Raw genomic sequence first — 72,089 nt, forward strand, 5'->3', positions numbered from 1 at the left:
GTGTGGGGCAGTTTAGCACATATTCAAAATGTTCTTGCCATTTCTTTAATTGTTCCTTTTGTGTTTTTGCAGTTTTTCCATTTGCTAATCGAATAGGTGGTCTCTGTTTATTCTCGTCCATAAGTTCTTTGGCAACACAATATAATGCCCTGGAATGTCCAGTCGCTGCCACTGATTCTGTCCCTGTTGCCAGTTTCTCAACCCATAACTTTTTGTCATTCTTGCACATACTTTTGACCAGTTTATCTTTCTGTTTATATTCTTCAATCACAGTGTCTAATGACTGACCAGTTTTTGTGCTTGCCTCTCATCTTTGTTTGCAATCATGTCATGCATCAATGATTTTCCAAGTTTCAGCTGTTATCCACACCTCTTTTCTTTTGCCTGTCTTATACCCAATTGTTGCTTCTGCGCTCTCTTTGATGATTGTTGTGAATTGTTTCCATTGCTGTTCAATGTCGTCGTCTACACTCTAGCTCAGAGCATCAGTTTTGGACCTTGATGTTGTAGCTGGTTTGCACTTCAGGTGATGTAAGCAGTTCGGTGTTAAATCAAGGAGATACTGGCTTTTTCTTTTGGTTCTTGAGTTTTGTTTTCATTGACATGCCCACAAGATAGTGATCAGATGCAACATCAGCTCCCCATTGTACACTGATATCTTGAAGCAGCATACTTGCCCATCAACGAGATATGCAAATGTGATCAATCTGATTCACCATGTATCTATCGGGTGAATGCCATGTTGCCTTAGAAATATCTTTGTGTTCGAATCTGCTGCCTCCAACTTTAAAGTGATTGTCACTACAGAACTGCAGTATTCTATAATCATTATCGTTCTGTTTCCTAAAGCAGCGGAGCCAATGACATGTTCAAATCCCTCTCTGTTGCTTCTGATTTGAGCATTGAAGTCACCCATTACAATTCTAAGGTCACAGCTGGGAACTGAGGTCATCACTGTGTAGCTGTTCTTAAAATTCTTCCTTTTCAGTATCTGTGGTGGCTTCTGTTGGTGCATAAACTTGTAGTAACGTTAGTCTGATGAAACAGCTCTCTAGGCAAACTGTAATAATTTTGTTGCTGATTGGTTCCCAACTGACTAAAGTTTTTGATGCCTTCTTGCTAAGCAGTATGCCAACTCCATTCTCATACCTATCATCACCTGAAAACAGAACAGTGACATCTGAAATAATTTTGCCTGATACAGTCCTTCACATTTCACTGGTTTCAATAATCAATAGATTATAACCCTTAATCTCATGTATGATTTTGCCAATCTACCAGTGCTATAGGCTGTATGAACATGCCAATACATGTAATAGATTTCCCTCATCAAGAACCTAACTTCCCTTTGGCTTTCATTAGATCGCTTTATCAAGTTGCAAGTTTTTGGGTGCTGGTTAAAAAAGTAAATAAATAAAAAGTCATTTGAAAAAAATGAAAAGTCACTGGGCTCTGAAGGTCATGAATGGAATTTGATTTTTTCTGTCAACAAAAATCAGTGTCTCTGCATTAAGTAGGTTGATACATAGTCACTTAGGTTGTTGGACAAGGTACCAAAATAATTCTATTTTTTTGGTTGGGATGTAAATATCCAGTCAAGAGCTGATTCTTTTACAGTTGTGTCTTGTTGGGGTATTGATAAGATGGGTGAAGCTATACAGTTTCATAGTGTTTATTGGGCTGTCACAATTTATGGTGTGCCAGTCGATATTTACATCATCTAGGATAACAGGTTCTTATCAGATGTGTGTAGATATCCAGCTGAGTATGTCCCCTGAGGTAAAGATGTTGTTGCCTGGTGGTATAAATGTCGGTTATGACTTGTTTTATGTGTATTTAGTTTAAGGGTTGATATTAGTAATGCTGCATTATGGAAATGGAGGATATGGCAGTGATGAAATGTGAAAGTTCATAGGAATTTTTATAGATTATGGTGACCCCACCTGCCTTTTTTGTGAATTATGTCTAACTTAATTACAGAATATTATAACCAGGCATTAGTGTTTCTCTGTTAGTTATTTATTTCACCATTTCTTGGCAAATACAAGGATACTGGGTGAAAATGTATTTACCCATACATGGACTTTGTGGAGTTTATTGCAGATGCTTCTGCCATTAGCATATAACATTTTCAGCCCTACAAAGTCTTTTAAGATATTATTGGTTTGACTGGCATCTAATAGAGAAAGTGTGGAGGGTTGTGTGGGACCTGGGTTGGGATGAATACTCCCACTAAGTATTAGGGCTGAATTACTATGGGTGTACAGGCAAAGTAACTTGTGTCTGTTTTTAATATGTTTTTTATTGGGTGACTGGTAGGAGTGTGGGTTAAGATCTTACTTTTAAAACAGTCTCTGGGGGAGGACTAAAACAGATGGAGTAATGGTGAATCCGTGGATGTTAATAATTAGGTGAGAATGTACAGAAACTTAAAAAGGTATATATGAGTATTGTATTTTTTTAACATCTTTAATGAATTATAGGCAAACATGCATTTGTATAAAAGAAAACAAACCATATTAACACGTTCTCAGTTACAGACATTATACATCAAATGTATTCTTTTGTATAAGTATCATCAATCCAACATAGCATAAGTTGCTCAATTCCTGCCTTCCCTTAAACCTCACTCCTCTTCCTCCAAAACATCAATCTGCATGTATTGCTCCAACAATTTCCATTTTTCTATATAATTTGCTCCTACTCTTTTATAAAAATCCCATTTTCAGTTCCTTTATCTCTGTTATGTTATTCAGTACTTCAAATACTGTGGGTTTAGATGTTGAGCTCTATTTTCTAGTAACTGTTTTTTTGGCAACCACCAGAACTAAACGTAACAAGGCCTTACTATGTCTAGACAATTCAGATCATGTATCCTAGCTCAAAAAATAATTTCCTTAGTTATTCCCATGTGCTCATCCAATATTTTTCAGAGTACTGTGTAGGGAATTTTTAAAGTGTCAGCTCATTACACTCCCACAATAGATATTCCCAGTTTACCTCTTTCTTCCCCATTACACCTCCAACATTGGCAATCTAGCTGAGGAAAAATTATTTGGAGTCTACTTGGGGTATAAAAATAGCCTTGCAAATACTTCTAAGTAAAAAGCCTAAATCTTATAGACTTTGTTGCATATTTAGGAGCCATGAATATGTCCTCCCGTTGTTTCCTTGTTCATAGGGTCATAGGTAGGTACTAGGCTATCGGCCCAAGGGCCTAAGTAAGCCTAGCCAACAAGGTTCCCTGGCTTACTCCACCAAGAAAGTTATTCCTGATCCCCGGGGTGTATTTCCTATTTCCCACCCACTCATCAAGATTTTTCTTGAAGAGTGCTAATGAGGAACTTTGCTTGACATAGATGGGTAGCTTGTTCCAGAGTATGGGAAGTCTCTGGGACAGGAATCTATCCCTCCAGCATGTCCTGTTTATTGTGGTGACAAGGTTTAGGTCCCTACAGTGTGTAGCTTGGAGGGACTGGGATTTCTTTAGGTGTAGCATGTCCAACAGCTCTGGGTTTGACATAGCTTTATATGTTAGGCAGTGATCACCTCGGAACAGGCGATATGCTACAGAGTAAAGCTGGAGTTTTTTGAGACGGTCAGTGTAGGGCATCTGTTTGAGGTCAGTAATCCTCTCTGTGAGGTACTTCTGTGGCCTTTCCAGCTGCTGCAGATGTCTTGTGAGGTACATTCCAAAAGGGGCATTGTACTCTATAATGGGTCTAATGAGTGTCTCGTAGAGGGGAACAATGACCTCTTTTTTCCTACATGAGAACCCTTTTGTGATGAGGTGTGCCATGTAGAAGGATTTCCTGACTACTGTGGCGATGTGATTATCAAAGAAGAGACTACTGTCCACCTGGGTCCCAAGGTCTCTTATCACACATTCGGCATTAAGTAGGCTACCGCCTATGTAGTAGTTCATGGGTACAGAGTTTTACCAAAGGGGATGACAATGCACTTTTTGGCATTGAGCTTGAGGCCATGGCTCTGGCACCAGGTATCTGTCTCAGTGAGGCCCTTCTTTAGGATGTCCACATCATTTGGGGACTCGACTATGGCTCCTAGTTTGCAGTCATCTGTGAACTTTGTTAGCCAAAGGCCTGAATTGCTTATCAAATCCCTCTCTTCCCAATCTTTTCTAACCACCTTTGATTGGTTCCTATAGGTGCCTGGTAATTATCACCTTTTTAACAGCAGCAGGCAGTCTCTAGCCTGCAGTCCAAATATCTTCTTGGCATTTCCCATTTTATTACATTTCCCTGTCTAAGTATTTGCTCTCAATGCATTGGCCCCTTTGCCAGTTTTCTGCAGTATATTCCATCCCATTCTTGCCTATTTTCTGTACCCCTACTTGCAGTCATCCCTATTGGCAAAATCTCCTTTCTCCATTCTCATATTGGCTTACTTCTTAGAATACTTTCTGCTACTTTATGAATATAACATTTTGTATGTCTCTTGTTATTCTCCTTAAGGATCTGTATCCAAAATTCCTATCTCCTTATTTCTTAAATTTCCTTACTGCTTCATCATCATCCCTTTCCACTTTGACTTATAGCTTTCTGCTTGTGCTATGTATAGGAGTCGTAACTGTATAGCTCTAAAATATTCTTTCAAATCAAATAAATGTAAATAAAACTAAAGGTACTAAAAATATTTTCACAGCTTGTATCTTGCTATCAATATCCATAAACAAGTTTTTCTATTATATTTTGTTTAGTCTCTTCTCACGTATCCTTAGCTGCTATAACAAAATCCTTTTTAATCCATACTGCTACATACTTCATTCTCTAGTGTCCCTATAAATATGGGTATTGCTGAACCAATTAATTTGTGAGTACACAGTTTACAGCTATATCCTTTGTTTTATCTTCATTAATTTTACATCCCAAAAGACTTGAAACTGTCTCAGAATATTCCACAACACCAAGATGTCCTTTTCTGGTGTTCTCAGGTACAAAATAATATAATCTGCAAATAAAGAGATTTTGTAGCTCTAATCAACCACAGCAGTCGAAATATAAAAGTCATGAACGCAAGTTTATTTTAAATAACACAATACGTTTTCGTTACTGTTACAAACAATAGCTTCCTCAGAGAAACCAACAGAAGAATTAAATCGCGCCAAATTTAAACTAAAATTGGGGTAGTCGCGTCAGCAACCGCATCATGAATATTAAAAACTGTCCTGTCAGTGATAAGATACTGAAGCTACAATTAAAACAAGCAATACTAAAGCACATTAGCAGTGGTTAAAACCAAGAAAATATTACTAACACTAACTTATAATGTTCATCATCCTACTAAATAGTAAGATATATGAAATTAAAAAAAATATAAAAAAATATTATTATTATCAAAAACCGCCAGCCATGTCTAATAAAATGCAGCTTGCATACTTTGCCTAAAGCTAGTTATTAATTATTGATTTTATACAATACTAAATAAATATTAATATTAAAAAGTAAACTTCCAGTAGACATTAAATGTTTAATATATAAAACTAAATGTCTTCTTGTGTCAAGTCTATTATTCACTATAAGAAATGGAAAAAAATTATAAACATTTAATAAACAAGTGAACACTGCAACTATCAACATAGAGGTCTTAATATAAGCAAAACAGGATCAAAAACTTTACTGCGTACCACTCTAAAGATATAGGTTCATAGGTTCATACTAGGCTATCTGCCCTAGGGCATTTATAAGCCTAGCCAGAGTGTGTTTGGCTTTCGCCACCCATTTTAAATTAATTTTGCTATGCCCTTTTTCGAGGCTAGTATACTGTGCCTCTGTCTAACAGTGACACAGAAGTGATACCCGGGGTAAACCTACGATCTCCCATCCACTCATCAAGATTCCTCTTGAAGAGAGTCAATGAGGGACTCTGCCTAACCTGGACTGGGATTTTATTCCAGAGTGAAGGGAGCCTCTGGGTTATGAATCTGTCCTTCCAGCATGTCCTATTTATTTCAGTGCTGAGGTTCAAGTCTCTCGAGCGCGTAGCTCGATGGGATTTGGATTTTCTGAGGTGCAGCATGTCCATTAATTCCGGGTTGGACATGGCTTTATACGTCAGGCACAGATCGCGTCTGAGCAGGTGGTATGCCACTGAGTAGAGCTGGAGTTTCTTTAACCGGGCAGCATATGGCATCTATTTGAGCCCTTTGATCCTCTTGGTGAGGTACATTTGGGGTCTTTGCAGTTGCTGCAGGTGTCTGGTAAGGTACATCCCAAAAGGGGCATTGTACTCAATTATGGGCCTGATGAGGGATGAGTAAAGAGGCACGATGACCTCCCCTGATCTAGATGTGAATCCCTTCATGATTAGGTGGGCTATATAAAATGTTTTTCTAACCACTTTGGCCATGTGGTTGTCAAATGAGAGATTGCTATCAACTTGGGTCCCCAGGTCCCTAATTACTTCTTCTGTACTTAATGGATTACCACCTATGTGGTAATTTGTGGGCACTTTGTTTTTGCCAAAGGGGATGACTATATACTTTTTGGCATTTAGCTTGAGGCCATGGCTCTGGCACCAGTTGTCTGTTTCTATGAGGCCCTTTTGTAGGATGCTTGTGTCGGCTGGAGAGCCGATTATGGCGCCCAGTTTGCAGTCATCTGCGAACATGGTCAGCCACAGTCCTTCCATGTTGGCCTGTACCTCCGAGAAATATATACCGAACAAGAGAGGTCCAAGGACTGAGCCTTGCAGGACGCCACTTGTAACTGGTTTGGAGTCTGACATGACTCCAGCAATTCTAACCATGTGGGTTCTGTCCTTGAGCCAGTTTGCAACCCATCTAGCGACATAGGGGTTTATATTTAAGCTGGTGAGCTTATCTATAATGCCCGAGTGGGGTATTGTATCGAAGGCTTTTGCAAGGTCCAGGTAGGCTGTGTGGACCACCGTCCCCTCGTCAATGGCCTTGGTGACTGTTTCAAAGAAATCAACCAGGTTTAAGAGGCAGGATCTGCCCTTAACAAAGCCGAACTGGGTAGGATCCAGTGTCTGTAGGTCCCCAATATCTTTATTTATTTATGAGGTCCGTGATGATCCTTTCCATAGCTTTGCAGACCAAGCTAGTCAGGCTTATGGGGCGATAGTTTCTAGGATCCGTTGAGGCACCACCTTTGTGGAGAGGGACCACTGTTGCTGTACGCCACTCTTTGTTTACATATCCTGTAGTAAGGCTGAGATTGAACAGTAGTTTTATGTTTGGGTTTAGCTCTTCTTGGAGTTCATGTAGGACGCAGCCCGGGACACCGTCTGGTCCCATTGATGCTGTGTTTTTTGCTTTGGAGAGGGCAGCTCTTACCTGAGCATCTGAGATGTCAGGGGGGCAGCACTCTGCTGGGATAGATATTTGCCCTTTGGGGGGGGGGGGGGGAGTTTGCGCTGAACCTGTCAGCTAGGATGTTGGCAATGTCTGTGGGTTTGGTGTATTTTTTGTCATTTTGTACTAATTCTGAGCAATGATGATGCAGAGAGAAGCAGAATGTCAGACAATACTGTTTTTGTTGGTGGGTATTGATTCAGAGAATATATCAAGTAGATTACCTCAAGAAACTCTTCAATTTTAAAAGACAAGATATGTTACAGTTTTCGTTGAGACCAGGGAAAGTGAATAATAATATTTTTTTATATATATTTTTAATATTAATATTTTTAATTGTGTTATTTAAAATAAACTTGCATTCAGGACTTTTATATTTCGACTGCTGTGGTTGATTAGAGCTACACAATCTCTTTGGTTTTTGCCATAATCTGCAAATAAAGCCAAATTTTCTTGATTACCATACCAATTATATCCTTGAATTTCTAATTCCCTTATTTTCTTTGCCAATTACTCTAAGTATAAAGCAAGTAATAAAGAGGAAACAGAACACCCATGCCTAGTTCCTCTCTTCAGACATAACCTATCAGAACCCTTCCACTTTAATTTTTGCCTCCAGTCCCTTATATACCCTCCTAATTAACCTTATTATTGTATCAGGGAATGCGAATACTTTCATTGCCCTACACATAAAATCCGAGATTACACTGTTGAATGCTTTCTCTGAATCAATACCCACCAACAAAAACAGTATTGTCTGACATTCTGCTTCTCTCTGCATCATCATTGTTCTATTGAGTATTGTACGTTTTGATGATAGGTTGTAATTAGAACTAGTAGAAAGAGGAAAAGAAGTATTACGAAATGGATAATTTGCATATTGGCTTGTGGGCTTCACAGTGAGTGATGATTACTGGAGTGGAGAAGAAAGTGTTGCAGGAGTTGTACTTTTGATGGCAATGTGTCCAGTTAAGTTAAATTCTATGGGAGGAGATTAGAACTATGCTGTGATTTGTACCGGTTTTAGTTGATTTGGGGAGAAGCTGATATATCTATAAGTGTGGAGGAAATGGGGGTATGTATGAATAGAGGCAGGGTAGAGGACTGAAGTGAGCCTGATAAAAGCAGAGTTACGTCCCCACCAAAGCAGTACATTGTTCAGAAAGAAACAATCTATTACTAACCATAAAGCATGATAAGTTTTCGACCCAAACAGTCTACCTATGTCCTTAAAAGTAAATGTTTGCTCTACGTAAAGGAAAGAGAGGAGAGATCTACCACTTTTCCTGTCTAACAGTGGAAATTTGGTGTCAGTAGTTATAGTGAAAATATAAAAATAGAATTGGTCCCTGTTAGAGAAGGGGTCACTATGTCCCACCAGCCATGTAGTTCTTTTACAATGTATACTTTCACAGACTTTATTAAGGCTTGATTAGCGATAAACTAATTTATCAATTTTTATTAATTTATTAATTTATTAGCAATTAACTAACTACATTATGGATAACCTGCAGCTCACTGTTGCTTGCACTCCAGTCTCCTTGTATGGCCAATAAGCAGTGACAGAAGTATCGACTCACTAAATCTGAGGCTGGCAATTTGCTTCCTGAATAGTTTCTGTTAACATCCTATGTGTTTAATTGGGGCACATTGAAATACTACAAAGGAACAGAGCAAGGGAGAGAGGGAAACAAAGGTAGAGAAACAATGATCATTATGTTCTAGGACATGTATGGAAAACAAGATGCATGTAAGCATATAGAACTTACAATATGCACCACATAGTATCATAATGTTAAAACAAGCAGAAACAGTCAAAAATATGTGGGCCTTGAAACAATGATCATTATGTTCTAGGACATGTATGGAAAACAAGATGCATGTAAGCATATAGAACTTACAATATGCACCACATAGTATCATAATGTTAAAACAAGCAGAAACAGTCAAAAATATGTGGGCCTTGAAACAATGATCATTATGTTCTAGGACATGTATGGAAAACAAGATGCATGTAAGCATATAGAACTTACAATATGCACCACATAGTATCATAATGTTAAAACAAGCAGAAACAGTCAAAAATATGTGGGCCTTGAATGGCGTGTTTACTGATAGCACCAAGAGGACAGAAGCGGATCAAAGACTAGGCAGCAATAGTAACATCAATTTAGTAACAAAGAACCCTATAGATTCATAGGTTCATAGGTAAATACAAGGCTATCTGCCTTGAAGGGCCATTTTAAGATAAGCCAATAACCTTAGGTTTTTGAAGTGAAATCATAAGCATTATGCCACATATCTGTGCTGTATGCACCTGCAGTACATACAACTGGTGATGTTTCACAGCTTTTGACCTGACTTAATCATGTTTTGCTTTTCCTGGAGCAGTTATATCACATTTTATGTTATTGTACTACATGGGTTGAAACTGAAGCCTACAAGACAAGAAACTTTAACAGTTTTCTAAGTATTTGAAGCAGGTAATATAGGCCGAGAACCTTGTGGAGTCACTAGGGTGGAACAAAAGATGGCAAAGAGCTGTTTGGTAGAGACAGACTCCACCTCATCCCAAAAGAGACAGTGTTATTGAAAGCTGAGTTGGAAGGATAAGAGTACAAGAGTGAGTAGTAGCTTTTTCCCCTTGTGAGCTCCAGGATCCAGTAAGCAGAAAGTGTATCTCAGCTACAGGCATCCAATGTGATGGTAATCAGAGAAAATACCAGTGGAGTGATTGCTTCAGGTGCCGGGCAGATCATCTGGATGGATGCTGTTACAAATAAGACACAGATTACCAGACCCTGCATGAGAATAAAACATAGTATTGCTGTAAGCATGTTGTGTTTTATATAGTAACATCAAGGCTACAGCCAGGTAGAGCATGTAATCAACCAAGTATATTTTCTGTTTCTTAAAATATAGGATGAATAGAGGTCAAAAGACATGCAACTGCTTTAACTTCTGCTTATGTTGTGAATTTGTAAGACAGTGTGTCTGTGGAGAGCATTATTCATGCAAAACAACTTATTTATATTGCAGATAGCAATGATTAAATATGCACTGAAGTGTGTAGAGGACAGCATTTCTAGAGTTGTGCAGATTGCTTTTTTAATAGGTAGGGTTGTAGCTTAGCAATCCAAGCTTCTGTGTATGAAGTAGACATTTCCATCTGCTGTCATGATTTTGATAATGCAGTGCATTGCTCAGCACATCCTGAAGATAATGCAGCAAGCATCAACGCAGTTTTACAGCTGGCCTGATTTCCATTCATACTTTTTTATTAACATGCAGAACTAAACTCAGTATATTATGCTGAATGATGTTGTTATACATCAGTATACAATGTCAGATATGGTAATTTACTTACCACTTAATAAATTTTATATTGATGTTACACATATGTAGGAAATACCTACTATTTCAGCACTGTGTGGTTAACAAAGTAGTGATGCATTTTTCCTGGTACAAATGTATGCAATCACCTGTGCTGTATGCACACCACTATAAGAAAAACATAAAATGAATGCACATCTTAATGTGTGTGTGTGTGTGTATATATATATATATATATATATATATATATATATATATATATATATATATATATATATGTGTATATATATGTATATATGTATATATATAGATATATAGATATATTACATAAATATATAATTGTGTGTGTGTGTCTGTGTGAGTGCTCACAAATGCTGATTTATCAGTGTTTCATTGCACTGGTTCATGACCTCTGCATTGATGTCATATGTGGTCTGTGTTCTGTACTTACATCTAAGAATGTGGGTGGAGCTGTTGTCAGCTGACATCTAAGATTGTGGGTGGAGCTGTTGTTAGGTGTGCCCTGTACCCACCCCTGATCTTGCACAGCCTGCACATGGCCCACATGTGCTTTCTTGACAGTTGAGATAGGTGTGTGGGGGGTGATGGCTTTTAGGTCTAGCCTGTACAGAATGATCCTAGACATCCTGTATACAATCCTTGCGCAGTGTGCTAACATGTGAAATAGGTCGAGGGGGCCATGTTCCTGTTCCTGCTGCCTGTACATGCGGTGGTCAGATAGTAGAGATGGAAGAGGATATTGTTAGGTGTAACCTGTTCCCATTGTGGGGTGATGTTAGATTTTAAAGGCTGAACAGGGTGTGCCTAGTGCCTCTCAAACCCTGGAATAAACTTCCCCTGCATGTTAAGCAGTGTAACTCGCTATCTTCCCTTAGACAAACAGGATAACTGGATGGGTATCCACAAATTTACTCCAGGCATGAATAGTATGGCCCTCCTAGAGAAAAGAGGGCCTGAGGGAGGCTACTGGAAAGGCAAGAATGGTCATGAGACTCAGTGGCTTTGGAACATCTGTGACTCTATGAAAAATAACATAAATATCTGAAAAAAATGAAAAAAAACAAAACATAATAAATTAGGCAATTAGGGTAGAATAAATAAATAAAGTTTTAAAACATAACAAATAACGTAAATAGAAAATATGCAAAATATGTGTTAGAGTATATAAACTACTAAAGAGTAACCACATTGTCATGAGCCAAGAACAGAAGTGAATGGTATAAACAAAAATATGTCACATTGTATTGGAATGCAGATAAACCATGATGTAAAGTTTCCAAGAAATAAATTCAGGTCAATAAAACTTCATTATCCCAGAAAATTGCTATCATGATGTTAAAACAGACGGTAGCTATTGAATAAGGTGAGTCTCAAATGAAAACACGAGTGTGAAATCAGTTACCCAGAAGATACAAAACAGTATACAACAGGAGCATAACACAAACTGTGTCACGTTCACTAATAAGGCAATCCCTAAAATATTCAGATCTCTTCAGCAGATGATAAACTAGATTAGGCAAGTGAAATATGAGTAGAAAATAAAGTCTTCTGCCTTATTCTGTTTTTCTATTTACACTTGATATGTATATTCCACCTGTGGTCCAGCTGCTCTTAATAATACTTCAAGAAACTCATATCCCAGAGTACTGAAAACTGATAATGTTCCCAAATAAACTATTCACATTCTCAGTCCACTGTATTCCATTATGTCAAGGCTAATAGTTATTTGATTCACCACACATTTCTTTGAAACAGTGGTGTTTCCATTTCTATCAACATCAAAATCTTAATTGCCTCACATATGATCATCTGTAGGAAAAAGCTTTACCTCTCAACTATCCAGAGTTTTACAGAATGGCTAGATTTTTGCCTCATATTTTTGATCAGTTCCTTATAAAAGTTTGGTTTTCTGACAAATCACTGAGGATTGAAGTCACTAAATAATAACATAGATTTGTGTTTCATATTTCATATACTTCAGAAAATGCGTACTAACACAAATCCTGTTAACTCTAGCAACTTTCTAAGTTTATAGTACATGCTGGAATCAGGAATTGTGGAAGCCAGGAAGATCTTGTGATTCTATGAGGAGGTAACAGAAGGGTAATAGGGAATAAAATAACAGCTGCATGAAAACAAAGAGTGGGAAAAGAAGGAAGATTATAAAAAGATCAGAAAAGAGACAGGTAAGATGATACTGGGGAGCAAGCCAGTAGATTGCATAATATGAGTAGGAAAAATGACTTTTTCAGATATATCAGCAGAAGCAGAAGAAACAAACCTAGTGTAGCACTTTCAGAGGCTGTGGGATAGAAACTCAGATGCTCTGGTTCAGGTAAGAACACTCCGTACAGGGAGGCAACAGAATGTGTGCCAGTAAACGGGGCCTTGTGAGAATGAATAAATTAATGGACTGGGAGAAAATAAATGCCATGGAAGATCTATTAACAGGCTGTCAGTGGGGCTAAGGCACTAACGTCAGGCAAGATTTACTCATTGGTTCATAAGCAGCTAGTACGGATATCACTGCGACTAACCACACTCTTATTTAACGTGTCATTTGGAGAAGCAGATGCCAAAAGGAAAGATGGTGGTAAATACGGTAATACTACACACAAAAGAAAGTGCTTGTGAATTATACATCATTTGGCATGCCAGTGATGGGGAAACAGCATAAAGTAGTTAAAGAACAGATCAGTGGTGTTACTGGGCAAGAAAAGTCTGGAAGACCCAAAGTAACACCTCCATGGAAAACTGTCTTTATTTTCTAAGTCTAATCTAGCATTATGTCTACATGGCGTCTGAGTTGCAGTGGGGCACTGTGTAGCCACTGTAACTCTATCTGGACTTTCTGGGTTTCAACAAGACATCTGTCTTACATTCACATATGCAATTACTTAATAAGTTCTCTAATACAGGATTAGGATAGGATATGGTTGAATGAGTGGAGAAGTGATTAGCTGGTAGGGGCGGAGAACAGTATTACAAATAATAGGCTCTACTGCTTTTTTTGATGAAATGTCTGTAAGGTGTCCTACATAAGTGCTGTAAAATGCTGCTATGTAAGCTACTATGTACATAAATAAATAAATGTTTACAGTCTGTATGTCATAGCAAAAGTTGATCACATATTTTTAACACTTAAGAATTCCGATTTACAAACAGCAGCAACTATATTCAAGTAGCACAACTAAGAAATCTACTATACCAAGAATGCATTCTCGTTATAGGAACTTTCCAGCTCTCAGCTACCAATCACGTATGGTGATAGCCTCTTTTAAGAAACACAGGCCAGGATTCAACAACACCTATACTACTCACACCTTCTTCCTCCTAATTTTAGTTTTCCTACTGATATTCTTGCAGCTTTAAATATTGACAGTGATTCATGCAGGTTACCACAAAGTGTAAACTACATGTACACTTAGTGTAATCTTTCTGAGTGACTAGAAAGCACAAAAAATGTGATACAAATGTTATTGAATACATATCGTGTACACTTAGTGTAGGCTTTATTGAGTCTGGTCCACAGTTTTTGTTGGATAACTCTATACTTGTGCCCCTCTTAAAATACAGTTCTATCTAGCAGTTGATCATCTGTTGGCTGAAACTGCTCCAGATGTAGAAATATGACATGAATACAGGCTCATACAGGGGTATGCTATACTAAAGTGAATAGAGCTGCGAAAATGTACCGTTTAAAGTAGTATCAGGTGAGATAAAAGGTATAAAATGCTTGACTTGGGTGTCTTTTACGTGAAACATTTAAAATCCTTTATCCAGATGTTGCCTGGATAATAATGCATTAAGCAGTGCAGTATCTCCACTATAGCATGTCTCTGCACAATTCTGGTTACACTTCTAGGTATGGTAGTACATTGGCAGCCATGGCAGTTTTGAACTGATCACCTGTGTGGCAGCAATATATATTTTACAGAAGAAATTGGGCAGATGCAGTTTAGTTTTATTAAGAATCTAGGAAGTAGCTAGCCATACTCCCTGTACTCGTGAGTTTTTTTTCTGAGCATCTCTCGGAAACGTTATAGTTCAAACAGCACATAATGTAGTCTAGAGCTATCTCAACTATTGTCTACTGTACAGTATTACACAAACACAAAACATGCTTTCCTAAGAAGAATACTCTTTTAAAATAGCCTTTTTATGGTTACAAGTGTCAACAATAAAATAAAAGAGTCCCCTTCAGAAGTTAATAAAGGCAGTACTTGAAAGTTGAGTATTTTTTTAATGATAGGGTGGTGGGGGCAAAAGCATAAGGTTTGAATGCAAAACCTAGCCAGAGTTACATCTTGATGAGGGTGGTTGCAGTTTAGTTTAAGTGGTGGTTTGTGTCATAGCCATCTTTTATTTATGTTTGTAAATAAACAGTAAAAAATGTTCCCCATTTGTTTTAACAAATTTGAAAAACAACAAAACAAAGACAACAGCAGAGCATCTGGTACTGAGAGCGTAAAAACTGTTCAGCAAAAATAGCCACAAAATAAATCATGTTTGTTTGCAAAATGCCTTTTAATGGTTTCAGGTATGTACAAAACAGGAACCCATTTTCCCATTTTGAAACAATGTGAATACCTTAAAAGCCTGTATATGTATATATATATATATATATATATATATATATATATATATATATATATATATATATATATATATATATCTATATATAAAATGAACAAATAAAGTTATTCAACATGCATAAAAATCTTTACAAAATTAAAACTTTATGCATAACTATATTTTTGTAAATTATAAAAAAAGACGGTCATTTTTAAACAATATAAATGTAAAACTAGCATTATACTGCAGCAGTGAACATTTTACTGTCTCAGAATATCTACAAAATGAGTGGGAAATTCAGCTCTATTATTTCAACTTATATATTTTATTTAGAAAAATGCATGTTACATTTCACTTTTATTTTTCTGACATAACAGAATATTTGTACAGATTAACGTATTGCATAAATACCAATATGCAAGATCAAATTTATAATATCTCACTTGTCCAGTTCAGTTGCTTTTGACCATTTTCTCTCATTCTTGTCTTCAGCAACCATGAGGTTACTTAAGGTCAAGGCAACTGTCAGATAAAAGACATTTTTGCAGTCTTGTATATCTCTTGCATTCATGTTTGTGCAGATGGGGTTTCTGTTTGTTGGCATCTGATTGGCTGGAAACACATTCCACACTAATCCATTATTTTTCGAGAAAGGTTCAGCAAATAATAGTGTCAGCAAGCTTTTTCTTATTGTCAGCAAAAATCCTTGGGCTTTTGTGGCTACCTAAGCAACCATAATCAAGATGAACATCCCAAATGAGCATGGTTGTTAACCTCTTGCAGTAACCAGGCTTTCAGCAGGGTCCTAAAATGAAATTACTTTGAATAAAAATTCTACAAAAACTAAAGGAAACAATTAACTATTCACAATCTCACTGCTAATCAGATGTAAAACATTAAGTGCTGTTTACAGTTACCACAGTTTTATTACGACTATTTACTGACTGGCAGTTGCAAGTCTTTTCTCTGCATTGTCATGGTCACTTCTGCCTGCCCAGACCATTACACAGGGTAGCTTGTAGTAAAGGCCTCTATTTTAAAAACTTAAAGTGACTTCTGCCAGTGGAAATAAATACTAGGTTTTCCATTAGAATACAATAGAGGAACCCTAAGATAACAAAGTTCTAAGTTAAAAATAAAAATGTAACAACATAGAACACAGAAAATTAATAATAATAACAGAATATAGATTCCAGCACAAGTTTATAAGATATAAAACTGGTAACATTTATTATGAATTAATAAATCAGAAGAAAATCTAAAGATAAACATAGGGGAGGTTGGTCTAATGGTTAAGGTATTTGCCTTACAAACACAAGGTGCATGGTTTGAGTCTCACAAGGGATAATTGGCTAGGCTTAAAATGGCTTACAAGGGCAGTTAGCCTAGTACTAATCTATAAACACTGCCATTGGGGTGGGAGTGGAGTGGGGGGACAGTTTAATGATCACTTTCTTTTAACATAAGTTTCATAAAACGCAGCATTGCAGACCATGTTTAGTCTGTATCTTGATACCACTGCCAATGCTATTGGTGCAGAGAGATAAAGCCCTGACTATGACCTAGGCAACCGGATTTGATTGGTTTGAGCTGTCTTGGGGAGGGAAAGAATGAAGATTGTTTAATCTGCTCACCTCTCTTTGGAGGGAAAGTGGTTAAGGGCATGTGTCTAGTAACATTATTTGTGATAGAGTTTCTCGTAGACAGTAGGGATCAAATGGAAATTGTGCTGGATAAAGGCTGGGCCATAACTGTGTCATATATAGAGTTATGGACAAACATGCACATTACGAACATGTACAGGGAAAGGTAGGGACACAACCAAGTTAAACTCTCTGCTGGGAGGAGAACTAGTGACTCCCAGATCCACTCTCCTGTCCTCTTGTGGCAAATGTGGGAGCTGCAACTCCTACTCAGCAGGGTACTCTGTGAATCTGCTTAAATCAGAGATGCAGGATAGAGCAGCTGGTCAGGGCAGTCATGCTGTCACAGATGTTGACCCTAAACTGAAGAAATAAAGGGAAACCTATAGAAAAAAATCTGGATACCACTGAGGGCTAAGTTCTTCAACATAAAATTACATTCTAGGGCTTCCCATCCACTGAGTTGATATACAGTTTGACCATTAGGAGAGGTAAGCACTTATTGCTAACTCTGACTGACCCTTTATCTGTGAGGAACAGAGAGCCACAGTACTTGGTTCTCCCTCGTTAAAACTACACTGTAGGAACAGGGGGAGCAGGCTATTTCCATTTTCTAGTAATGGTCATCTTCATCAGTGACATAAGGGAAAATATCAGTGCCTGTTCATGCTGTATCCTTGCCAAATAAAGGTAAGATAAACGACATCACTACTCGGCATGGCCAGACTTTGCAGGCCAGTTTTTAAAAGTTCAAACCCAGAACAACAGCACACATGTTCACAGTCCCCTACATTATTTTTCAAACATTTCCAGTACATTGAGGGACCCCAGGATACATCCTGTCCAAAGGTGTACAGGTATAAACAAACTTATGCAGACACTTCCAGGTAAAGATGCTAAATCTGCATGATTTTGCAGCATATTTACACAACCTCCAAAGCAACTGCTAAGGCTCCAGCTCAATGTTTGTGTTCAGGTCTTTTTCCCAAGTGACTCCAGCAGAATTGCAAACAGCTGCATTTATTTCTTTCAAGCTGTTGTATAATTTAATTTGCTAATTAGATGGGATGATATCCCCACTTCTTGTTTATTTTCCAAAAGAATGGAGATTCATGTCAGATAACTATCTTATTCTCAACCCACTTTAAACTATTCACTACATGAAAAAAATGTATGTACATATATATATATATATATATATATATATATATATATCTATATATATATCTATATATATATATATATATATATATATATATAGATATATATATATATAGATATATACATGCACACATACACACACACACATATATATATATATATATATATATATAGAGAGAGAGATAAAATTACATTTGTTAATATACAGAATAGATTAAAGTTCTCGTATGTGTGTATGACAAAGAGAGATATAATTATGTCTTTTTTCCAACTCTGAATCATTCCCTAAACTTGATCTAAGAAAATATCCTGTCCTGATCAGTCATCTGATCCTAGCATACCAATAACGTCCTATAGTAAGGATCACATAGGCCCAAAAGCCCTCTCTGTATGCCTATTAATTTTAAAAGCAGGTATAATTCCTCATTCCTGTTATGTCTATCTCAAGTTAAATACACAAAAGCGAACTTAAAAAATTAACATTTATTTATTTATTGACATTTGTTAACCGGGTTTGTCCAACTGGGCTTGTGGCCCATTTTCAGTGGAGACCCGAGGAGAAAAGCCCCAGTAATACATTTTAAAACAAGTACAATTTTAAACAATATTGATATAATAGCAGTTATAGCAAAATGATTCACATATGTTGGGTTACATGCATAAAGTTAAAGTTGCATTAAAAAGAAGCTAAGTAACAATTTTACATTGATATAGTTCAATAGGTCAACAATAAACATTTTTTGTTTGTATAAAATTGTGCAAATGCATAGTAGACACATTGGAGAGAGAGGTTTAATGAGGTACTAAGTATGGTCCTTCTGAGGGTACATAAAGGGAAGGAAGACTAGGTAGGGTCATGGCAAGGGCAGGTTCTGGAATTGAGAAAATAAGCTTTTAGTTCATTTTTAAAGTGTGAGTTGTGGGAGATTGAACATAAGTCAAGGGGTAGTTTGTTCCAAGCATGGGCAAGGGAGTGTTTATAGAGTAGTTTGCCTACTGACCTTTTTGGGTGGTAGATATCAAGTAATTGTTGGTTAGAAGTACGGAGGGTCCGGGATGGGATGTAGATGGAGACTAAGGAAGATAGAGATGGACAGAAGGAGGGTTTATAAAGAATAGAGTGTAGCATATGAAATTAATAAGATAGCAGAAACTGGGGAAGTTCAAGCCATTGAAGAGAGTTTAATAAAATGCAGTGGTGTGAGTTGTATGGGGAGTTAGTAATGAATCTGGCTATTTTATGGTAAGTCTGTTGCAGTTTGTTTAAAGTGGAGGCCTGGATATTGGTAAGAACTGGGGCGGCATATAAGAGGGAGGGAAGGAGGAGTGCCTGGCCCAGGGTAAGTCTAGATTCGGGGGTTAGGAATTTTTTGTTCCGATATAGCAGACCTAGTTTCTGGTTTGTTTTTTTTATACATTGGAGTATGTGTAGGTTGAACTTGAGTTAGTCATCGATAATGACCCCTACGAGTTTTGTGTGGGTGTCAGGTTGGATGTTTGTATTGTTAGAAGATGTAATAAAAAAGGAGGTTTTGTGATGAGAAAGAGAACGGGGAAAGAAAAGTAGGAGTTTGGTCTTTTTGGGATTTAGGTTCAATAGGTTGTGAGAGAGCCATTGTTCAGTGGATAGTAGGGCCTCTTGGGTCAGGGAGTGTAGTTCAGGAATGTTATTTGAGATGGATATAAGTGTGGAGTCATCGGCATACTGAATAAGGGAGGATTCTTTGCATGAGGTGTAAAGATCATTGGTGACGATGTTAAACAAAAGGGGTCCCAAGATGGAGCCTTGGGGAACACCAGTGGAGATGGGAAGGAAAGATAAGGAGGATGAAAACCATTTGACAGATTGGTCCCTGCCAGATAGGTAACTATTAAACCAGGCAAGTGTGGAGGGGGATAGGTGGAGATTTGCAAGTTTGGATAGTAGTAGAGGATGAGAGACAGTATCGAAGGCTTTGGCGAGATCTAGAAAGAGACAGGAAACGAGTTTATTGTTGTCTAGGGCCTCTGCAATGATATGAGTAAAGGAGAGGAGGGCAGTGGTGGTGCTGTGGTGAGGACAGAATCCATGTTGTGTAGGGGTAAGTAAGTGGTGTGTGAGGAGGTGATTGAGAAGCTAGCTGTGAGTGAATACATTTTTCTAATATCTTGGAGAGGGGGGACAGAATGGCAATGGGTCGGTAGTTTGAGGGGTCAGTGGAGTTTCCACCTTTATGAAGAGGGATAGTGAAGAAAGATTTCCAAAGGGTGGGGATAGTTGATTCCAGAATAGATTGATTAATTAGTATAGATACAAGATAGGCAATTGAGTCAGCAACAAGTTTGAGGAATGTAGGAGCTAGATTGTCAGTGGAAGGATAGCAAGGTTTTATCTTGACTAGTAGATATTTGATGTAAGTAATGGGAACTGGCTCAAAAGAAAACAAAGTTGTGTTAGTAGGACTTGGAGAGGTGGGTGTCGAAGTAGAGTTTGGCTTAGAGGTTGCCAGATTTTGGATAAAAGAGATAAAGTGTTTATTCAGGAGGGTAGCTGTTTCCTGAGAGGAAGAGTTAGGGTATGGGGAGGGATTAGACGGCTTTCCAGGATAGAGGATGTTGTTGAGAGTTGACCAAAAGTTTCGAGGATTGGATTTGTTGTTAAGCTGAGCAGAGCTATAGTATAAGTTTTTGTCATTAGTTGTATGTTTTTTTGCAAGGTTCCTCAGTTGTCTGTATTTTTGAAGAAAAGGCGGTTGTTTAGTTTTAGTCCAGGTTTTCCAAGCATGATCTCTTTCTTTCATAAGGGACCTAGTCTCTTTGGAAAGCCAGGGAGCGTGGTTTGATTTTACTCTGATCTTCCTAGATGGAGCTAAGGAGTTTAGAGTATTCATGAAGATGCTATTGAAAGTGCTTACAGCATTGTTTAGGGGGAGGTGTTTTAGGATGGACCAATCTATGTTGTGGAGAATGGAGTTAAATTGGGATGAATTGAAAGTAGATAGTTTTCGACAGTCTTTGATTAGGTGGGGTTTAGGAAAGTGGGATTAGTGTCTTAAGCTGGTGGTAGGGAGATGATCACTGAGGAAGTCAGGTAAGGTGGTGGGATTGTGGTATTGGTGGGGGGAATTGCTAAGGATCCAGTCTATAATGGAGTTGGAAGTGGAATTTTTATAGAAGCAAGTGGGAGATGTTATAAGTTGATGGAAGCCGTGTAGGTGGATACTGAGTTGGGGGGAGTCAGTTGTGAGTTTGGACCAATCAAAGCTGACATCACCAAGGATAAGTGTCTGATATGATATGTTGTGGGAGAACCAGGATAGGATGTTTTCAAGAATGGGCAGATTGTTACCAGGAGGAAGGTAGATAGAGGCAATTGCAAGTTTTTTGTGGGGATTCGGATGGCAGTTAAGGATGATGATTTCAGCTGGGAGGAAGTCAGGAATTGGGGAAGGGTATGGTGAGAGGTTAAGAATGTTTGAGAAGACGAATACGAAAAATAAAGTACAGGTCACCGCTGAATAATTCTTTGTAGAATCTCCTTTATTAAAACACTTTTAATAAAGGAGATTCTACAAAGAATTATTCAGCGGTGACCTGTACTTTATTTTTCGTATTTATCTGGTTTGGTACAACAGGTCTTCAGCATAACTTGTTATTTTTGCTTGTGCTCTAAATGTTTGAGAAGAGGATGGCCAAGCCACCACCTTTTTTTTACAGGTCTATCAGATCGTAAGATATCATAACCTGGTGGGAGTATTTCACTATTTGAGATTTGTGGCTTGAGCCAGGTTTCAGATAGGGAGAGGATGTGAGGGGTATTGAGAGCTATCCATGAGTGCAATTCAGTGACTTTATTTGCTAGACTCTGAATATTCAATGAGTAAATAGTTAAGTATTTGGATGGAGATGATTGTTGTGACTGAGGTTGGTGACTGTTAGAGGAGTAAGATGGGGCAGTGTAGAGGTAGTTTTGGTGAGAGAAGAGGGGCCAGGTTTGGGATGGATATCTCCAGAACAAAGTAGGTTTTTAGTGAGGAGAGAGTGTGTAGTAGATGCGAGATGGAATTTGTATAGTTTTGACTTACCTTTGTGGGAAGGTTTAAAACCTGTAATGTTAAGTTGTCCATCTCGCCTTCATTCTTGTTGGATGGGTTCGGAGCCGACCTCAGCTCCGACTCGGCCACTCTAAAAGCTCGAGAGTTGGTTCCACCGGCTCGAGGCTCCCCTTATATCCCACAATGCTAGGCAGTAATACCTCAGATCTCATTTGCCGCTACAGCTATCGAGGTGTGTTGCTTCAACCGGCTTCAGGTTAGTGTAGAAAACAGTTTAAAAACTTAGAAAAACCCTTTTAAATTAGTTTTTTGACAGTATCCCCTTACTTTTAAAGGATTCTTATCCTTCCTCCTTGTTTTTTTCTCTTCTCCTTACCACAAGAACTTATCTGTTCTTCCCTTAGGCCTTCGGGCCCTCTCATCCCTCCTGGAAGTGTATGTGTTTTTGTAGGGACTTTTAAACACTATCTAAACTTATTAGTTTTAAATTAGTTTTATTTTTGTCAATAGTGTAATCGGTGTGTTTGTGCTTGTGTGTGATTGCACTTGTTCCTTGAAATGTCTAAGGATTCGAAGGTCTCAGGCTTCAAGAAGTGTGACTCGTGCTGTCAGAAAATGTCTCTGACAGACGGTCACACTTCTTGTGTGAACTGCCTGGGACCTTTACACCTGCAGGACACTTGTGCTGTATGCCATGGCTTCAGCCCTAGAGTCCTGCAGGAAAGTAAAAATAAGCTCATTTTACGGGGCTTGTTAAAGCCTGAGGGTCCCCCGACTGTTTCTTCGGGCAAACCTTCTAAGGCTTCTAGGTCTTCGACTCCAGCAACTGAGTCGACACCTAAGACATCGAAGTCTGCTTCAACATCGGCTCCGGCTGGAGCCGATGAGACTCGAACTTCTATTTCTGTGGTTCCCTCGGCTCCGGCTGGAGCCGAGGTATTGGAAATCTCTGAGTCGGCTCCGATCAGACCATCGGAACCGACATCTAGGAAGAGGTCCAGGTCACCGTCCCTTGGCTCCGTTCATTCGGCTCCAGCATCTCCCTTGCTGTCTGAACGGAGCCATAGATCTCACTCCTCTAGGTCATCGAGACTTTCTGACCATGACCTTCAGAAGGTAGTGAGTCGACTACTTAAGTCAGAGGCACTGGCCCAAATGCTTCAGAGCCCGACTCATCAGTCGATGCTTAATCCTATCTCTCAAAATGTTCCTCCTCCGACTCCTTTGAGCTCGGGCAGGCGTTGACCCGAGACTGTGGTAGCGTCGGAGCCGATACAATTGTCTTTGGCTCCGTCGTCGGCTCCGATTTCCTCCTTGGAAGAATCTCGGCGCCGGACTTCCATCGTCGGCTCCGAGGGGGTGAGTGGCATCGGACCCTTGTCCGACCCCGCTCTCCCTCTCGGCTCGGGCGCTGGTGAGTTCGGCTCCGACATCGGCCTCGGAGCCATCACTGTCGGTGCCGAGGGAGGTTTTCAGCTTTTCGGAGTGGAGACCTCTGGCTCTGCCTGACAGGGGTGCTTTCGAGGTCATGCGGAGTGTGTTGGAACCCGGTTCAACTCCACAGTCGGCTCCGTCCGTCCCTCCCTCTTCAGTGCCTCAGGTAATGTCTACTCACTCCCTCATCCCAGACCGCAGAGAGCCAGCTCCTCAAGAATCCCCTGTGGGGATCTCATCCTCTTCCGAGGCCTCTCCTGAATTGGCAGGGGAGCCCCCTAGGAAGAGAAAGTGCAAGAGGAAGCACATAGACTCACCTGAGTCTGTCACCTCTGACACGGATTTAGAGGATTCTGAGGGTTCCCCCCGTTCCCCTTCTGAAGACGTCTCCTTTGCAGACATTCTAGAGATCTTAAAACAGAGGGGAAATTGGCCAGCCCTTAACCCTTCGGAGGATGAATCTGTGTATCTTGAGGCGTTCGGCTCTCGCCCTTCCACCTCCTGGGTGTCCCCCCCCTTTGACCCCCTTATGCAGGTGGTAGCAAAAAAGGCTTGGATGGCTCCTGACTCTGTGGACCACACCCCCAGGAGACCTTCAAAGTTTATTACAGCACCAGCAGATAAGCAATTTCTGACTAAGGGAGTTTCTGTGGATGCTATGGTGGTAGCTGCCGCCACTAAGAAGGAACTAGCTGATCCTTCAGTGCCTGTCCATCCCCCTAACAAGGAATCTAGGTCTATGGACAGGTACGGGAAGCGGATGTTCTCATCAGCGACCTTTTCTATGCGTTCGCTGAACTACCTCTGTCATTTCACTCGTCTTCAAAGAGACTTGATCAAGGAAGTGAGTGAGATGTTAAAGGATCCCACAGCTGCGGGTTTTCAGGACAAGATGAACGCTCAGCTGGCTACCCTAAATTCTATAGCTAACTCCTCCATGTGCCTCCTTTCATATGCGGCTGATGGAGCGAGCAGAGCCGCAGGGACAGGTGTGGCCTTACGCCGGCATGCCTGGATGCGGCTATGCAATTTTGCGGACCCCTTTAAGACGTCTTTCACTAATTCCCCGTTTGATGGATCGTCCCTCTTTGGTCCTCAAGTGAAAGAAACCTTGACAAGGTGCGAGACGGATGGCAAAACTCTTTCTGCCGGAGTCCGTTTTTCTACTCCTTCTAGGCCTTACCCCAAAGGCCAGAAAAGTGGAAAAATGTGGTTCCGCAAGCAATCTCAAGGGACTTTGCCTGACACACAGAGTCGGTTCCCCTCTAGAGGCAGAGGGGGGAACAATAATGGTAGACGTCACCCTAGAGGCAGGGGGGGTCCGCAGAACCAGGGCAATCGAGAAACCTTTTCCGATAAGCCCTTCCAGCATCCCTGAGGTGTTGCCCAACTGTCCACCTTCGGAGGCAGTCGGGGGAAGATTATCACTGTACCCAGAAGCCTGGCGATCCCTAACTCAAGACAAGTGGGTACAGTCCATCATTTCCGAAGGCTATTCCATTCCGTTCTTTCGCTTTCCAAATCAATCAAAAAAATCCCTTCCAGATGTTCCACCCGCTCAAAGGGATCAAGCAGCGTTAGAAATATCAAAGTTGCTTGCAAAAAGAGCCATTCAGCCAGTGCCAGCAGACCAGCAAGGATCCGGAATCTACTCCAAATTCTTTTTGGTTCCAAAGAAAACAGGGGACTGGAGACCCATTTTGGATCTCAGCATCTTGAACAAGTCTGTCAAGAAAACAAGATTTCGGATGGTCACATTGCAATCCATCCTACCCCTATTGGGAAAGGAAAACTGGATGTGCTCTATAGACCTCCAGGATGCGTACTATCATATAAAAATGAACAGACACTCCAGGAGATTCCTCCGCTTCATGCTGGGAACCAGTCACTTTCAATTCAGAGCCCTGCCCTTTGGACTCACCACTGCTCCCCGGGTGTTTACCAAATGCATGGCAGTGGTGGCCTCTCACCTGAGACGTCAAGGATTCCAGGTGTTTCCATACTTAGACGACTGGCTCCTTACAGCTCCTACCAAGCATCTTCTTCTACTTGCCAGAGACTACACTTTTCGCATTTTTCGAAAGCTAGGTATCTCAATAAATTGCGAAAAGTCTGTTTTGTCGCCTTGTCGTGCTATTACCTTCATAGGCGCAAATCTAGACACAGTCAACATGTCTGCGAGACTCACAGACCAAAGGATAGCAGACATACACAAACTAGTCTCCCTTCTTTTCCACAGCAACAGAATCAAAGTCAGATTAGTCCTAAAAGTACTGGGGATTATGGCAGCTGCTATCCCTCTACTTCTATTAGCCAGATTTCACATGAGAATCTTACAATGGATGCTCTTCACACAATGGTCATACCAACAACTTCCGATGTCCCACACCATTGTGATAACACAAGCATGCAGGAATCATCTTCTTTGGTGGATTTCTTCCCCCCAGCTCTTCCTAGGAAGACCTTTTGTTCCTCCCCCTCCGGTTGCTACTCTGACAACGGATGCCTCCCTGATCGGGTGGGGGGGGCATTATCAGGGCAGAACAGTCCAGGGCATATGGCAACCAGACGAACGCCACTTGCATATAAATGTTCTAGAGATGAGAGCAGTGCTTTTAGCATTGCAAGCCCTTCAAGACTCTCTTCCTTTATGAACGATAGCAATTCAGACGGACAACATGTCTGTAGTGTGGTATATCAACAAACAAGGCGGAACCAGGTCCTACCCCTATGTCGAGAAGCACTCAGACTGTGGCAATGGGCGATTTCTTCTCAGCGGTTTCTGATAGCAATGCACATCCCCGGGAAGTCCAATCTCATTGCGGACAAATTGAGCAGAGCTATTCTCATGCCTCACGAGTGGTCTCTGAAAAATTCAATCTCGAGAAAATTTTTCTAAAGTGGGGCCAGCCTTGCTGCGACCTTTTTGCTACTCCCCAAAACAGCAAGTGCAAAGATTATTTCACCCTCTTTCCTCTACCAAGCCATCCCAGCAGGGACGCTCTAGTCCAAGTTTGGCCCCGGGGACTTCTGTATGCCTTTCCTCCCTTCCCACTAATTTCTCAAGTGATACAGAAAGCTATCGCTCAGAAGGCTTCATTGATCCTCATTGCTCCTTACTGGCCTCGACAGGTTTGGTTCCCCTTTCTACACCAATTTCTGTTGGAGCAACCCTGGCATCTGGACCTAGTTCCAGATCTTTTGATCCATCAGTCGGGTCAGTTACATCGCTCCCTCCCCTCTCTGAACCTCACTGCTTGGTTCCTCCAATTCCAACCTTAGCCAGACTTCCTCAAATATCTCACTCAGTTCGAGATATTTTAATAGCTTCCCATAAATCTTCCACCCGGAAGATTTATCTTAGTAAGTGGAAATGCTTCTCCTATTGGGCTCAAGGAAGGGACATAGATCCTTTCACTGCTCCCATTCAAATTGTCCTTGATTTCCTAGCCGAACTTTTCCACGCAGGTTCGTCTCCATCTACTCTTAAGGTTCAATTGGCAGCTATATCTAACTTTCATGTGGGCATCTTGGATTCTGCCATCATGTCTCACAAGCTTTGCAAAGCTTTCTTGAAGGGAGTTTTTCTTCTTAAGCCTCCTATAAGAAATCCTCCTCCTTCTTGGGACCTTAATTTAGTTCTCACATCTTTGATTCTCCCCCCTTTTGAACCTGCAGCTTCCTGTTCAATGAAATTGCTATCCTGGAAGACACTCTTTCTGGTAGCCATTACTTCGGCTAGGAGGGTCTCAGAGCTTCATGCACTCAGCAGTCGACCACCATATCTTTTGTTTCATAAGGATAGGGTATCCTTATGGACCAATCCATCCTTTTTACCTAAAGTAGCCTCTGCGGCAAATCTAAATCAAAACATTGACCTTCCTGTGTTTTTCCTAACTATTCTAACAGGTCTGAACAAAAATTACATTGGCTAGATGTTCATCGACAATTAAGGTATTATTTGGATAGGAAAAGAAAGGATGGCCGGTGCAAAAATAAAACTAATAAATAAAATGAAAGCACCGAAGACTCAGCAGCAAGTGCCACAATTAGGGCTATAAGTAGTAAATAATCCAAACTCGGAGTATGTTCCAAATGAACAGCAGCAGTTTAATGGAAGTCAAAATACGTAGCAACAAGTACACCTGACGAAACGTGAGGTGTACTTGTTGCTACGTATTTTGACTTCCATTAAACTGCTGCTGTTCATTTGGAACATACTCCGAGTTTGGATTATTTACTACTTATAGCCCTAATTGTGGCACTTGCTGCTGAGTCTTCGGTGCTTTCATTTTATTTATTATTTGGATAGGACCAAACAAACCAGAAAAACTGACCAATTGTTTGTCTGTTATGCAGAAGGTAGAAAGGGCCTTCCAGTTTCAAAAGTATCACTCTCCAGATGGCTTACATCCTTGATTTCCTTTGTGTATGAGTTTAGACACCAAAAGTTGCCTAACAGACCTAAGGCTCATTCAACTAGAGCTTTGGCTACTTCTATAGCCTTCCAAGACAGGCTGCCTATTGATACGATTTGTGCAGCAGCTACATGGGCTACTCCTCACACTTTCATTTCTCATTACAAGTTGGATTTAGCTTCTAGACATAGAGCTAACTTTGGTTCCACTGTACTCAAGAGTCTGTTCCGATAGGCCACCCGGGACAAGGTGCTAGGGACACGGTCCCATCCAGCAAGAATGAAGGCGAGATGGACAACTTAACATATAGAAGTTATGTCCTTACCATAACGTTCCATGTTAGTTGTCTTCTTCTGCTTCTTTCTTAAGGCCCCTCCTTCCCCCTAGCCTGGACAGACCTAGAGGAGTTTGATTGTGACCTCTCTTCCTACCACCTCTATTGTATATATGTATATACTTTACTATGTATATATTCCTTCATCAGGTTATAGGTCACCTTCCTTCTGTCCTTTTATAGAGGTGGGTTTCCCATTTCCAGTATTCTGGATTTCTTTTGGCTGGGCCTAGCTTACAAACGAGATCTGAGGTATTACCGCCTAGCATTGTGGGATATAAGGGGAGCCTCGAGCTGGTGGAACCAACTCTCGAGCTTTTAGAGTGGCCGAGTCAGAGCCGAGGTCGGCTCTGAACCCATCCAGCAAGAAAGAAGGCGAAAAGAAGACAACTAACATGGAACGTTATGGTAAGGACATAACTTCTATTTATGGATAGTTTATATAGACTTGAGGTAGAGGTAGTAAAGAGATTAGGGAAGATAGTAAAATATGAAGTAGTTGGATACATGTTGTATGAGTCAGAAGTTGGTGAACATAGGAGTGGGTCACAGAGACTGGAGTGGTAAGAGGTGGAGATAGAGAGAATAAGGAGTAGTGTAGAAGATATTAGAAAATAATACATGTTGGAATAAAATATGGTCAGATAGAGTAGGTATAGAGACAGTGGTATAGAGGAAGTGGTGTTGACAAGATTAACAGATTAGTAAGGTGGTTGTGGCAATAGGCAAGAAGTAAAATTATAGTGGCTAGTGGGACAGGAATGGGAGGGAGAGCTAGGTATAAAGGTAATTGTAATGGGGTGGGTGAGAATGGGGGTAGGGTAGGGGGCAAACGGAGCGGGGCTAGCACCCTGGTCAAGACGAAGTCATAGAAACAATCAGAAAAAGATAGTGAAAAACTACAAAATTACAGTAAAAATACTACAGATACATCTAAATGTGGAGTTAAGGTGCTGTTGCTCCTTGCAACAAGAAATTGGTAAATATTCACATTTACAGTTTTCTTTCATTAAAAAACAAGAAATAAGATGAGTACAATTCAAACGCTAAGCTACCCGTGATCATAAGCTGCTGGAGCTCCTTGTGACAGGGAAAATAGACTTTAAATATTCACAAAACTAGAATCGCGAGAAAAGTACACCAGAAACTGCATATGCAAGCAATATTAACTCAATATAATCACAAAATACTATATGACCTAAAGCAGATAAAGCAACAGAATAATCACCAAATATTGTAAGATTTAAAGCAGTTAAGGCAACAGAAAAGACATCACAAAACAGTTAATGCCAAAGAATCAAAATTTTACCTTACACAGAGCAGCAGATGCTCAGCAGCATGAAGTGGAAAGAAGGTTTCAAAATGGCTCCTGCTGTTGTGAGGCACCTATGAAGACTAGGAAGAAAAAGGTGAGGGGGAGGGGTAGTGACTAGTACTGGGCTGGGCTAGCACCCTGGTCAAGATGAAGTCATAGAAACAATCAGAAAAAGATAGTGAACAACTAGCTTGAGAGACAAGGATATAAAGTTTCTAAAAGGTATAGTCACCAGAAATAAAATAAAGAGAAATAAAATAAAGAGAAATAAAATATGAGCAGAAGTAAGCTTACAAAAGGACACTGGCCTCAAGCTACACACGTAGATTTACTTGAAGCAAGCCCAGTGCTGTATGGTTAAAATAAGCTGCAATAGAGAGGGGCTTTAGAGGGGGAGAGAGAGGTATTACTAGCAGCTAAAAGCAGGGCAAAACAAAAAAAAAACATTAATATGTAAGAGTTTGAAGACAGTAAAATAGGGCAGATGCACTAGGAAAGCCTATTATGAGTGAGGCTATAAATGAATTCAGGGAAGGGTAAAGTGCAGAACAGGAGAATATACACAGAAACAGTATGAGAATAGTGGGTAACCAAAGAGAAAGGATAGGAGCTGCTGGTGTCAGCTTTTTGTGGTGACTAGCAAAAAAAAAAAAACACTGTAATTTCTTGTTGTGCATATAAAGTCTAGCATTAATTAAAAGATTAGCTTATGTAGTAGTTATTTACTGGGACACATACTTCAGTGGTATTATTTTAAGCTTAAAATGGTGGCTTCTGGACAGATAGTTAGAGTTGCAGGGTATCTGTTAAGGTCCTCAAACCTGTGTTGCCTGTACTGTGGCCAGGAGAAAACTGCAGGGAAAAATCCACTAGGGTTCAGTGGTATTATTTTAAGATTAAAATGGTGGCTTCCACACAGAGTTGCAGGGTATCTGTTAAGGTCCTCAAACCTGTGCTGCCTGTACTGTGGCCAGGAGAGAACTGCAGGGAAAAATCCACTAGGGTTCAGTGGTATTATTTTAAGCTTAAAATGGTGGCTTCTGGACAGATAGTTAGAGTTGCAGGGTATCTACCTGTGTTGCCTATACTGTGGCCAGGAGAAAACTGCAGGGAAAAATCCACTAGGGTTCAGTGGTATTATGTTAAGCTTAAAATGGTGGCTTCCGGACAGATAGTTAGATTTGCAGGGTATTTGTTAAGGTTCTCAAACCTGTGTTGCCTGTACTGTGGCCAGGAGAAAACAGCAGGGAAAAATCCACTAGGGCTACAAAAACAGAAAGGAGGGAGATTAGTTATGAGCAAGTAATTCAGGAGAAGAGCAAGAGACAAAAATACAATGGGTAGAGAGAAAAAAATTAATACAGGTAGGCAGAGACAGTATACCTAGCATTGATTTCCATTGTATGTGTGTCTTACACACATAGCTAGCTAAGAACACAGCAGTGTTTATACCTATGCATAAAGTAATGCAGAACAACAGTAGTTAGCAGCAGCACAGTGTAGACATATACAAGACAATAATTCACAAAAGCAGGAAAACAGAAATACAGGATACTGAGGACAATAATTGGTACACTTTCAGGCAATAGTTCTTCCTTTTACTTTAGTGCTACACCAAGAAATTACAGTAAAAATACTACAGATACATCTAAATGTGAAGTTAAGGTGCTGTTGCTCCTTGCAACAAGAAACATAGTTGGTAAATATTCACATTTACAGTTTTCTTTCATTAAAAAACAAGAAATAAGATGAGTACAATTCAAACGTTAAGCTACCCATGATCAAAAGGTGCTGGAGCTCCTTGCGAAAGGGAAAATAGACTTTAAATATTCACAAAACTAGAGTCGCGAGGAAAAGTACACCAGAAACTGCATCTGCAAGCAATATTAACTCAATATAATCACAAAATACTATATGACCCAAAGCAGATAAAGCAACAGAACAATCACCAAATATTGTAAGATTTAAAGCAGTTAAGGCAACAGAAAAGACATCACAAAACAGTTAATGCCAAAGAATCAAAATTTTACCTTACACAGAGCAGCAGATGCTCAGCAGCATGAAGGGGAAAGGTTTCAAAATGGCTCCCGCTGTTGTGAGGCACCTATGAAGACTAGGAAGAGGAAGTGAGGTGGGGGAAGGGGTAGTGACTAATACTGGGCTGGGCTAGCACCCTGGTCAAGATGAAGCCATAGAAACAATCAGAAAAAGATAGTGAAAAACTAGCTTGAGAGACAAGGATATAAAGTTTCTAAAAGGTATAGTCACCAGAAATAAAATAAAAAGAAATAAAATATGAGCAGAAGTAAGCTTACAAAAGGACACTGGCCTCAAGCTACACAAGTAGATTTACTTGAAGCAAACCCAGTGCTGTATGGTTAAAATAAGCTACAATAGAGAGGGGCTTTGGAGGGGGAGAGAGAGGTATTACTAGCAGCTAAAAGCAGGGCAAAACAAAAAAAAATTAATATGTAAGAGTCTGAAGACAGTAAAATAGGGCAGGTGCACTAGGAAAGGCAATTATGAGTGAGGCTAGAAATGTATTCAGGGAAGGGTAAAGTGCAGAACAGGAGAATATACACAGAAACAGTATGAGGATAGTGAGTTACCAAAGAGGAAGGATAGGAGCTGCTGGCATCTGCTTTTCGTGGTGACTAGCAAAAAAAAAACCCACTGTAAATTCTTGTGCATATAAAGTCTAGCATTAATTAAAAGATTAGCTTATGTAGTAGTTATTTACTGGGACACATACTTCAGTGGTATTATTTTAAGCTTAAAATGGTGGCTTCCGGACAGATAGAGTTGCAGGGTATCTGTTAAAGTCCTCAAACCTGTGTTGCCTGTACTGTGGCCAGGAGAAAACAGCAGGGAAAAATCCACTAGGGCTATAAAAACAGAGGGGAGGGAGATTAGTTATGAGCAAGTAATTCAGGAAAAGAGCAAGAGACAAAAATACCATGGGTAGAGAGAAAAAAATTAATACAGGTAGGCAGAGACAGTATACCTAGCATTGATTTCCATTGTATGAGTGTCTTACACACATAGCTAGCTAGCTAAGAACACAACAGTGTTTACACCTATGCATAAAGTAATGCAGAACAACAGTAGTTAGCAGCACAGTGTAGACATACACAAGGCAATAATTCACAAAGCAGGAAAACAGAAATCCAGGATACTGAGGACAACAATTGGTACAGTTTCAGGCAATAGTTCTTCCTTTTACTTTAGTGCTACACCAAGGATAGTGGGTAACCAAAGTGAAAGGATAAGAGCTGCTGGAGTCTGCTTTTCATGGTGACTAACAAAAATAACACTGTAAATTCTTGTTGTGCTTATAAAGTCTAGCATTAATTAAAAGATTAGCTTATGTAGTAGTTATTTACTGGGACACATACTTCAGTGGTATTATTTTAAGCTTAAAATGGTGGCTTCCGGACAGATAGTTAGAGTTGCAGGGTATCTGTTAAGGTCCTCAAACCTGTGTTGCTTGTACCGTGGCCAGAAGAAAACTGCAGGGAAAAATCTGCTAGGGTTCAGTGGTATTATTTTAAGCTTAAAATGGTGGCTTCCAGACAGATAGAGTTGCAGGGTATCTGTTAAGGTCCTCAAACCTGTGTTGCCTGTACTGTGGCCAGGAGAAAACTGCAGGGGAAAATCCATTAGGGTTCAGTGGTATTATTTTAAGCTTAAAATGGTGGCTTCCAGACAGATAGTTAGAGTTGCAGGGTATCTGTTAAGGTCCTCAAACCTGTGTTGCCTGTACTGTGGCCAGGAGAAAACTGCAGGGAAAACTCCACTAGGGTTCAGTGGTATTATTTTAAGCTTAAAATTGTGGCTTCCGGAGAGATAGAGTTGTAGGGTATCTGTTAAAGTCCTCAAACCTGTGTTGCCTGTACTGTGGCCAGGAGAAAAGTGCAGGGAAAATCCACTAGGGTTCAGTGGTATTATTTTAAACTTAAAATGGTGGCTTCTGGACAGATAGAGTTGCAGGGAATCTGTTAAGGTCCTCAAACCTGTGTTGCCTGTACTGTGGCCAGGAGAAAACTGCAGGGAAAAATCCACTAGGGTTCAGTGGTATTATTTTAAGCTTAAAATGGTGGCTTCTGGACAGATAGTTAGAGTTGTTTAGTATCTGTTAAGGTCCTCAAACCTGTGTTGTGGCCAGGAGAAACCTGCAGGGAAAAATCCACTAGGGTTCAGTGGTATTATTTTAAGCTTAAAATGGTGGCTTCCAGACAGATAGTTAGAGTTGCAGGGTATCTGTTAAGGTCCTCAAACGTGTGTTGCATGTACTGTGGCCAGGAGAAAACAGCAGGGAAAAATCCACTAGGGCTATAAAAACAGAGAGGAGGGAGATTAGTTATGAGCAAGTAATTCAAGAAAAGAGCAAGAGACAAAAATACAATGGGTAGACAGAAAAAAATTAATACAGGTAGGCAGAGACAGTATACCTAGCATTGATTTCCATTGTATGAGTGTCTTACATACATAGCTAGCTGAGAACACAGCAGTGTTTACACCTATGCATAAAGTAATGCAGAACAACAGTAGTTAGCAGCGCAGTGTAGACATATACAAGACAATAATTCACAAAAGCAGGAAAACAGAAATACAGGATACTGAGGACAATAATTGGTACACTTTCAGGCAATAGTTCTTCCTTTTACCTTAGAGCTACACCAAGAAATTACAGTAAAAATACTACAGATACATCTAAATGTGAAGTTAAGGTGCTGTTGCTCCTTGCAACAAGAAACTTGGTAAATATTCACATTTACATTTTTTTTTCATTAAAAAACAAGAAATAAGATGAGTACAATTCAAATGCTAAGCTACCCGTGATCATAATGTGCTGGAGCTCCTTGCGACAGGGGAAATCGACTTTAAATATTCACAAAACTAGAATCGTGAAAAAAAGTACACCAGAAACTGCATATCCAAGCAATAGTAACTCAATATAATCACAAAATACTATATGACCTAAAGCAGATAAAGCAACAGAATAATCACCAAATATTGTTAGATTTAAAGCAGTTAAGGCAACAGAAAAGACATCACAAAACAGTTAATGCCAAAGAATCAAAATTTTACCTTACACAGAGCAGCAGATGCTCAGCAGCATGAAGGGGAAAGAAGGTTTCAAAATGGCTCCTGCTGTTGTGAGGCACCTATGAAGACTAGGAAGAGGAAGTGGGGTGATGGGAAGGGGTAGTGACTAATACTGGGCTGGGCTAGCACCCTGGTCAAGATGAAGTCATAGAAACAATCAGAAAAACATAGTGAAAAACTAGCTTGAGAGACAAGGATATAAAGTTTCTAAAAGGTATAGTCACAAGAAATAAAATAAAAAGAAATAAAATATGAGCAGAAGTAAGCTTACAAAAGGACACTGGCCTCAAGCTACACAAGTAGATGTACTTGAAGCAAACCCAGTGCTGTATGGTTAAAATAAGCTACAATATAGAGAGGGGCTTTGGAGGGGGACAGAGAGGTATTACTAGCAGCTAAAAGCAGGACAAAACAATAAAAAGCATTAATATGTAAGAGTCTGAAGACAGTAAAATAGGGCAGGTGCACTAGGAAAGGCAATTATGAGTGAGGCTAGAAATGAATTCAGGGAAGGGTCAAGTGCAGAACAGGAGAATATACACAGAAACAGTATGAAGATAGTGGGTAACCAAAGAGAAAGGATAGGAGCTGCTGGCGTCTGCTTTTTGTGGTGACTAGCAAAAATAAAAACACTGTAAATTCTTGTTGTGCTTATAAAGTCTAGCATTAATTAAAAGATTAGCTTATGTAGTAGTTATTTACTGGGACACATACTTCAGTGGTATTATTTTAAGCCTAAAATGGTGGCTTCCGGACAGATAGTTAGAGTTACAGGGTATCTGTCAAGGTCCTCAAACCTGTGTTGCCTATACCGTGGCCAGGAGAAAACTGCAGGGAAAAATCCACTAGGGTTCAGTGGTATTATTTTTAGCTTAAAATGGTGGCTTCCGCACAGATAGAGTTGCAGGGTATCTGTTAAGGTCCTCAAACCTGTGTTGCCTGTACTGTGGCCAGGAGAGAACTGCAGGGAAAAATCCACTAGGGGTCAGTGGTATTATTTTAAGCTTAAAATGGTGGCTTCCAGACAGATAGTTAAAGTTGCAGGGTATCTGTTAAGGTCCTCAAACCTGTGTTTCCTGTACTGTGGGCAGGAGAAAACTGCAGGAAAAAATCCACTAGGGTTCAGTGGTATTACTTTAAGCTTAAAATGGTGGCTTCTGGACAGATAGTTAGAGTTGCAGGGTATCTGTTTAGGTCCTCAAACCTGTGTTGCCTGTACTGTGGCCAGGAAAAAACTGCAAGGAAAAATCCACTAGGGTTCAGTGGTATTATTTTAAGCTTAAAATGGTGGCTTCCGGACAGATAGTTAGAGTTGCAGGGTATCTGTTAAGGTTCTCAAACCTGTGTTGCCTGTACTGTGGCCAGGAGAAAACAGCAGGGAAAAATCCACTAGGGCTATAAAAACAGAGAGGAGGGAGATTAGTTATGAGCAAGTAATTCAGGAAAAGATCGAGAGACAAAAATACAATGGGTAGAGAGAAAAAAATTAATACAGGTAGGCAGAGACAGTATACCTAGCATTGATTTCCATTGCATGAGTGTCTTACGCACATAGCTAGCTAAGAACACAGCAGTGTTTACACCTATGCATAAAGTAATGCAGAAGAACAGTAGTTAACAGCAGCACAGTGTAGACATATACAAGGCAATAATTCACAAAAGAAGTAAAACAGAAATCCAGGATACTGTGGACAATAATTGGTACACTTTCAGGCAATAGTTCTTCCTTTTACTTTAATGCTACACCAAAAATTACAGCAAAAATACTACAGATACATCTAAACGTGAAGTTAAGGTGTTGTTGCTCCTTGCAACAAGAAACTTGGTAAATATTCACATTTACAGTTTTCTTTCATTAAAAAACAAGAAATAAGATGAGTACAATTCAAACGCTAAGCTACCCATGATCATAAGGTGTTGGATCTCCTTGCGACAGGGAAAATAGACTTTAAATATTCAGAAAACTAGAGTCGCGAGAAAAAGTACACCAGAAACTGCATATGCAAGTAATATTAACTCAATATAATCACAAAATACTATATGACCTAAAGCAGATAAAGCAACAGAATAATCACCAAATATTGTCAGATTTAAAGCAGTTAAGGCAACAGAAAAGACATCACAAAACAGTTAATGCCAAAGAATCAAAATTTTACCTTACACAGAGCAGCAGATGCTCAGCAGCATGAAGGGGAAAGGTTTCAAAATGGCTCCCGCTGTTGTGAGGCACCTATGAAGACTAGGAAGAGGAAGTGAGGTGAGGGGGAGGGGTAGTGACTAATACTGGGCTGGGCTAGCACCCTGGTCAAGATGAAGTCATAGAAACAATCAGAAAAAGATAGTGAACAACTAGCTTGAGAGACAAGGATATAAAGTTTCTAAAAGGTATAGTCACCAGAAATAAAATAAAAAGAAATAAAATATGAGCAGAAGTAAGCTTACAAAAGGACCCTGGCCTCAAGCTACACAAGTAGATTTACTTGAAGCAAACCCAGTGCTGTATGGTTAAAATAAGCTACAATAGAGAGGGGCTTTGGAGGGGGAGAGAGAGGTATTATTACTAGCAGCTAAAAGCAGGGCAATACAAAAAAAAACATTAATATGTAAGAGTCTGAAGACAGTAAAATAGGGCAGGTGCACTAGGAAAGGCAATTATGATTGAGGCTAGAAATGAATTCAGGGAAGGGTAAAGTGCAGAACAGGAGAATATACACAGAAACAGTATGAGGATAGTGGGTAACTAAAGAGAAAGGATAGGAGCTGCTGGCATCTGATTTTCGTGGTGACTAGCAAAAAAAAAAACACTGTAAATTCTTGTTGTGCATATAAAGTCTAGCATTAATTAAAAGATTAGCTTATGTAGTAGTTATTTATTGGGACACATACTTCAGTGGTATTATTTTAAGCTTAAAATGGTGGCTTCCGGACAGATAGAGTTGCAGGGTATCTGTTAAGGTCCTCAAACCTGTGTTGCCTGTACTGTGGCCAGGAGAAAACTACAGGGAAAAATCCACTAGGGCTACAAAAACAGAGGGGAGGGAGATTAGTTATGAGGAAGTAATTCAGGAAAAGAGCGAGAGACAAAAATACCATGGGTAGAGAGAAAAAAATTAATACAGGTAGGCAGAGACAGTATACCTAGCATTGATTTCCATTGTATGAGTGTCTTACACACATAGCTAGCTAGCTAAGAACACAACAGTGTTTACACCTATGCATAAAGTAATGCAGAACAACAGTAGTTAGCAGCACAGTGTAGACATATACAAGACAATAATTCACAAAAGCAGGAAAACAGAAATCCAGGATACTGAGGAGAATAATTGGGACACTTTCAGCCAATAGTTCTTCCTTTTACTTAACTGCTACACCAAGAAATTACAGTAAAAATACTACAGATACATCTAAATGTGAAGTTAAGGTGCTGTTGCTCCTTGCAACAAGAAACTTAGATGGTAAATATTCACATTTACAGTTTTCTTTCATTAAAAAACAAGAAATAAGATGAGTACAATTCAAACATTAAGCTACCCGTGATCATAAGGTGCTGGAGCTCCTTGCGAAAGGGAAAATAGACTTTAAATATTCACAAAACTAGAGTTGCGAGAAAAAGTACACCAGAAACTGCATCTGCAAGCAATATTAACTCAATATAATCACAAAATACTATATGACCCAAAGCAGATAAAGCAACAGAACAATCACCAAATATTGTAAGATTTAAAGCAGTTAAGGCAACAGAAAAGACATCACAAAACAGTTAATGCCAAAGAATCAAAATTTTACCTTACACAGAGCAGCAGATGCTCAGCAGCATGAAGGGGAAAGGTTTCAAAATGGCTCCTGCTGTTGTGAGGCAGCTATCAAGAGTCTGAAGACAGTAAAATAGGGCAGGTGCACTAGGAAAGGCAATTATGAGTGAGGCTAGAAATGAATTCAGGGAAGGGTAAAGTGCAGAACAGGAGAATATACACAGAAACAGTATGATGATAGTGGGTTACCAAAGAGGAAGGATAGGAGCTGCTGGCATCTGCTTTTTGTGGTGACTTCAGTGGTATTATTTTAAGCTTAAAATGGTGGCTTCTGGACTGATAGAGTTGCAGGGTATCTGTTAAGGTCCTCAAACCTGTGTTGCCTGTACTGTGGCCAGGAGAAAACAGCAGGGAAAAATCCACTAGGGCTATAAAAACAGAGGGGAGGGAGATTAGTTATGAGCAAGTAATTCAGGAAAAGAGCAAGAGACAAAAATACCATGGGTAGAGAGAAAAAAATTAATACAGGTAGGCAGAGACAGTATACCTAGCATTGATTTCCATTGTATGAGTGTCTTACACACATAGCTAGCTAGCTAAGAACACAGCAGTGTTTACACCTATGCATAAAGTAATGCAGAACAACAGTAGTTAGCAGCACAGTGTAGACATACACAAGGCAATAATTCACAAAGCAGGAAAACAGAAATCCAGGATACTGAGGACAACAATTGGTACAGTTTCAGGCAATAGTTCTTCCTTTTACTTTAGTGCTACACCAGGGATAGTGGGTAACCAAAGTGAACGGATAGGAGCTGCTGGAGTCTGCTTTTCATGGTGACTAACAAAAATAACACTGTAAATTCTTGTTGTGCTTATAAAGTCTAGCATTAATTAAAAGATTAGCTTATGTAGTAGTTATTTACTGGGACACATACTTCAGTGGTATTATTTTAAGCTTAAAATGGTGGCTTCCGGACAGATAGTTAGAGTTGCAGGGTATCTGTTAAGGTCCTCAAACCTGTGTTGCTTGTACCATGGCCAGAAGAAAACTGCAGGGAAAAATCCGCTAGGGTTCAGTGGTATTATTTTAAGCTTAAAATGGTGGCTTCCAGACAGATAGAGTTGCAGGGTATCTGTTAAGGTCCTCAAACCTGTGTTGCCTGTACTGTGGCCAGGAGAAAACTGCAGGGAAAAATCCACTAGGGTTCAGTGGTATTATTTTAAGCTTAAAATGGTGGCTTCCAGACAGATAGTTAGAGTTGCAGTGTATCTGTTAAGGTCCTCAAACCTGTGTTGCCTGTACTGTGGCCAGGAGAAAACTGCAAGGAAAACTCCACTAGGGTTCAGTGGTATTATTTTAAGCTTAAAACTGTGGCTTCCGGAGAGATAGAGTTGTAGGGTATCTGTTAAAGTCCTCAAACCTGTGTTGCCTGTACTGTGGCCAGGAGAAAAGTGCAGGGAAAATCCACTAGGGTTCAGTGGTATTATTTTAAACTTAAAATGGTGGCTTCTGGACAGATAGAGTTGCAGGGAATCTGTTAAGGTCCTCAAACCTATGTTGCCTGTACTGTGACCAGGAGAAAACTGCAGGGAAAAATCCACTAGGGTTCAGTTGTATTATTTTAAGCTTAAAATGGTGGCTTCCGGACAGATAGTTAGAGTTGCAGGGTATCTGTTAAGGTCCTCAAACCTGTGTTGCCTGTACTGTGGCCAGGAGAAAACTGCAGGGAAAAATCCACTAGGGTTCAGTGGTATTATTTTAAGCTTAAAATGGTGGCTTCTGGACAGATAGTTAGAGTTGCAGTGTATCTGTTAAGGTCCTCAAACCTGTGTTGCCTCTACTGTGGCCAGGAGAAAACTCCAGGGAAAAATACTTTAGGGTTCAGTGATATTATTTTAAGCTTAAAATGGTGGCTTCCGGACAGATAGAGTTGCAGGGTATCTGTTAAGGTCCTCAAACATGTGTTGCCTGTACTGTGGCCAGGAGAAAACTGCAGGGAAAAATCCACTAGGGCTTGCACAGAGCAGCAGATGCTCAGCAGCATGAAGGGGAAAGAAAACATACTCTCAGGTACACCATTGTTTCCAGTTTGTGTAATATTCACCATGGAACATGGGAATACAGAACTCTTAAGTTAACTTGCTGTATGATACAGCCCTGATCATGGGCCCTTAGCCCCCCAGCTGAAACCATATCAGCCAGACAACCCTTGCCCCCCCAGGCCCCCACACACAAAAAAATTAAGCATAGCTCCTTCCACAGCGGTAACAATTCTTTAGATGACTCAGCCAGAACTGTCTGAAAAGCCTATGTTTGTGGAAGTATATACATTTGTAAATCTATAACATTTGCTGAAAATGGAGTAATAAATTAGCCCATTTTTTTTTAAATACATTCTTATCTATCTTGACATAATTATGAGCCACCGACTCTTGAACTGAAGAGGACACTAATCCAATGCGCCCAAATAAGAAAAGGACTGGAGATCTCAAAGTATGGATACTGGTGGATCAGTTGAGAGGGTTGGTAATGAATCAAAACAATAATGGATTTAGCAACATTAACAACTGCCTGATAAACAAATAAAATATTCAGCTCATAAAACAATGCAATCCAAATTCTCTCCACAGTTTGACAGGTATATGAGAAAGATAAACAAAGGAGAGTTTTTATTTGACCCCTTTACAAGTGCAGGTACATTCCTGAAGTCAGATTGACTAACATGCTGTTTTAGGCGCTCCAGATAGAGAACAAATAGAAAGGGGGACAATAGGAGTCATGTTCCCCCCCACCCCCCACCCCAGGGCTATCCTAGATGAAAATGTAACTCTTATTTTTATTCATCAGTGCTACAGAACAAATCATAGATGACATCCTCATACAAAAATGAGAGAGGAAGCAGAAGGACTTCAATATTCATTACCACTTCACCCTGTCAAGGGTTCTCCCTGCTTTTAAGTTCATTTCTGACTGACATTAGCCATTAACATTCTAAAGCAACAGAGGCCAGTGCCATGGTAAAGAGAGATAAAGCTCTAACTACAGATGAGAGGACCTGGGTTTGATTAGCAGCTCGGGGGTCTGAGGCTCTAGTAAGGGGGGTCCATTCCCATCCTAGGGGGAGGGACTCATCGATGACGCTCCTTACGTGGAGGTTTGTTCTAAAGAGAAGTCAATGAGCCCAGGGCAGGGAGACAGGGAATAGGGTAGGTCATCACATAAAGAAATCCCCCAGCTGATGCTTGTTGGCTGAGACCCCCCAGGATGCCCTCAAGATCCAAGCTTGCTCCAGCCTATAAAAAAGCAAGTCTAGGGGCAATGGATGTTGGGCACTGGGTTTGGGGGGCTGTAGGATGAAGCAAGAAAGAGCAACAAAAAAATCCTAAAGCAACAAAACCATCTTAATGATGTCACTAAAAGTCTGTCTTCCTGTAATAAAGCTGCACTAATCCAAACCAAGTAAAGTATCAGGTGAGCAACCCTGCCTACCGCCATTGACATGAAGAGTTTGTAACTATGACTTAAAACAAAGCTTGTGCTGTATGTTGGAGACAGCATAGGGTATATTCCCTATGCTGTAAACAGACATTACTGCATTTTTTTATAGAAGATACCTCACTCTTCCTCAAAATCCAATTTGCCAAACTGGTGCACAAAGCAATGAACTTGTCCCTTACCACATCATATAATTCTAGAGGAAACCACAACTTACCCCTTTTAAACCCAATAAGAACCTTGAAAATTTCCATCAGTGTAGTAAGGGCTGACAAATTCTGAATCAGTGCTGACTTCACAATGAATTATCCAGAAAGTTGCCTAAAATGTGCTTACCAGAGGAATCATCATCTGAGTCTGAATATAAGTTAGTATGGTAAGTAGTAAACCATACCAGTGCAGCCTCAAGGATCTCACAAATCTGCCCTTCCTCTGTATTGAAAAGCCAAGTATCATTCTTTTTTGCTTGTAATTATCAATCTGTGGATAAAAGATCTTAAAGATGCAGCAGAATTTTTATAATATCTCAACTGTAATAATCACACAGCAAATCAACTTTTTTTTATCCATTAATCTAGGGATAGCATTTTCTTGCTATTTCCACAGCTCCCATAATCTCTGATTCACCCTCTTCTAAGCAAGGCTGCAATATACCCAACCAATTTTGCCCCACCCTGATGGCCACAGAAAAGGTTCTCCTACTGTTTGTACAGTACTGAATCACCTGTCCATTCAGACTCCCCTTGAAAGTATCACACTCAATTGCTAAAAATTCCTCCAGCTCTGGATTTAGGCCTTCCCAGTTATGATATACAATATGTTTTTCTGCAAACCAAGCTTGGAATCTTTCCTGCCTACGAAGATATTAGCCCAGCCTCTAATATCACTCTAACCAACCAGTCCATAACCGTAGTCAAAGCACTAATGGTACTTGATCAGAAAATGATGAGTAAGTTAGCCGTAGCAATAGCATAACCCAAATTCAGAAGCAAAATTACTGTTTTATCTGTTCTATAGTGTCTGTTATACCTGCAACAGTAACAAGCATATATATTGTCTAGAAGGCCCAACCCTATGTGGACCTCACCCATCTGTGTAAGCTTCAAATATTTCAAAAGAGATTTCCCAAAGAACATATGAGCAACATTCTTGGACAATCGTGCACTTTTTATTAGACCATTACCAGGCTCTAGTCACCTTGCCAAAGTGAAAAGTCAAGTTAAAAAGGAACAAGATATCAAAGAGCTTTATATGAAGTCCTCTTGATATGAGACTAGAGGGATATGGCTGTCATAATTTTAATATTATAAATCTTTCATCTAATGGTTGCAAATAACCCAGCAGCCACAGATGAGATACCTTCCACCCTTATTAATTTACCTTTCCTCACTGAGATGCAACCTCTCCCCCTTATCTTACCCCCTCGTATTATGATAAAACTTCTTACAAATAGCCCAGGTGTAACATTTTTCTGCTGCTTGCTAAGCAATGTGGGTTTCTTGAAGATAGACTATGTTGGATTTAGGCTATATGATTAATGCAAATATTCTAGCCCTCTTCTGTGAAATATTCTATTCACATTCTGAGACTATAAGGTAAGACTTGTGCCAGACTAAGGCTGATCCTTCTGATCCTCTCTGTGGCAGTACATTCTAAGCCAGTGATGGCGAACTTTTTGGGCTCGGTGTGTCAAAAATTTGAAAAATGCCCCAACTTGACTCTTCTGGCGTGTCACACCCCCCCCCCCCCCCCGAACAGAGAGAAACAATTTTTTACACGTTTACATATTCATTTATTTTTAAAAAATATAGCCCCGTCATGTGTGGTGTTATGTGCATATTATTGCCCATACTGCTATTGGCTGCCCAAATGGAAATCATTGAACATATCAGTAATTAGTAACCTTCTGTATATGTAAATTTCTTTACTTTTATAAGTACTAGGCATGTTCATCTGATGTATTACCTCTCTGGCACTACATTAGCCATCTTTCACTGCCTGCTTCTTTAATTAGTCATTTTCCACATTGTAAATACTACTTTTGCTTAGCTTTGATCTCCTTTGTCAAATGTGAAATGGTAGAGGTATCAGCTTGTCAAATATAGATCCCTAATGTACAGTGTGGTAGTTACTGATCTCCATAGAGAATCAAAGCCAGTATTGTTTCTGTTTTTTACCAGCAGTAATTCAGAATTTATTTTTATTTTTTTCACCACAGTTGTGTAATTTTTGAGGTAATATGTATAAGCAAGGGAGGGTTGTGTGCACTTATGTTCTGTGCCTCCTTGCCTAGTAGCACCTCCCAGCCACTTAATCTCTCTGAGTGTCTGCCTTCAACAGGGCACGAGACATCTGCTGTCTCAGCACACTGCCTTCCCACAAGATGGGCATGCCCATCCTTCTTAGGCATTTCCATCAACTGCCCAAATCACTAATCAACCTTGTTTGTTGTTTTAAGTTTTTTAATGCCGCTTTGAATTTTTTAAATAAATAAGCTTTCACAACTTACTGAGAGTGGAGAGGTGATGATGCTGCTGCCACCAATATTATTAAATTTGAAGTGTGAGTGCACTGGGCAGACTTCCCATGCATGCCACAGCCACAACCTTCCTAAAGATAACCAAGGTGTGGAATTTCAGCTTCCTTCCCTCATGCCCTGCGGAATCTGTGCTGATTGGTTATCTCAGCTTGCAGATTAACCAGTCAGCTTGAAGAAAGGTGGAAACAATGTAGAATTCCAGGTTTACATCGTAAATTCCAGACATCCGCACAAAGCAATTTATTTCCAGACAATCCAGATAAAAACACAGACAAGTGTTCATTAACTTTTTGGTAACTCAGCATGTCACTGAAAATATTATGGCATGTCACCTTTGGCACACATGTCATAGGTTTGCCATCACTGTTCTAAGCTAAGGAACAGTAGTCAAAAGCCAAAGAAGAACCAGCTCCAGTCACCAGGAAGAATGAAAAGCTTTAATACAGTAAACTCTCAGTTAACCGGCACCCATGGGAATTGGTAAATGTCAGATAACTGTAGTTTCTGGTTGCCTGAGAGCTACTATTAAAATCTGGCCTGACTAATACTGTACCCTATACTATTTGTTTTGTTTGACTTGTTCTCAGTTTGACGAGAGAAAGAATTTATTTTTGTCTTCCTTTTTAAAACTCTAAAAACATAAGGCATGTTTGGGGGGTACAGAAAATGCAACACATGAAAATTGTACTGTATTTCTTCGATTTTTTTGCCGGTTGCCTGAGTTCCAGTTAACTGAGAGTTTACTGTAAATAGTTTTCACATATAATGCTTTTTCATAAATCACTAAATAAAAGGCAATATAGTAAAGGCTAAGTATATATAACATTTAAGAGCAACGGACCTTTTAGATATATATATATATATATATATATATATATATATATATATATATATATATAGGTCAAGTGACATGAAGTTCAATAGTCATTGGTCTTAAAACAATCAGTGTCATCAACCTGAAAAATTAAATTCATAGAATATACGGTTATGTATATGTGTGTGTGTGTGTGTGTGTGTGTGTGTGTGTGTGTGTGTGTATATGTAAGAAATATAATTGTTTGTGTGTGTGTGTGTGTGTGTGTGTGTGTGTGTGTGTGTGTGTGTGTGTGTGTGTGTGTGTGTGTGTGTATACACAATGACAAATTCACCACCATAACAGGAACAGGCTAGCAAAAACTGAGGGTAATGCTACTCAATGCTAGAAGTCTAAATCTCAAAATGCACTCCCTCGTGGCACTCCTTAAAATGGAGAACATTTGATATCTGTGCAGTGACCGAGACCTGGTTCCAGGCTCCTGAGAGCACCCCTGCATTACCAGGCTATAACTCATACCCTACTTTTCGGCCATCTAACCTGGACAGGAACACCAAAGGCAGAGGTGTGTCCATATTCATTAAGGATATCCACACCTCCAGGCTAGTTGCTCAGCATAATGCATCAGAGGTTATCCAAGTGCAACTAACTCTGGGCAAAACTGCAATCCAAATTGTAACTTGCTACAAATCCCCCACCATGCCCTAGGATTCCCACTCCTGTTTTCTTGATATACTGGAAAATATTAGGGTTCAACCAAACACCCTAATAATGGGCGATTTCAACTACCCCACCATTAACTGGAAAAACTACTCATGTACCAACCCCTTCACGCAACGCTTCCTGGAATTCTTAAATTCCAATGCCCTGGATCAATTTATCCACACCCCTACCAGGGGCAACAATATCCTAGACCTAGTCATTACCAGCATGAGTGACTGGTGTTCCACACCTGGTCAACTCCTCGTTGGTCAGATCCGACCATAAGCTAATCACCATATATATCCACATCCTGCCCCCACCCCCTATTAAGGAAACCACAGTAAAAAATTTCTCCAAAGCCAACTTCATGCTTCTTAAGACAGAAGTGGCGAACTTCATAACACCCATGCAGATGTACAATACAGTTACGACTGCTGAATCCTACACAAATGCACTCTATAAGCACTTACACGAGTGTATGGATCATGCTATCTTAAACAGAACCAAGACGCTATCCTCCAAAAAAAGGAAGCCAATCTGGTGGTCCCCTGCCATAAACAAACTCTACAACAGAAGGAAGAAACTGTTGCAAAAGAGAGTAAAATCCCATGAGTGGAGTAGCTCCCTGGTCAGCCTCAGTAAGAAGCTGAGATCCCTTATAAGATCCTCCAAAGCTAGCTACAGAAACAAAATCGCCACTGATTCTAGGGACAACCACAAAGCATTCTATAGCTATGTCAGTAACCTCAATGGCAACACTGACAACAATCTGCTCTGAGTTACAGCACAACGGCATGAAAATTACAGAACCAACTGGTATTGCCAACATCCTGGCAGATAGCTTCAGTGATAACTTTACCTCCCTCTCACCCCGTAAAGGGCCCATATCTATACAGGAAGAATGCAGAGTCCCTGTAATCACAACTACACAGGTAAAAGCTGCACCCTCCAAAGCCAAAAACACAGCATTCATGGGACCGGACAACATCCCAGGCTGTGTGTTACATGAACTTCAGAACAAACTGACTCCCCACCTAAGCACCATGTTCAATCATAGCCTCAAGTCAGTGCCCACTGAATGGCACAGATTGATAATTACTGGCCTCAAACAGATGCTCTACACTGACCGTTTCAAACATCTCCAGCTTTACTCTGTAGCATATCGCCTACTCTGAGGTGATTTCCTGCTTAACATATAAAGCTATGTCAAACCCAGAGCTGTTGGACATGCTACACCTAAAGAAATCCCAATCCCTCTGAGCTACACGCTCTAGGGACCTAAATCTTGTCACCACAATAAACAGGACATGCTGGAGGGATAGATTCCTGTCCCAGAGACTTCCCATACTCTGGAACAAGCTACCCATCTATGTCAAGCAAAGTTCCTCATTAGCACTCTTCAAGAAAAATCTTGATGAGTGGATGGGAAATAGGAAATACACCCCGGGGATCACTTCTGTGGCTCTGCTCAACAAGGGCACACGAAAATAACTTTCTAGGGTGGCGTAAGCCAGGGAACCTTGTTGGCTAGGCTTACTTAGGCTCTTGGGCCGATAGCCTAGTGCCTACCCATGAACCTATGAACCTATATATATAATTGATTGTTTTAAGACGTTGTGACTATTGAATTTTTTGTCACATGACCATTCTTTTTTTTTACAAAAGTCCGCTGCTCGTGAATGTTATATATATATATACCTGATAAAGCATTATATATAAAAGCTATTTGCTTGTACTGGCTAAAGCTTTTCATTCTTTCTGGTGACTGGGGCTGTTTTTTTTCTGTGGCTTCTGACTTTTGCTTGTCTTTATTTACTGAGCCTTCTGTGGTTATAGATTTATTAAGAAACAGTAGTATTTAAAGCACATTCCAAAAGAGATGGACAATCGATATTTTGCTGTCACATCTCAGAATTTAACCATAAATTCTGACATAACTATCCATCATTAAGTAAAATACATCTTCTAAGAAGAAGGCATAACACCCTTGCCAGAATACAGGATAACATAATTCAGGTAAGCACATACAAAGGCACTTTTAGTGTGTCACACTTACAGTACATTTTAACCAACTGCTACTCTCCCCAGTGATTTCAAAGTCAGAGTCCCTATATTCAAAATCTCCATTAACAAAAATTAAGATCACCCTTTACGCTAAACCCCATGCAAACAGTTCAGCTAAAAAGACCTGGTGTCAATAGCTTATTATGTCTTGGCTCTGTGACATTAAATTGTGGGGCATCCTCAAACAAAGGTCATCCCTCTACATTCCTCCATAAAAAATGTAATTAAAGAGGGCTCAAAGAATATCTACTCAGTAGATGTCCACTGAAAACTAGTAATAATTAAAGCTTTTTATGAGCTCTGGATAATGGAGCCATACACTCTAAAAACCCAGTCAGGCAACTTAAATGATTCTGGCTGTTTCCTTTGGGTCAGGAAACAGGATCTGAGTCCTAATGCCTCCATTTGCCTACTGTGTGACACTGAGCAAGTCAGATAACACTGTAATGGGACATGTGTCCAGTGGGCTTACCTAGTCAACAAAATGAATAAAATAAATACATAAAAAAAACAACCTGAGAGACAGCTACCCCACCTAGTAGACCATGAGCCTTTCATAACAAATCAGAGTACCACCTTACCGAGCAATGTGCCAAATATGCTTTCCACCCACATTCGAGCTCACACAATCATAATCCCAGAATCATAATCCCAGATTTCCCTGGCTAGGGTCATTGAAGTTATGAAACACTATCACTTCATTTACCCAAAAGAGATAAGAGGCAGTCAGGAGGTCATGCCATTATACACCTGTTGATACCCCTATAAGGTTATGAGAAGATTCATTCATTTTGTCTACCACCACTAAATCACTAAATAATAGGCAATGCAACAATGGCTAAGTGATACTGCAAGAAAATATCTCAAACCTGCTGTCAGTCACCTCATAAATTGTAGCTCCTTTAAATCTATAGTCACGAATATGCTGCCCCTGGTGAACACAACTGATAGAACATTCCAGTCACATACTAGTCCACAGTCTGGAAAAAAATAAATAAATAAGAAATGCCTTGTTGGGCCACTAAGAGAAAACACAAAGACACTGGAATAAAGATATGATGGTATCCCAGAAACTTGAGTAATTTCAATACCCAGGTTGGTTCAATAAAAGATTATTTATTTTTTATTTAACATTTATTTACTGGGAAAGTCTGACTTGGAACTAAGCCAATTTTCAGCGGAGGCCCAGGGAGAAACACTCCAGACGCATATCTTTGAAACATGGGAGGAAACCGGAGCACCTGGAAGAAACCCACATGAATGCAGAGCGGACATGCAGACTCTGCACAAAAGGCACTCTAGCAGAGAATCAAACTGCGAGGCTACAATGCTACTGCTGCACCATTGCACCACATATTACATTACGTCTCTATTCCAGTGTCATAGTGTACTTTAGAATCTGTGAACTCTTTAAAGAAGAAAGACTACATGTCATCTCCCGACCAAGCCATCTGCAAATTAAAACATCCATTCCAACACAAGTCCAACAGTGTACGAATGATGATGAAGCAGAACCAGCATAATGCCACGTCAGTACACCACAGAATATGCGTACCCCAAGTAGGATCAGCATAATGCTAAGTCAATACCCCACAGGACATGCACACCGCAAGAACAGCCAACATAATACCAAGACAATATCCCACAGGTCATGCAGAACTCAACCAGAATCAGTGTAATGCCTAGCAGGTATCCCACAGACTATGCACAACCCAAGCAGAACCAACATAATACCAAGCCCTCACCCCATAACTCACACAATACCCCAAGTAGGGCTAGCATAATGCCAAGACAATACTTCACAGGCCATGTGGCAGGACCAGCATAATGTCCAGCCACTACCTCACAGACCATGCATACCCCAAGTAGGACCAGCATAATGCTGAGTCAAGACCCTGCAGGCTATGCATACCCCAAGTAGGACCAGGATAATGCCAAGCTAAAACTCCATAGGTTCATAGGTTCGTACTAGGCTATCTGCCCTAGGGCATTTATAAGCCTAGCCAGAGTGTATGTGGCTTACACCACCCCTTAGGATGAGAATACTACGCCCTTTTAGGGTTTAGTTTACTATGCCTCTGTCTAGTAGTGACACAGAGATGACCCTCGGGGTAAACCTACGATCTCCCATCCACTCGTCGAGATTTCTCTTGAATAGAGTCAGTGAGGGGCTCTGCCTAACATGGACTGGGATTCTGCTCTAGAGTGTAGGGAGCCTCTGGGTTATGAATCTGTCCCTCCAGCACGTTCTATTTATTTCTGTGTTGAGGTTTAAGTCACTTGTTCTCGTGGCTCTGATGGATTTGGATTTTCTGAGGTGGAGCATGTCCATTAATTCAGGATTGGACATGGTCTTGTATGTCAGGCACAGATCACCTCTGAGTAGGCGGTATGCGACTGAATAGAGCTGGAGTTTTTTCAGTCGGGCAGCATATGACATATGTTTAAGACCCTTTATCCTCTTGGTGAGGAACTTTTGGGGTCTTTCCAACTGCTGCAGGTGTCGGGTGAGATACATCCCAAATGGGGCATTGTACTCAATCATTGGCCTGATAAGAGAAGAGTACAGGGGCACAATGACCTCTCTTGATCTAGATGTGAAACCCTTCATGATAAGGTGGGCAGTATAGAAGGTCTTCCTAACCACTTTGGCAATGTGAGTGTCAAATGAGAGGTTACTGTTAACCTGGGTCCCTAGGTCCCTGATTATCTCTTCCATACTTAATGGATTACCACCTATGTGGTAATTTGTCGGTACCTTGTTTTTTCCAAAGGGTATGACTATGCATTTTTTGGCGTTCAGCTTAAGGCCATGGCTCTGGCACCAATTATCCATTTCTATGAGGCCTCTCTGAAGGATGTTTGTGTCCGCTGGAGTATCAATTATGGCGCCCAGTTTGCAGTCATCTGCGAACTTTGTCAGCCACAATCCTCCTATGTTTGCTTGTACCTCAGAAAAATAAATGCCGAACAAGGGGGGTCCCAGGACTGAGCCCTGTGGGACACCGCTTGTGACTGGCTTAGAGTCTGGCATAGCTCCAGCAACTCTGACCCTGTGGGTTCTGTCCTTGAGCCAGTTTGCAACCCATCTTGTGACATATGGGTTTACATTTAAGCTGGTGAGTTTGTCTATGATGCCTGAGTGGGGTATTGTGTCAAAGGCTTTTGCAAGGTCAAGGTAGGCTGTGTGAACTGCCTTACCCTCATCAATGGCCTTAGTGACTGTTTCAGAAAAGTCAACCAGGTTCAAAAGGCAGGATCTGCCCTTGACAAAGCCAAATTGGGTAGGATCCAATGTCTGTAGGTCCCCAATGTCTTTGTTTATGAGTTCCATAATGATCCTCTCCATAGCTTTGCAGACCAGGCTCGTCAAGCTTATGGGGCGGTAATTTCCAGGGTCCGTAGAAGCACCGCCTTTGTGAAGTGGGACCACTGTTGCCGTACGCCACTCTTTGGTTACGTATCCTGTAGTAAGGCTAAGATTAAATAGCAGCCTTATGTGTGGGTTTAGTTCCTCTTGGAGTTCATGTAGCACACAGCCCGGGACACCATCCGGTCCCATTGATGCTGTGTTTTTAGCTTTAGAGAGGGCAGCTCTCACCTGGGCATCTAAGATGTTAGGGAGGCTACACTCTGCTGGGATAGTTATTTCTCCTTTTGGGGGGGAGGAGAAATTTGCACTGAACCTGTCTGCCAGAATGTTGGCAATGTCAGTGGGTTCAGTGTATTTTGTGTCATTTTGGACTAACTCTGAGCATATCTGGGAGTTTCCACCCAGGTTTCTAACATAGCTAAAGAAGGCCTTGTGATTGTCTTTTGTGTCTTTTGCGATTTTTATCTCAAAGTTGGCCTTGGATGATTTTATGAGTGATCGTAGTTTTTTGCTAGTACTGATCAGAGATGCCTTCCCTTTTAGGGATTTTGCTCTGTCATGTAGTAGCTTCCTCCTCCACAGGCCATGCATACCCCAAGTAGGACCAGCATAATGCTGGGCCAATACCTCAAAGACTATGTATACCCAGAGTAGAGCCAAGATAATGCCAAGACAATATCCCACAGGCCATGCATAGCTCAAACAGAATCAATGTAGTGCCAAGGCAATACCCCACAGAACATGCATTTCCCAAACAGGACCAGCATAATGCCAAGCCAATACCACACATGACATGAATAACCCAAGCAGGACCAATATAATGTCAGCCAGTACTCGACAGATCATGCATACCCCAAGCAAGACAAGCATAATGCTGAGCCAATACCCCACAGGTAATGCACTGCATTGCCTCCACTTCCACAGACTCAGTGTGTGTGTGGAAAAGTTCAAAGTAAAAAGCAGTCCTAATCAGAATAAAAACACTAACATATCATGCCAGGATGAAAAGGACATGCAAACAATATAAATGTCCAACAACAAAGTCTCTTACTGCCGTGTCTAAAAAACACACGATGCATCGATTAGAGTCCAGTCATTGTGCTTAGGCAGCCCTTGCTGAAGAATTACTTTTTTTATTGGCTCCTTTTTAATGTAGAAAAGGCAAAGAGTACCACTAGTCTAGTTCAGATACATTATTATTCTACTGATGCTGGGTCAAACCTTACTATATTACTGTGCTGCAGGCTGACTCATGGGGGGCACATGTACTGCTTTTACCACCTGCAGAACACAGAGGTTCTTTGGCCAGCTGCAGGAACAGACAGTACTATTTTTATATCAGAAGCCTTTCATGGGTACTGTCAGTCCACTCAGCCAGTCATTTCTGCATTAATGCCCTGAAGTCCTATCTTTCAACTTTGGGTAGGTCAGTGATGCAGAGTTTATTACAATGCACCCTGTCTTTCAGATGTATTAATATCACCTCTGGCTGTTCTAGTTTGCCTTCAGATGCACTCAAATGATGCTCCATGTCTGAAACATTGCACGTCAATTTTTGACTTTAGTTGGGGTCTTATTTGAGGATGAACTTCATTTCCCTTGCCCTGCCACAGCATTGATCTATGAATTCTGTAAGGTGTTTAGAATTTACCTTAACCAGCTCAGCCTTAGTGGTTGTCCAAGATGCAGTTCTCCATGTTCATTTGATGATTAAAGTTGTCGTGAGGGTGGTAGTTAGAAAGCTCTTTCACTACAAAAGGCATCGTCTTAATTCTCCAGGCAGGTGTGGCACGTCAGTAATTCTTATCATCTTTTTTCTCTAGTATGTGCTTGGGGATCGACATAGATCAGATTAATGCAGTTCAAAGGTTTACCAGCACCACATTCCTCTATTGCTTGTTATGTTTTGAATAGAATATTTGCATTTACTTTCTAGAGTAGTTATGGCTAATGGAAAGTGTTAATTAGTCCTACACCCCTAATAGAAGTCCCAGGAAAATTATTAGTATTGTGAGTGGCATGCATTTTGTAATAGCCATTCCATGATAACCATGCCATAACCTGGACATTACTTTAAAAAGCCAGAAAAAAAGGAGGACTAAGTTTATTTAACTTATTTATCTATTTGTTAACCAGGTCAGTAAACTGTCTTTTATGGACCTTTCTCAGCCAACCTCTAGCCAACCAAAGCAAATACAACACATGTAGACCATTCAAAGTAGAAAGTCAACTAGAATATTTCTGGAGGGTGGAAGGAAACCAAAGTACCTGGGGGACAAATACATGCAACACATTGAGAACATACATATTCTACATAGACAGCGTTAGAAAATCACGACTAAACTCCTGACCCTGAAGCTTGAGGCAGCAGTTCCAATGACTGTATCACTGTGCAGCCCATATAAATAAAATATGTGGTTTAATAAGCATATGAAATGCTAGGGCTTACAATGTGAAAAGCAGGCCCAAACAGTTAATACATAACTGCAGTGTAATGTGTGTATAAGTGGATTTTACATGGCCTCTTTTCAGGTGAAATCTCTTATGGATAGGTACATACATACATACATACATACATACATAGACAGCTCTGTGGTGTAACTGCAGCTTCAAACTACTGACCCTACCATAATCAAGAGCAGTTCCACAGTCAATTTAATCACAGTCAAACAGTTAGTAAATGGAGATTGACAGAACTAAAGCCAGGACTGCATGATGATGATGATGATGATGATGCTTAATAGCTTCTAATGTTAACTCTGTCGTCCTTCATGATGAGGAGTGGTAGTGGGATACAGTTGTGTGAGGTACTCACACAGCACTACATCATATGAGCTCACCTGCAGGTTCTACTCTGTTTAGTGTTAAAACTATCATAACACAGGTGCACTCTCCCCTTACATTACATAATATGACAGAAAATGAAGACAGTTTGGCATTTTATAGTACTTCTCAGATATAACTTAGCTGCTTTCTCCTGTCACATTGAGATGCCCAACCTCTTATAACTGTCCCAAGCTCTCTTGAAGACCCCTTTGTATTTCAGATTTACCCCACACACACATTCTCAGGCAGTTTATTCCAAGGGTCCTCTTCTCCTTTCCTCGTTAACTTTCACCTAACACGCTACTCAATATGAGTCCTCACTTCCTTTCTATCCCCCTTATCCTTGCTCAGATCACCTCATACCACACATCACTTCAATACCCAACTCCTGCACCTACTCTCTTAGACTGTCACTACTCACATAATATCCCTCACACACTACAAAGCTCTCCTAACCTTTTTCCTATACTCCCCTCTAACCTCTTTACTATGAAAAATGTAACCAAATGTATCTCTTTCCTACGGCACTAAAGCTCAACCTTCCCCTACTACAGACCTTATCTCCCTCTTACTCTCTTTCTGTCACACTATTCTCTTGTCAGGAGACATACATCCTAACCCTGGCCCAACTATCTCTACACATAACCTACATTCTCCCAACTCCTCACCCACTCACTTTTCTCCCCAAACTCATACTCATCCCCCTAAATTCCTTACAGTGTTCTCACTGGACATCCATAGCATGGTAAACAAAGCTACAGAACTTCATGCTTGGATCCACAATAACTCCGCCCATATTTTAACCCTCTCTGAAACCTGGTTAAAGCTTCATATTGCTAAATCTGAAATCTTACCCCCAGGCTACAATATTTATCGGGCTGACAGAACAAACAAAAGGGGTGGAAGTGTTGCCATCCTCCACTCTAACCAACTTAATATCTCTCCACTCTCTACCCCCTACATACCTTTGCTCCTGCAGAAATTCTCATTGCTAACTGCCACCTCAACTCCCATAAAAAATTTGCCATCATATCCATCTACATCCCCTCAGACGACAACATCCCTCTTCTAGAAAACTTTCTATCATGGTTCACCCTAAACATTCCATATGAAACCATTATACTTCATGACGTTAATACTGATTGCTCTTCTCTCTCCTCCCATTCCTCTACTCATGCTATCAATCTATATGGCTTCCAACAACTCATATCTTCCCCTACCAGATCTAACAAGAACTCCACCACTGGCTCCATCCTAGACTGTATCCTTATTTCTGATCCTTCTGTCTATCACAACCCCAGCATACTTTACAATTCCCTGAGCGATTACTCTCCCACCTATATCCGTAGATACTTTCAATGGACACCCAAAGAACACCTCTACAGAGAACATCATAACCTTGCTCAATTTGACCCAGACATATTCAACTCCACACTGTCCAACATAAACTGGACCTTCCTCTATAATCACCCCCTCATTAATGCTGTTACTGCATTCAACAATATATTCCTAGATATCCTGAACAGCATGGCCCCATCCAAAAAAGTCCGGGTTAAACCAAATTGTGCTCCCTGGCTCACTAGGCAAACACACTCAACTATGTGGCACAGGGATATTGCTTGGAAAACCTGGTTAAAAAATAAAACTCCGACCATACAGCAATGTTACAAAGAACTTAGAAATACATGTAAAAAACTTATCATCAAAGATAAAAAATCATTCTTCATCTCCAAACACTGCAGCCCTCATACTAACCCCAAAAAAATTTGGTCCACTGTCAATAAGATTCTCCACCCTAGTACCTCTCCTACCCCAAACTACTTCTCTTACAATGCTGCCACAAAAACTGCTACCCTATTAAATAAGTATTTCATAGACACAATTCAAGGACAAACTCAACACTGTCCCACCCCTTCTCTGCTCCTACCTCACAGACCTGCTTCCTCTAACACTTTCTCCTTTCATCCTGTTCCCATTTCCTTTATCAAATCTCAATTGAACAAACTCAAACTTTGCTCTCCCTCTGTTGACAATCCTCCTCCACTTTCTTAAAATTGCTGCCAGCTCTGTTGCCTTCCCTATTTCTATCCTTATAAATTGCTCTATTACCAAGGCTCTTGTCCTCAACATATGGAAATCATTTTACACAATCCCACTCCACAAGGAAGGTAACTCCACTAACCCCTCAAACTATTGTCCCATAGCTATACTATCCCCACTATCCAAGATACTTGAAAAATGCATTCACTCCCAGCTATTCAAATACTTGCTTGAAAATAATCTCCTAAATCACTCCGAACATGGCTTTAGACCTCACCACAGCACATCTACTGCACTTCTCTCATTCACTCAAACAGTGGCAGAAGCCCGTGATAAAAACCTACTTCTCTCCTATCTATTTCTTGATCTCTCCAAAGCTTTCAATACAGTCTTTCACTCTAAACTGTTAACTAAACATTCAGACCTTCACCTCTCCCCCCTCTCCATATCCTGGTTCTCTAGTTATTTATCTAACAGACTTCAATCTCTGGCAAACCACCAACTCTCCTTTTCTGCCCATCAACACCGGAGTTCCCCAAGGCTCTATCCTGGGTCCCCTCTTGTTAAAAATTTTTACTAATAACTTACACTCTGCTACTAACCTCTCAACCCTTTTACAATATGCTGATGACTCCACCCTCATAACCACAGCCAACACCATCCCTGAACTTCTTTCACATACCCAAGATACTTTCACTTCCATAGAGACCTGGCTCACTGACAGCCAATTAATATTAAACCCCCAAAAAACTAAACTCATGTTATTTTTTCCAAAAAAACTTGCACAACATAAATCCTCCTTCACCATTACCTCCCTCAACAACACCCATCCTCAAACCCAAACCACATACCAAGTCACTTGGTGTTACCATCAAAAACGAATTAAAATTCAACATACATATCAATTTATGCATTAAAAAACTCACCAAAAACTTGGCCTACTATACCGAAATCACAAATTTCTTTCTAGCTCCTCATACCCCGTCTACTATATACAGCCCCAGTCCTCACTAACCTTCAGTCTTCTCTTCTTTCAGCAAACTAGGACAAACCTACAATAAAATAGCTAGATTTGCCGCTAATATCTCCTATAAATCCCATCACTGCCATGCTCTTACATCTTTACAATGGCCAGAATTCACAAATCGACTTCTCCTTCCACAACCGGCTATAATCCACTCAATTCTTTACAACCCTACATTCTGCCCGTCAGTCTCTAATATTGTATCACAATATAACCCCCAACGACAACTCCGTTCATCAGATAACCATCTGCTAGACATATACAAACCAGCTAAAAACATTGGCAAGTCATTATATAAATTCTCAGTTGCTCACTCCTGGAACTCTCTTCCTTACAATATAAGAAGTATTCCCCATAAATCACAATTCAAACTAGCACTTAAGCACTACCTACAGAACACCTGGTCCTGCCCCTGTCTAGCTCCAACCTGAACTCTTAAAACCTATTCCTTTTATATACCATCTTTTTCCCTTTCTTCTCTTCTTACCCCTCTTCCATGGAAAAACTTCCACAGCTCCCTCTAAGTGTAAATAACTCCGTTGTTCTTCCCCTAACTGCCCCTCCATCTTGTTGATAAAGTACACTTCATTTTTTTTTTACAAAAACCTGTACAAAACAACTTTAATTGTATTATTATCTTTGTTGTATAAACGTTAATTTCTTTTTTATATGACTGAATTACTTTGTGTATGACTGTAATTTGCAATTGGAGCTTTTCTCCTCGGGTCTCCACTGAAAATGGGCCTTTAGCTCAGTTGAACCAACCCAGTTAACAAATGACAATAAATAAAAATAAATCTATGTGGGGAAAAAAAATCTTAAATCCATGTTACCGTGAATCCCCTCTATAAGTGCATCTTATGGTTCTTCCTCCCTTTCATTTCTCTCAGTCTCATCCCTTTAATTTTCCTGTGTAACATCCTGTACTCACACATCATATACCCCATCTCTTTTTCTCCTAGTCTCTAAGAAATACAGTGTAAGCAATGTAATTCCAAATTCAGTTCATATAACTTTCCCTCCCTCCTCTCAGTAACACTTGTGGCTTTCCATTTGTTTCTACTTTTCCTTGTGGGGTCTCTCCTCCATCCCATACCTCCTGGACATTTATGCTGCTTTAAAGGACTTAACTGTCTTAACACGTACCACACATTGCTGAAATTTGTTTAATCAATCAGGCTCTAAATGAAAAAATACTTCTTTATATTAAGATCAGTTTGAGTTTCCTTGACCTTCCAGTCATGTCTGTTCTTTCTTCACCCTTCTTCCTGCCAGTGTAATCCTACCACCTTTACTCCTTGGTGTCTTATATAAACATAACATGCTCCATCGCTCTTCTTTTTCAGTGAAAAAAAGGACAGAGCACCAATTGTGTCTCCTCGTCAAACCCTCCCATTCTTCTCACCCTCTTAGTTGCTTTATTTGGTTCCCTTTCCAGTTCTGTAACCTCTTCTTTCCTAGCTCTATGATAAGTCCTCTAGAACTATTTACAGCAATCCAAAATTATTGAATCTGTGCCTGATAAATGGGCACTATCACATCCTTGTGTGTAGATTATACCCCTAAATAGCTACTGATGAATTGTTTTACCTTTCCTGCTGCTTTTTCACTTTCAGCTTGATAATTGAGGTTTTCATAGTAATAACTCCAATGTGTACCCATCACTGTCCAGAATTTCACAGAGTGCCCTGATTTTTGCCTTATATTTTTTGCTCTGTTAATCATTAAATGTGTAGTTTTCTGGCAAATCCTTGAGGACTGAAGTCTTTAAATAATGACAGATATTTGGTTTCAGTCTTCATATCCTTCAGAAAATGTATGCTAAAGCAAAATGTGTTATTCTAGTAACTTCCTGAGTTTATAAATGCAATATTTAAAATCTGTAGCCACAAAGAAATGCCTCTGCTACAGCACCCAAAGATGTCACAAAACACTCAGAGGAAAAAGTAAACCTTTTCCTATGAGAGTTCTGTGATGTCTTTGGGTACCATAGCAGAGGCATTTCTTTGTGATTACTAGTTTCATTTGTGCTTCTACCGTTCCAACTTTTTTTGGTTATACATATAAAGTCTGTCCCTGATTTTGGACATTTGTTTCCCCATTATCATGGGCTTTGTCCAGAATTCTTGCATTCAGAGATTGAGAGGTATATTCCAGGGTCCTTTTTCTGGACAAACATTGTCTGTGTTGGACTTCTAAGATGCCTATACATTGAGTGACAGCTTTATTTCAACTCATCCAATGTGAAAACAAAAAACTCAGAAGAGAGAGCTAGTAAACTTGTATTTTTCTGTAAATTTCAGTAACTGGCTAGCAAGTGCACTGCCTAGGTGTCAGCAAAAACGAAATTCAGAGAACCTGAAAGAAAATCAATCACAAAAGGTGAAGAAAAAACACTGACTGAGAAGAATTCTGCAGCTGTTCAGAAAAAAGCCGTGCAAGCTCCAGCTTTGGTGCAAAACATGACTTCTAGTTACCTAGAGGAAAACAAATAAGTCAAATGTGCTCAGAGCTGATTAAAATAAATGAAACACTGGACTATATAGACTCAAATAACAAAAGGTTGGAAAAAATGGAAAGAACTTTAAAAATATATTCAGATGAGGTGATAAAACTGCAAAAATCAGAGGTTGAAATAAAGAAAAGGCTGGTTGAATATAAGACTGTTCAAGAAGAGATGTTTAAAAAATAATATAATTAGAGGACAGAGCACGTAGGAAAAACTTGAAATTTTCTACTGTACTAGAGAAGCTGGGTGGAACAGACTGTATTAATTTTATGAAAGCATAAATAAGCAACTGGACTGGTATTCCACATTTGTTAATTGAAAGGGCCCATCCTATGTATGCCCCAAACCTGACCATGAGAAAGCAACCTAGACCTTTAATAGTAAAGATGCAATCCTACCAGCAGCAGGAGTTGATTCTGACAAAACTGTGGCAGAAGGGCCAAGTATTAAAAGTGTGAGACAGTAGAGTGTTTGTTGAAAATACGTACTCCTCTTCTGCTTGGTGTACAGTAAATTTATTCCGCTAATCAGGGAATGTTGAGAAGCAGGTGTGAGATTCAAACTGCTGTACCCAGCTATCTTCAGACTATTCTTTCCTGGAAGGACGAAATCATTTTTTTATGCAGGACATTCTAAGGAGGAAATACAAAAGTTTGTCCAACAAAATGTGAGCTTTGAAACAAAAGGAGATCCTGCTTCTTGTTCTTCAGGTAATAAAGACCACAGATGGACTGCACCGGTGAAACCTTCAGAGGCAGAAAAAAGCACAAGGGTTGACTAGAAGAACTAAGAGTATGTTGTAAATGAAGCAGAGAATGGATTTGGGAGATGGAGATAAACAGGAATAGAACCAGCAATGTGAAAAATGACAAATGTGGGATTACAAAGCATTAATTATACATACAAAACATAGAACAAAAAAAAACATGGAAATACTGGACTTTTTCTGACTTTGTTAAACTTGATATGGGGACTCTAAAGCATATGCCATACTTCATGTCATTAATCAGTTATTTTCAAGTGTGGGGAATATGTAGGTATTAAGTAAAGAGGTACCCCTGTTTTTTGTTCCTTCTCTTTTTTTTCCTTGTTCAGTTTTAAGAAATGTAGGAGCTGCAACATAAAAAAGAAAAAAAGCCTGGTTAAAAGAGCATGACACAAGAATAATTGATGTTTTTTTTCTCATTCTTGCATAGGGGAATGATTGAATTAAGGCCAGTGACTTGATCTAGTCATGAGTTTTAACAGAAAGCAAATAAATAGTAAATGTTTGTAGAAGCAACTCACTATCTGGTTCTCATGTCTGCAAGGAGACAATCTGATAAAGAGCAATATAAAGAGAATACTTCTTTCTTTCATTGGCTTTCTTTCAATGGCTAGGAGATAATGTTTTCTGACCTCATTCAAGTGTTTTCCCATTCTAGGATAGCAATAAATATAACACTAAGCCAGAGAGCACTCAATAGAAGCACAGGCTGTACTATGCAACATAGCATGGATAACCTTCCTTTTAGGTTAACCTAAGTCTATGAGTGTGGCTGTTTGGGGCAATTGTTCCTATTAGGAGGTTAAACTTCAATATTTGAAGATGTACATAGTTTTGTGTGTTAGTATTAAGTTAATAGGTTTTATGGGTGTATTGGGTGTGTATTTGTTTTTTTTTTTGTTCTTGAGGACTTTCAACAAAACAAAAAGGTTTTTAAGATGTGACATATGATCAAATGGATGTGACAAGAAACAACTGTATAAAAGATCAACCTGCCAAACATTAGTCTATGCATGTAATAGAAAAGCTGGAACTAGATACTTAACAAAAATATGTTGCACATAAAAGGAAGAAATAATACATTTTAACATAATGATGCTTTCTGTATTGTCTTTAAATGTAAATGGTCTAACAGATATATACAAAAAAGAAAGAGTAGTGAACTATATTAAAACTATAGAGTACAAATAGTTATGCTCTAGGAGACACATTTGGAAAGAATTTGATAAAGAAAGGTTTTCGGGATGGTTTTCATCAGAATACCTGGGATAAAGTAAAAGATGAGTACTTATATTAATTGCAAGAGGAGTTCAAATAGTGACAGAAGAGGAGAAAAATATAATAATGGTAGATTTGCAATAATAAGGGGCTACTGGCAAGGTAGGAAGATTACACTGACATCTGTTTATATTCCACTTAAAACTGCTATAATGGAGGTTTAGAAAATTCTGGGAGAAATAATCAGCTTTTAGCAGGGATTATTGCTTATAAGTGGGAATGCAATTTGATTTGCAGTGAAGATCTGTCTGGGGGGGGCAGAAGGGAAAATATAACAACAGAGGGTATATTTTTGAAGACATGTATGAAAATATTTGGCATAGAAGATGTGAATTCAGTAGTTGGGAGTTCAGAGGGAATTTACATATTATTCTCCAAGATAAAAAAAAATGAGCTAGGTTAGACAGAACTTCCACTTCACAGGAACATGTGCATTTAATTGAAAGTTTTGATATGCATCCAATAACTATTTCAGATCACCCAGCAATAATAACTAAAATAAAAACATAGGGTAATGAAATAAAAATGAGACATTGGCACTTTCCCACCTATCTGTTGAAAAGAGAGGAATTTAAGAAATGGGTAGTGGAAATTATGTGGGCGATATTAGAGAAGATATAAATTTCTTCTGAAAATATAGCACTGGAGTGGGAAAAATTAAAGTAGAGTTTAATAAAGTGGAAATAAAGGAAATAGAGATATAGTTAGGAAGTAACAAGAATTATTTAGAAGAACTGACAAATGTTAAAGTATTGCAGAATAGGAGGAATCTCATAGAACAAGAAGAGAAGCAATTGCAGGATGCCAGACAGAAAATAAGGGATTACCTAGATAATATGCATGAATTTAGAAAGATTGCTTTAAGCAACTGTTTTTTGATAATAACTCCAGAGCACAAAAACTTTTATCATGACGACTCAGACAACAGAAAGTAAAAAGGGTTGTCACCAAGCTTAGGGAGCCTATAACAACAAAGATAATAATAGATCCTGTAATGGTATTAAAAATATTTTGGAAATTTTATAAACGTCTATATAAAGCAGATAAATAGGAACATCAATAAAATGTACAAATGGAAATTTTTATGGAAGAATTAAATATGCCAAGGTTAGAGGTGGATGAGGCTCATTTACTAACAGGCTAGGAGAAGATAAGATAAAAATGGTGATCTATAACTCCAATCCACAGGAAAGTCCCCAGAAATAGACAGTATTCCTGTAGAAATTTGGAAGCTAGGAAGATAAAAACTGCTAAAGATCTGGAAAGGTTTAACAGTATTTTAAGAGGAGGAAAAGCACTTACATCCTGGAAGAAAGCAGTGGTGGCTGTAATACCTAAAGAGAGTAATGAACCATCAGATCCAGCTTCATACAGGCCCATTTCAATCCTAAGCCATGATTATAAAGTGTTTATATTTATAATGGCAGAAATAATGGCAAAGATAATGCCAAAATTGATAGATATGGATCAGTGTGGTTTGGTTTTGTGGAGGGGAGACAACCATTTGACAACATTAACAGAACACTGATGATCCAGAGGGAAGCAGAATGTAAGAAAATACCACTGTCATTGGTGGGTCTTGATGCGGATAAAGTATTTGGCAGAGTAAACTGGAAGTTTATGAATGGAAGCATTTGCATTTCCTGATAAAATTATAATGCTATGATTAGGAGGGTACATGAGGGACTGGAGGCAAAAATTAAAGTGGGTGGGTTCCTCTCTGATAATTTATGTTTGGGAATAGGTACCAGGCAGGGGTGTCTTCTTTCACCTTTATTATTTGCATTATATTTATAACCATTGGCAAAGAAAATAAGGGACTCAAATGCAAGGATATAATTGGTATGGTCATCAAGAAAAGCTGTCTTTTTTTGCAGATGATATTATTTTATACCTGATTAAAAATAGAAAAGGGCATTTCAGTGTTGTTGAACATTTTGAGGCAGTTTCATATCTTTTTGGGACACAAAATTAATGAAGACAAAATAAAAGCAAAAGCTGTAAATTATGTACCCATACATGAATTGGTTCAGCAATAACCATATTTATGGGGACATGATAAAATTAAGTACTTAGGAGTATGGATTAAAAAGGATTCTGGTGTGCTCTGTTATATGGATATGGATAGCAAGATACAAACAGTTAAAATGTTTTAGTCGCGTTAGTTTTATACATAGGTCAGGTATATTTTTATTAACCAAAAGGAAAGTTGTGGATAGCAATTAATAAAGATCTGAAGGATTTTATCCGGGAGGGGAAGATGGCAAGAGTCAAGTGGGATAAGTTGATTCTTCCAATGGAAAGAGGCAGTTTGGGATTACCCGATTTGAAGGTGTATTTCAGAGCTACACAGTTAAGACTCATATACATAGCACAAGCAGAAAGGTATAATTCAAAGTGGAAAGGGATGATGATGAAATGGGGGGGGGGCTCAAGAAACAAGGAGAGTCTGGGATTTTGGATTCAGATCCTTAAGGAGAATAACAATAACCATACAGAATATTATATTCATAAACTAGCAGAAAGTATTCCAAGAACTAAGCCAACACAGAAATGGAGAAAGGAGATTCTGCCAATAAGGATTACTCCAATTAAGTCTACAGCGAATAGGCAAGAGGGGGCAGGAGTTTATTGGAGAAAACTGGCAAAATAACAAAGGTATTGGGAGCAAATAATTAGAGAGGGAATGGGAAGAGGCCATGAATTTATTTGGACTGCAGGCTAGAGATTGCCTTCCCTATCAAGGACTGATATCAGAGTATAGGCAGAGAGAAAGAAATAGAGGGATCCTAAGTGAAAGACCAACAGTGGTAGAGTTTTTAGTAGAATGTAGAACAGAAGTTGCTGTTAAACAAGGAATAATTACTACAGTATATAAATATAAGAATCAATCAGAGGAAGTTAAAAAGGACTGGGACAAGACACTGGATAAGCAATTCACAAAGAAACAATGGAGGACATATGCTTATCTCCCAGATATACCAGAAAGTCTAGAGAATTTAGAATCTTTGCTTGGAAGTGTTTGTACTCCAAGCAGACTCCAAATATCTTTTTCTCAGGTACACAGCAAATGTTGAAGGTGTGATGGGGAAAAAATAGGTAACTGGGAACATATGTTCTGGGAGTGTAATGAGTTGGCAGACTTTAAAGATTCCTTGCAGACTACTCTGTCAAAGATACTGGGTGAGCGAATTGATGTAACTAAGAAATTATTTGCTTAGACACAGTAAGGGCTTGCTGAGTCTAATTATGGTGGCTGCCAAAAAAACAATTACTACAAAATGGAAATCAAAGTCTAAACTAACTGTACTAGAAGTAGTGAACATAGTAAAATAAAAACAAAATGGAATTGGGATCTTTATAAAAAGGGAGGAGCAAATTGCATACTAAAAAATGGGAACAGTAGGAACAATATATGCAGAGGAGGAATGACGTTTAAAAGAAGGCAGGATTTGAATGAGCTGTGCAGTGTTTGACAATGACTGGAGAGATTGTAAGTGATGTATAATGTCTGGAGCTAAAATATGTCAATATGGTTTGTGGTGTATAATATTTGCAACTAGAAATATGTCAGTATGGTTTGTTTTTATTTATATAAATGCAAGATTGTCTTTGTCATATGTAATATATTTAATAAAGATGTTTTTTGTTAAAAAATTGTCTGTATTATTACATTTGAATTCTACTTCAACATGAAGTAGTTCTTTAAGACTTTACCAAATGAGTTTATAGTAGGAATTTCCTTATTCAGTATGTGAAAGAGTTCCACACCCTTGAGCACAGAATTGAAAAAGCTCAGGCTGTACAAGATATGGAATTAATAGTGAATTATGGGCAGATGCACTTGACCTCAGTAATTTTGTGCTAGTTCTGAGTTTACTAAGTAGTGACCTGCAGCAATTTGAATTAATCTGTTTGTAAATCAGTACACCAATAAAGAGTTTGGCACTAAAGGTTATGGGGTACCAGCCTGCAATGTTAACAATGAAATAGTGAGGCTGTTTCTTCTCTGTACCCATCTTGACTCTGCAGATTTTGTTTTGCACATTTAGCAAACTCTGTAAAATGCTTGTAATCATTGTAGAATGAATATATGCTAGAGCTGGGATTATGCCCTCTTTTTAGCACTCCTGTTTTGCCTCTTTTGTTAGTACATTTTAACTCTACCATATGAAAAAGCTGCATTAGTCTTCTTTATAGTCTTATGTAGCAGATTAGGGAAGATCACTTTTGGATGTAATTCTGAACTGTTTTAAGACAAGTGCCTATCCAATGGAGAGCCACTTTACTAGATGTTAACTATGCCAGTTTATTTCTGTGCACCAGCATGGTAACCATCTTTCCCATTGATTTGCAGTCCCAGGTGCTGTAAACTGCAGTATGTCAGTGTTAAATTATTGTTTAGTTTTATATCTTATGATGAATTGCATGATATCCAGACAGTATTGTTGCCTCATGATAGTTGATTCTGTGATTCATTTCTTGGCTGGGGTGCCTTGTGTGTGGAATCTGCATGTCCCGCTTGTGTCTCCATGGGTTTTTCTGAAGTGCTGTGGTTTCCTCCCACTTTCAAAATGCATGCAGTAGCTAAATTAAAAATATTTCAAACTGTCCATAAATGTGAGTGATGAGTTCCTGTAGAAATTCTAAGGACTGTGATATGATCCTTGGAACAGTGAGACGTGAAAATATATATTACAGGCACACACTGAGTCAGCTGTACCTTAAAGTATTCCCCTCACTGCAAAGTGTACATGTGGGTAACTAAAAGTAAGTAAGAGGGATGGTGTCTTTTATAGTTATGTGACTTGTAATTGCAGACCTCACACCTCCAATAAGGAGTCGTGTTTGTGTGTGCATGAGAGATGCAAGACAGGCTGGTATCCCTACCCAGAATAAGTTTCTTTCCTTGCACCCTCTGAGTACTGGGATAGGTTGCAACTCCTGTGTGACCCAGGACTTGATTAAACAGATGCTGAAGAATGAATGGATATTTAAAGATAAATCAGAAGTATGTATTCTGTGAAATGTTTTAGCATCGCCTTACTGCAGCCTGCATAGTGATAGCCTTAACAATCTTGCACAATTAATTAAGTCAGAGGCTTTGAGAAGATCCCAAATACTGTGCCTGTGAATTTACCTAGCCTCATTCCTCAAAAGATACTATTGGTGAATGTCATGTGTCTTTCTGAAACTATGTTGTTCATCATGCAGCAGTTTCTAAGCCTTCCTATGGGCTTTGACCTGCCCTGCCACAGACATTTCAAGAATTTTGGTTACCAATGAAAGAAACACATCAGGTCTGTGGGATTTGTCACTTAATTTAGATCCTTTTTGTTTTACAAGGGGCATGATACATGTAGTTTTCCACAGCTCAGAAAAGATTCCAGATGCAATGAAGGAGTTGATAATGTGTTTTAAAGCCTCAGCAATGAATGTGTACTCACACACTTTGATAAACTTTGGACTACTACAGTCTTTGCCAGCTTGACCATAGTTTGATGTGATTAAGAAAGTGATTTACTTTAGATAAACAGACACTGTTAAAAAAAAAACCTTCCGGGTGAAGCCAAAAATGCTTTCTATTGATGAGTTAAGAGCTTGCATAAGGCATTACATTCCTGAACTGGGTTGTGCTGCAAAAAATGTTACAAAGGTTTCTGAGAGTTTTTTAGATTCAGAGACAAACTCCTTAGTGGTATTCAGGAGATTAATGCTGTGAGTCTGTTTTGTCCTTCCCACTAGGCTGTTGATTTCTTTCTAGAACCCTCTGGTGTCATCTAGTAAGACAGGTTGTCTTTGTTTTAAGAATAATGCTTTAGTGTTTAAGTCAGCTTTTTGCAATGATTCCTGAGCTACATTGTACAAAGTCTGAATGCAAACAGTTATGCTTGCCAAGCTGCTTTACAAGCTGTAGTTGTAATCCACTGGGATGGCCTTACATTGACCTTTTTGGTCTTACTATGACAGGAGTCTCAAACTCAAATGCTGGGTTAGTGACAAAAACAACTCCAACCAGTAAACAATGATTCTGAAAAAAAGTCAGCAACTATAGTAAAAAATGCACATTTCATTGCACAAAATAAATACAATATTTTTAAAAGTATATGCTATGGTTGTAAAATACATATTTCACTGCACAAAATAAATACAATATTTTCTAAAAGTATATGTCATGGTTGTATCAATATCATATATACAGAGTTTGTTTGTCTTTTCGGCTTTTCCCGGTTAGGGGTCGCCACAGTGGAACTCCGGTCCGCTAATGATTGGCAGTGGATTTTTTAAGGGTGCCAGCTTGACGCCCAACTTTCAACTAAGGCACGCCCATTCTACACATGTCTTTCGGAGGCCACTCGACCACGGGGAGGACATGCAGACTCCACACAGAAGGCACTCCAGTCGAGAATCGAACAGGAGAACCTCTTGCTGTGAGGCAACAATGCTACCGCTGTACCACAGCGGCTCTCATCATATAGAAACTGGCTTGAAAATAACAATCTTTTTTATTTCAGAGAAACACTCTGTATCATATATACAGAGTGTTCCTTTGAAAGAAAAAAGATGGTTATTTTCAAGCCAGTTTCACACATTCAGTGAAACAGTATAAATTTTATACTGTTTCACGAATGTTTGAAACCAGTATAAATATCAGTATTTTCTATAAATGACTGCTTAGGAAAAGATTAAGAAAGTGCAGGATATAGATGTAAAGAAAAGGACATGGAGTTATAATAGTAAGGTCTTTGCTTCACACATACAAGGTATGATACATACAAGGGTTTGATCCTGACCTCTGATCACTGTCTGTCTACATGTTCTCTTTATGTCTGTGTGGGGTTCCTCCCACTTCTCAAAAACAGTTTGGGACTTTCCTCTTCAAATATGCAAAATATTAGGGTCAAACTCAGTTGAATGAACAAATAAAGCACATGAAAAAAAAACAAACAAAAAAAAACAATGTAGTAAGTAGTGTTTGCCTGTTAGGGGAGGATATCCCCTATCGGAGAGAGAAGTAAGCAAGCAGCAGGTTCAGATGAAGTCACAGTGAATATAATCAAGATGTTGGGTGTGTTGTGTGAGATAGGGCTCCTTAAGGTACTTATAAGGTATGGAGAGACAGATGTATCCCAGATGACTGGAGAATTAGAAAGTGCCAGTATACAAGAAAATAGGGAACGTTCACAACTGTGGACAGTACAGGAGTATCAAGTGCATAAAGGAGAAGTTGGATAATGAAGAAACTGAGCATTCCTAGGCTTGGTGAAAGCATATGACAATATCCCAAGAAAGCTGACTAGGCAGTCCTAAAATTTGGTAGACTTAGTGTAAGCTGTGTACAAGGATCCAATGACACAAGTATGAACTGCGTTCTGCCTCACAGAGGGTTTCCCAGGGGGAATGGATGTGTATCTGTGCCCAGAACTGTGCCCACTGCTGTTCATAATAGTGATTAACTATATTAGCCAACAGGTTGGAGGTGACAGATCAACAAAGCTCCAGGATGTAGAGGATGTGACCCTACAAGCAGACTCTTCAGCATTATAGGGGGTAGAATGTAAAACTGAAGGCACCTGGGATAAAACCGAGTACAGAAAATGCAGTGGTCATGGCAGCAAAGGGGGACATCAGAAGAAGATAAAACTTGAGTTGGAAGGGAAAATAGTGAAACAGGTTAACAGCTTCAAGTATCTGGGATGTGTGGTTGATGAGAAGTCTGACTCCAGATGTCAAATCTAGAATTAAAGGTGCTGCAACCAACTGACACAGACTGTCAGGGGTTGTGTATGACAGAAGAATGCCTAACAAGGAGTAGAGCAAGGTGTACGAACACTGGCGAGACCAGTACTACTGTATAGTACAGAACATTAGGCAATGAAAACAGATCAGCTGAGAAAGCCTGAGGTAATGGAGAAGAAGTGCCCAAGAATGGCAGTAGGATGCATGTCGTGTGAGAGACAAAGAAGTGAGGATGCTGGAGCAGAAGCTAAAGTAGTCCCAGATGCAGAGAAGGTCAAGGAAAACATTATAGCATTTTGGTCACATGTACAGGAAAGAAAAAGGCAATTTAGGAGAAACAGGAAGAAGGATATTTTCTGCAATTTTAGTCTGCTTCAATTAAGATTATTACATTTGTGCTATACGGCCGCTCAGTTTCAAAACGGATGTATTTTTCTTCCATACCTTTGTCACATTGAATGTGTTACTTGTTATTTTAGACAACATTGTTTTACTGTATTCATCAATACCTTTGCCATATTTGTAAGCCAGTTCTATTAGTGGAAAGGGATAAAGCCCCAAGTAAGACTCGGTGATCAAGGTATGATAATCAGCTTAGACACTTGCTGGAGCTGGTGAGGAGGTAAAGGAATAATGAGGCAAAGCTTGCTCACATTTTTCTTGCAGAAGGGGCTAGGAAAATGTGCTGGGGCAGGTAGGTCACCTCTGTAGTTCTGATAGAGACCAAAGCTTAAAGCAAAAGTGGGGTGGGTGAACAAGTGGGTCGGGGGCATTGACACACTAAATCCTGGAGTGGGGACCCAGTTAGGACCACAGCTCATAGTTCACCTAGCCTAAGAAAATAAGCTGTATGTAATAATGGGGGAGGGCTACACTAACAAAATCAATCTACACTTTCTGAACCATCTATGGTGGTTCGCTGGTTTCTTACCTCCCCACACTTGGTTAGTCAGCTAGTATTTTGATGGGGGTTTTACTGGCTAATGTATGCAAGGCAGATTTGAGTTGATATGGGGACTTAGAGAATAAACAACCCTAGTGTATGAATAACAAAGGACTGCTTAAAAAATCATCTCTGTCACATTTTACCGGTTTATTGTATTATTTTAATGGAGATTCTGTCCACAACTCCATTGAAAATGGGGGGCTTTCTAGTCAACATATGTAAACAGATACCAAATCCAAAATACACTTATCAGTGCAATTTGTACGTATCTGGTCCAGTGTTGTAGCACTTTAATCATCACAGCTTCTCAGATTTCCAGAACCAGGATTTGGTCAAGTAGGCACTTTTATTCACCAAATAGGAGTGTTCATTTGTCATGAAAGTCAACAGACTGCTCTCTGGGTCCTGTCCCCAACTAACACAGAATTGTAAGTGTAACGGCATACAGTTGAAGAGACCTATCTCCTTTAGTGCTTTAGAGTAACTGGAGGTGGCTGACAGAGTAGCGAAGTTTGAAACTTTACTTGGTTTAGTAAGACATTGACAAATTAACCAGTTACCGCCTGGGTCAGCTGTGTTACAAATAATAATAATACAGTAGTTCAGTCAGATATGCAGGAAAGCAGAAAACTGTTTAGTAGGAGACAGAAAGAAGTGAGAAGGAAACAAGTACATTCAGCCAAGAAATGCATGGATTGCATGAGAAAGTACTTGTGACAGTTAGGCATAACTGTTGAAGAAGGTAGGAATGTGGCACTAAGATGAGAGAGGTGGTAACAGTTGATTCAATACGCCAGCTCCCTGTAGAAAAAAAAAAAATGGGAAAAGGGAGACTGGAAAAATGATTGACTATGTTTAGCAAATCAATTTTATGTATTCTAAGAGATCCAGCTAGTGATGGTAATATTTTAGATGTTATACTGTCAGACCTAGGATCTTTCTGCTTCCTACTCAAGGATGTCGGCAGGCATATGTATATGTACACTATAGCGTACACTGTGGCCAGCCAGGGGGTAGCAAAAAAAAAAAAAAAAGTTGAGGTTTTGTTTTCAGTCATCCCTTCCCCATCCCAAACTGGAATGCTTTTCGCAGCAGCAATTAGCACATTACTTTTATCGTAAGGAGATTACTGCTTCAGGGAGGAGTATGTGTAAATATGGTGATGCAAAGTGAAAAAGTATTCCCATTTAAATACAACTGCAGCCAATATCTAATTGTTTTATTTCCAAGTGATGATATTTTTTTTCATTCCCTGTGCTTATGTGGATTTAAGTTTAAGTGTAGTTTAGTAAATTAGTAAACTTGCCCTGTAACTCTGCTGGTGGATGACTTAGTTTTGGTCTGTTGTGCATGTTAGCATGTATTCTAATTTGTTGAAATAGATAGTAACAGTGTTGATGTTTCTATTTTGTTTTGACACTTCCCACAATGTTGGAATTAGTGCCTTGGGTATCTGCTTGCTTTTTTTTGTAAGCACATACTGGCAAAGGACTGGAATGTCCAA

General features: G+C 39.6%; 1 long non-coding RNA gene across 1 annotated transcript; it reads right to left on the reverse strand.

Annotated features, from left to right (window-relative positions):
- Positions 1-15,569: 15,569 nt before the first annotated feature.
- On the reverse strand, positions 15,570-31,742 carry LOC122793709. Its single transcript, XR_006363511.1, has 2 exons — positions 31,635-31,742; positions 15,570-16,070 (listed from the first exon to the last, which is right to left on the reverse strand). It is a non-coding gene; the product is annotated as an uncharacterized LOC122793709 (long non-coding RNA).
- Between the last annotated feature and the right edge of the window lie 40,347 nt (positions 31,743-72,089).

Source organism: Protopterus annectens, chromosome 2.part0, assembly GCF_019279795.1.
Source record: "Protopterus annectens isolate FY-2018-M chromosome 2.part0, PAN1.0, whole genome shotgun sequence".
Lineage (NCBI taxonomy): Eukaryota > Metazoa > Chordata > Ceratodontiformes > Protopteridae > Protopterus > Protopterus annectens.